This window comes from Chiloscyllium punctatum, chromosome 33 (assembly GCF_047496795.1).
Source record: "Chiloscyllium punctatum isolate Juve2018m chromosome 33, sChiPun1.3, whole genome shotgun sequence".
NCBI lineage: Eukaryota > Metazoa > Chordata > Chondrichthyes > Orectolobiformes > Hemiscylliidae > Chiloscyllium > Chiloscyllium punctatum.
The window spans coordinates 14305262-14377350 of NC_092771.1; the positions used below are offsets into that span (position 1 = coordinate 14305262).

Below are 72089 nucleotides of genomic sequence, written 5' to 3' on the forward strand. Positions count from 1 at the left end.
AAGACACTCTAGCTTTTTGGGTGTGCCTTAAGTATGTTTGTAAGTTTTTCAATAATAGACATAATTTTACCTTCAGCAGAAGTGGGGGCATCAGGGGAGGGTTCGACTCTGAATTAAAACGATGGCATATTTTTGTTTCCTGTATCATTAGTACTTGCCTACATCAGGCAATTATTCTCTGCAATAAGTGTTGTTAATTGCTCATAATTGCCTCTGGATTGGTATGATTTTGTGATCACTGAATTTTTCAGAACGCTTGGGACTTGGCATTGAAATTTGTGTATTTCATAAATCTTCTGTGAACCTGCTGAGACAGTGCCTAACTGATGACATCTTTCTAGGCTCTATTAAGCTCAGATAGCCATTTCACTTCCTGCAAGGAAATTATTCAAGTCTACTAAGGCAAAGTCACACATCACTTAGTTAATTCTACTCCTTAAATATAATTGTTCAAATATTAGAGCTGATTTCCTATTTTGAATATTCTCTGTACTGTTGGTTGATTAGCATTGGTGCAAACACTTAGAGTAATAAAATATTACAGCACAAAAGCAGACCCTTCAGCCCATCATAGCAGTGCCAGTCATCAAGCATCTATCTACTCCAGTCCCATTTTCTAACTCTCGCCTTGTGCACTTTTTTTTCTCTCAAGTGGCACCAGGGGTGGCACGGTGGCTCAGTAATTAGCACTGCTGCCTCACAGCACCAGGGACCTGGGTTTGATTCTAACCTTGGACAACTGTCTGTGTGGAGTTTGCACATTCTCCCCGTGTCTGCATGGGATTCCTCCAGGTGCTCCAGTTTCCTCCCACACTCCAAAGATGTGCAGGTTCAGTGAATTGGCCTATGCTGAATTGCCCACAGTGTTAGGTGCATTAGTCAGAGGTCTGGGTGGGTTACTCTTCGGAGGTTGGTGTGGACTTGTTGGGCTGAAGGGCCAGTTTCCACACTGTAGGGAATCTGATGTGACCTTGTAAGTGTTCAGCTAAGTACTTTTCCACTTCTGTGATAACCATCCTCTCAGGCACTTCAGCTCAGACTCCAATAAATCCCCTCTAAACTTCCTGCCCCTTATCTTAAACCCATTTCCCCCCTTTATCGACTCCTCTACTAATGGGAAAAGTTTCTCCCCATCTGTCCTGTCTGTCTATGTCCCACAGAACTTGTAGATCTCAAAGAGTTTCCCTCTCAGCCTTCTCTGCTCGAAGGAGAACAATTGCAGCCTATTCAATCTCTCTTCGTGGGCAAAATGATCCATCCCAGGTGACATCCTGGTGAATCTGCTCTTCACCCTTGCAAATGCAATCACATCCTTTCTATAGCATGGCTTGCCAAACTGCACACTGTACTTGAGCTATGGGTTAAGTAAAGCCATGGACAGTTCCTTCATAGAGACATAGCAATCTACGGGATGGGTTGATTAGATCAGTTAGCTGCATAACTGCTTTGTAATACAGGGTAGCACCAAGAGCATGAGTTCAATCCCCACACCGGCTCGTGTTACCATGAAGGACTCTCCTCCTTAGCCTCTCCCCTCACCTGAGGCATGGTGACCCTCAGGTTAAATCGCCACCAGCTGTTTCTGTCTAATGAGAGAGTGACGCTATGGTCCAGAAGTACTTTGGGACCTTTACCTACCAGTTCACAGCCCAGTTCACAGGCCCTTCAACTCTGGGTTGGTTAAATACAAGCACCTACCTATTCTCATCCCACTTTTTAGCACTTAGCCACTCGTGTTCCTTAGCACCACAAACGCACATGCAAATACTTCTTCAATGTTATGAGAATTTCTGCCTCTACCACTCTTACAGGCAGTTCTAGATTCCCACTACCCTCTGTGTGAAAAAAGTTGCCCCTTAGGTCTTTTTTTTTTCTCCCCCTCTCACCTTAAACCTCTACCCTTTTAGTTTTTGACTTCTCTATCTTGGTCAAAAAAATCTTGACTATTCACCCTATCCATGCCCCTCACAATTTCATAAACCTCTATAAGGTCATACCTCAGACTCTGATACTGCAGAGAAAATACTCCCAGCTTATTCAGCCTCTTTCTGTAACTCAAATCCTCCAACCCCAGGAACATCCCTGTAAATCTTTTCTGCAAAGATTAAATGGAAGACTCTTTAACATTATGGACTTAAACAAGTTCTCCAGTGGAGCACAGCGTTAGATCAGTATGGCTTCCCCTGTTTCAGCTAAAATTGATTATCGGAATAATCAATTATCTGAACAAAATAGTACCCGCCTACCTCATTCAGATAATCGAGGTTCCTCTGTACATGGTATGATTTGCCTGAGTAGCACGCAAAACAATACTTTTTATGTGTCACATTACATATGACAATAATCAAATGAAATCAAATCAGGAACCAAATAAACTGTTGTTGTCAGGCAGTTGTCCCTTCACTTGGTAACCAACCAGTAATATTCTGTCAGCCTTCTCCTTTGCTGCTCCAGGGGACGATAACATTTTATATACAATTCTCAATGCTCCAGTGAACTGGATTTTAAAACTGCAAATACCCCTTTAAACCTCCTTGGTTTAAAGCAGTATCTCTTCCCATTTTTAGTCCATCATCCAGTAACAAATGAAAGTGGACATTACAGTGCTCCTTTTTCTTCAACTACCCTAGTCCATGTGATGAAGGTGTGGCAGGGTGTCCATGCATTTAACCTGGTGATAATGACTTACCTGCATGGATAACAGAAACTGTATCACCTCAGATATCTCTTGACACCTCGCCTCCAACTCCACCCCCCCCCCCCCCCCCCCCCCCGAATTTTCCTGCTTGCTGAGAAGCTGCAGACAGGGCACAAGAGGTGTGGACTAAGACCCCCAGCTCCAGATGTTTGCAATAACATCGCTGAACATGTTGACATAGAAAGATTTCTGCAAGTGTGTCTATGATGCAGTGGTAGTGTCCCTATCTCTGAGCCAAGACATGTCCCACCAGCTGTAAAGTTGCATGTTCTAACATCGCTGAACAGATTGATCAGAAAATATTTGTAAGTTCATTTGTGAACAATACTTGACCCAGGTCTTCCCTGCCAATGTTAACCCTAACATACTTTGTGCTCCTGCATGCATCTACAGAAGGGAGGTGACAGCCTAGCGGTTTTATCACGGGACTGTTAATCCAGAGACCCAGGTAATGATCTAGGGACCTGAATTAGAATCTTATCACGGCAGATAGTGGAATTTGAATTTAATAAAAATCTGGAATTACGTGTCTAACAAAGACCATCGACACTATCAATTGTCAGAAAAATGTTTCTTCTGAAGAATTCACTCAACCCAAAATGTTAACTCTGATTTCTCTGCACAGATGCTGCCAGACCTGCTGAGCTTTTCAGCAATTTTTGTTCATGGTTTCCTTCGTCCGCAGTTTGTTTGATTTTTATTTTGACAGAAAGGCTCATCTTGTTCACTAATGTCCTATAGGGAAGGAAACTGCCATCCTTACCTGGTCTGGCTTACACATGGCTCCAAACCCACAGCAATGTGGCTGACTCCTAACTACCCTCTGGGCAATTAGGGATGGGTAAGAAATGCTGGTCTAGCCAGTGACACCACCATCCCGTGAATGAATGAATAAATAAAAGGCCCATTGCCTTATACAATCTAAGCTCACTGCTTTGACCAGACATCATTTCCAAATTAGCATCACATAGGATTGGAAAAAGTTCCAAACTAAGATTAGGCCAAAGGATACTAAGGTACTTTCTTTTACCATGTCTTGCCAGTTTTAAAAGTGGCCACTTATAACAGCATGCCCTACCTCCTGTGATGGATTGATGGGAGTGGAGAGGGGGTTGGCTTTTATTGCTTCACCAACGTTCAGTTTGAGCTGTCAATCTGAGCAAAACTTGGGAGGCAAATTCAATTCTGAAAGGATGCAGAATGAAAGACAGTTCTTCAGTCTCAAATTTTGTCTGCTCCTGGTCAAATGCCCTTTCCACCGCTGCAAGTCAGGAGGGAAATCAGCAGGTGATTAACAGGTGGGCGGCACGGTGGCACAGTGGTTAGCACTGCTGCCTCACAGCGCCAGAGACCCGGGTTCAATTCCCGCCTCAGGCGACCGACTGTGTGGAGTTTGCACGTTCTCCCCGTGTCTGCGTGGGTTTCCTCTGGGTGCTCCGGTTTCCTCCCACAGTCCAAAAGATGTGCAGGTCAGGTGAATTGGCCATGCTAAATTGCCCCTAGTGTTAGGTAAGGGGTAGATGTAGATGTAGGGGTATGGGTGGGTTACGCTTCGGCGGGGTGGTGTGGACTTGTTGGGCCGAAGGGCCTGTTTCCACACTGTAAGTAATCTAATCTAATCTAAAAAAAACAGGAGGCCAATTAACAGCTACCCTTCTTGTGTCCCAGTTAAGGACAGTTGTGTGTATTAGCATGTGTACACAAGCAATGAGAAAGGCTCCAAACATTGAAGGTTAAAAAAAACAGAAAATGCTGGCGAAAACACATTAATTCAGCCTAATTTGCAGGAGGCCAGTGGAGAATTAGAAGTGTATGAGAGCAGTAATACATTCAGGGTGAGAGAAAGGGAAAAGCAGACAAACACAGACAGGAAACATGACTGGAAATGGGGAATTCTATAGTGTAGAAGGAGGCCATTCAGCACAATGTGCCCGTGCCAACAATAACTTAACCTTTGTGTGGAACAATGCCCCCACAGTAATGTTATCAGCAGGCTTTGAAAGAGATGTGCATCCCCCACAGCCCCACAAAAATTTCCTTTACAGTGATCAAAAGTTGAACCAATTCCTTCTGACTGAATCTTCCTTCACGAGCCTTTTCAGCTTTTTGTCCACGACCTCAAACCCATCTTCTCTTGTTCCAAACCCTTCTAAAGCTGGGAATGAATTCTCCCTTCACCACTCCCTTTGTTAGTTAGAACAATTGAGTCAAACACTGAGCAGTTTTAGAAAGTACCATGAATCTCATCACTACCACCATCTTATGAACGTATGGAGATCATTTGGATTGTCTCAGGTAAATTCATCACCACCAGTTCTTCTTATTATTGTTAATCTAAGTTACTAACATGATATTCCCTCAACAGGGGGTATATTTTTAAGGTGAGGGGGGAAGTTTTAAAAAAGGAGATGAGGAGCAATTTCATTTGGATTGGCACTGTGTGGATCTCATTGATTATGAGATCCTGGTTAACCTGGACCAATTGAGGGATCCCTGGCTGACTAACATAAACAGGGGATTCAGAACCTTCTCACTTCAGGGACTAACTCTGAGCTTGCTGGCCACAGCCAGTGTACTGGACTTGTGTAAATAAAGGGTGACTTAGTGATGGGTTACTGGCCTCTGTGCAGCTATTTCAGATAAATACATGAATAGGAAAAGTTCGGAGGGATATGGGCCAAATGCAGGCAGGTGGGACTAGTTTAATTTGGAAATATGATCAGTGTGGGTGATTTGGACCGAAGGATCTGTTTCCATGCTGAATGACTCGATGACTCTATTTGGGGAAAGATGCACATACAAAATAATCAGCAGAAGACAGGCTCAATCTTGTTGAACATTAAGTAGGCTTATTACTTATTAATTAAGAGATAATTAACATTACATCTGAGATACATGACACTCTCTTGAGAGACATCAGGCTCAACCCAAGAGTGAGCTCACAATGCTATCTTGGTTGTGTGTGATTATGACTAAGAGTAATTACTGAAGCACTGGTAGGAGAATATACAGAGAAAAACTCTCATCTGCTCCTGGAAATAGTACTTTATCTCCTGATGGGTGGAACTCATTGATAACAGTTAACCCTTTCAGGTCCTCACTGCCTCTTGTAACAGACAGAAACAAACTGAAGAAGCAAAGAGCAAGTAACTAGCCAAGGAAGCTAGGTGACAGGAAAAGTGGAAGCTAAGGGAGAATTTTAAAAATCTAGGAATAGAACATAGAATATACAACAGTACAACACAAGAACGGGCCCTTTGGCCCACAGTCTTGTGCTAAACCTGATACTAAATTAAACTAACCCTTCTGACTGCCTATGGCCCACATCCCTCCATTTCTTGCATACTCATCTGCTTACCTAAAAACCCCGATTGTATCTGCCTCCACCACCCGGCCTGGCAGTGCGTTCCAGCCACCTCTGTCATAAAACTTGCCCCTCACCTCTCCTGTGAACTTTCCCCTTCTTACCTTAAATGCTTGCCCTCTAGAATTAGACTTTTCAATTCTGGGATAAAGATTCTGACCATCAACCCTATCTATGCCTCTCATAATTTTATAAACTTCTATCAGGCCTCCCCTCAGTCTCTGCTGCTCCAGGGAAATCAACCCTAGTTTGTCCAGCTTCTCCTTGTAGTTTGTGCACTCTAATCCAAAAAGTATCTCTTCTGCAAAACCTCTTCCACATCCTTGTTGTAATGTGGCAACCGCAATGATATTGAACTCCTTGAGGGCTGTTGGAAATGTTCCCGAAGAAGGGCTCATGCCCGAAACATCGAATCTCCTGCTCCTTGGATGCTGCCTGACCTGCTGCGCTTTTCCAGCAACACATTTTCAGCTCTGATCTCCAGCATCTGCAGTCCTCACTTTCTCCTAATGTTCTCACACAGGCAAGTGAGAAGGTATCCCATTGCACTCCTGATGTGTGCCTTGGTTGAGGGTGGGTGGATGGTTCGGTTGAAATGGTGATGTGGGATATCTGTTAGTCAGATAAAAGGAAGTTGGTGAAATATGAGACTAGTCAGTGATTCTTTTCTTGATCAGAGGCTTATTTGCAAAATTCAGCATAATTAATCTCAAACATCTCCCAAGACCCCCCAAATGCCAGCAGTTTCTTTTCACATGTGCTCAAGACAGTTGATCAATGAATATGCTCCATCTATTGAGAGTAGGTTGCATAATACAATTAAGAATATTTGGTGCCTACCTGAACAGACATGTTATTCTGATTGAGGTCACATCTCGTCCCTCCAATAATTTGGGCGATCCATGCTGGGAGGGACATGAAAGTAAAATACTCTGTCTTAGAGACAAGACCGCTTCTATCCTGCTTCAAGCTAAGAGTTATTTGACATTTGTGTTTTCTTGAAAAGAAAGCATCTCACTCCATGTGCATCTGAAAAAAAAGAGCAGGGATTAAATTAATAAGCCACAAAACAATCTTTGAAGCAATTCTATGAGATTTCTGTCCAAATGCAAGTGTAAATTCATATAATCGAGCATTACACTGTAAAATAACACAATCAGGACATCATCTTTTAATACATTTACTGTGCAGTCTGAATTTCCAATTAAGATTATATCTCAGTTTATGTATCAATGTTAAATATATATTAACAGGGTCATTGTGTAATTTTTGCATGGCAAATTGAATATGCTGCTTAAATGGATGCAAAGTAATAGCATGATAACAAAATGTTATTAAAATCTAATCTTATCAGACACCATTGCCAAAAGAATTAGACTCTAGTAAGCTCTACCAAAGCACTTACAAGAGAGAACATATGTCATGGTTGAGTGTTTATATTCTTTACCTGCGGACTTAGAAGCACACAAATCCAATACATTTTGCAATTTGTTATGGATTCTTATTCAATCGTTTTGCAGTTTCACTGTCTAGTCACCTCACCCCCAGCACTCATATCCTCCCCCCTCACTATCCTCCTTTCCCTTTTCTATGTTTTCTCCATCCTTCTCAGTCTTTAGTCACCAAGACCAGCTGTGGTTTTGTTAAATAGGCCCAAGCCAGAAATTAAAGCATGAATCTGGACACCGATCCTTTGCCTTGATAATTGGCTAATTCCTAGAACACCTCCGAAATAACGAGCCCTCGTGTTCCAGCAGGCCCTGACAATTGGTTTGCTAAGCAGCGTGATGCCAACAGTGTAGGTTCAATTCCCATCACTCACAGAGGCTACCATGAAGGACTCTCCTTTTTCAACCTCTCTCCTTTCGCCTGAGGCATAGTGGCCCTCAGGTTAAATCACCACCAGTCATCTCTCTCCAATGAGAGAACAGCGCTATGATCTGGTAAGGCTATGGCCACTTGACTTGACTCTCTTGGGTGAATGGCCTGTGAGAGGTGTAGCTGGGGGTGTGAGTGATGAGTTTTACAATGTTGAATGACCAGACCAGATTTAGTAGTGTTGGTTGAGCAATAAATATTGGCCAGGACATCAGAAATTAACCTCCTGCTCTTTTTCAAAATAGTGCGATCTTTTAAATCCACCTGAGTTGAACAGCTTATCCCAATATTGCCACCTTCAACAATGCAGCACTTCCCTTGGTTCTGCAATGGCGTCCCAACCTGGATTTTCTGCTCAAGTCTCTGATATCAAATCTCTGGAAAATTGAGTTTCATACTTCTTAAGGTATGACGTTCAACAACAGAGCATCATCATGCATTGTGATGTGTTATCTGTCAACATCTTCTATAAGGGTTTGAGGCCTATGATCAGAAGCTTTATTTCTGGTGCCTATATCTGTTGCCCTTGTCTAATTTTACCTCCTGGAGCCAGGAAAGAGTAATGACTGCAGACAACATAGTGAAATGCAATGTGAAGCATTAGGTGACTTACTGAACTGAGGCCTGGCTCTAATGTGACATTTGAAAATTAAGTATTTGAATATTATGGTATACTCTCTAGTCAATACCTTATTTATTCTCTTAACTTGGGACTCCCAAGTTATAAAATCCTTGAACAGCTTCACAATTTGCAAGGGGTAAATTTTGTTTCATCATTGTCTCCTGGCCAGGGAACCTAATCTGTACTGAGAGATGGAGAACGGATCCAATTGATGGCCACAATTGAATGATGGAAACACAGTGGCCTTCTGCTGTCTTGCTGGAGGACAGAATAACCTCTGTTGTAAATGGCATGTTGGTTTGAATTAGCACAGCCCTGCAGGTAAGCTGCTTGAATACGGAAGACCTGTGCTGCCTGAGATAGTTCCAAATCCAATTGTCCTGCAGCTTTGAAAAACCTCAGGGTGGCAATCTACTCAGCAAGATAAACACTCGAGACTTTGTGAAGAATAAAAAAGAAAACACATGAGAAACTGCAAGCAAGCCCTGTCAGACAAACCAGTCCCCGGAGCAGATTGCAGTCCAGCTGAAACATTCAGAGCAGATTGCAATCCTGTTCTTGTGACACATGATGCAGCAGATCGAATTTCAGTGCACAGTGCTCCACAACCTCAGCCTCTCCCAGTTTGGTTCAAGGCCGTTCCAATCTGAATTCCAATGCAGGCTTATTGCACTGCTTCACCTGTTGGATGTACCTGACGATGTGTGCAACAGTAGATCCATGCTTCAAGGTAGTAACACAAAATTGAATGGTAACAGTCTGCTATTTGGGGTCTTTATTAACACAGGACTTCCCAAAAAGTGGGGATCGAGACCGGAACTTTGAGGCAGCTTATTTTCTGGGGCGTTCTGACTGAGTTATACCAGTCATGCACTGCCCGTATCCACTCGCAATTCTCACACTTGCCTGCTCAACTTGCATTGTTCTGACTGAGGGGTCACAACAGCTTCCAAGCCCTGACAAAGAGCTACAGTCAGAATATAGAGTCATAGATTCATAGAGTTATACAGGACAGAAACAGACCCTTTGGTCCAACTCATCCATGCTGACTAGATATCCTAAATTAATCTAGTCCCATTTGTCAGCACCTGACCCATATTCCTCTAAACCCTTCCTATCGACAGACTTATCCACATGCCTTTTAAATATTGTAATTGTACCAGCCTCCACCACTTCCTCTGGTAACTCATTCCATACACACACCCCTCTGAATGAAAAGGTTGCCCCTTAGGTCTCTTTTATATCTTTTCCCCTCTCACCTTAAACCCATGATGTCTAGTTTTTGACTCCCCTACCCTGGGAAAAAGACTTTGATTAGTCACTCTATCCATGCCCCTCACAATTTGATAAATTTCTATAAGTTCACCCTCACTTTTGGATGCTCCAGGGAAAACGGCCAGTACTAATTCTTCAAACATTCAAACAAATAATTGACCTGCCACCATTGCTCAAGCAGGGTGTTTGTGCCTGATCTAACTGGTTAGTTCCTGCAATGTAAGAACTAGATGTGAGTAAAGTGTTCTGGAAAGATTCGACAGATGTTGATTACAGCTTCTGATGTATCCAAATACCATAATCACATTTACGAATATCCCAGTCAGTTTCAGTTAATGTCACCAAACATTAGGCTATTCAGTTCCAAAGACTGACAAGCTTCCAGCAGCATGTCATGCTTCAAGTGGCCCCAGTTAGAATGGAGTGTGAAACTCTCCAGTCACATACAGTGATGATATCACCACCACGTCTCTGAAAGATATCGTGCATACTAACTGTGAGACCTAGCACAATAATGATTAGTAGTGTTGTGGGATCTTCCTGTGCAAACATTGGCCACTGTAACATTACCACAGCGACAGAACTCCATTGGCTACAATGTGCTCTGAGTTTGCAAATAATACACCTGACTTGAAACCTATTCTCAGTCTTATTGTTCCTTTCAAAAGATATGGGATAGAATCCAGAACTGTTCTGTTCCTCCACTGAAGAAAATTGGTAGACTTATGCAATTAAAGGAGTTAACATTTTGTCTCTCCTTCTCAATGTTTAGTCTCTCACAAGCCACAACATTACTGAATTCAGACAAAATAGACGTTCAGAAACAATCCTCAAGCATGGACGAGCAAAGGAGGAACTCTTTACACATAAAAGATGCAAGAATCTAATGTTCTTGGCACTAACTGTTTGTTCCTGATGTTACAATCCTCTATAGGTTGATGCTTCACTTCCATGAGTTGTCCCCTCGAGCAGTTTGGCCGACAACTGACAAAACACATCACACAGTTCTGAGGTTGAGCAGACCAGCAAGGATTTAGACGCCTGGCTTATCCCAATCTAAAGCATTGCAAATGCATTGAACCCTAAGCCAGAATTGGATGAGAGAGTGCTAAGTCTCGCCCACCCGATATCCCTGCAGCTAATGTGTTTCTCTTATCACTGATCCTGTGTTTCGTCAGTATTTAAGCCACCACAGTTGCAGGATACAGATCAAGCAGGAATACTTTCAGGACTCAGCTGCATCCACGACAGACAAGCGCACAGACACACACAAGGTTCTCGTTGTGATCTTCTGTTCACTTGCTAAAGCCTCAGGATTGAGTTGACTGCAGTTTTGATTAGTGGCACATTTGAATGCAATCAGAAAATTTACATCAGCCGCAACCCACCCTCGCGTTTTGACTTCATTCTTGAGACCTTGTCATATTGACAGGTCAGGATGCAGCGGAGATTAGTGAGCATGTTCACAAAACTATTACAGTGCAGAAGGAGGCCATTGGGCCCATTGTGTTTGCACTGGCTCTCCAAAAGAGCAATTCATTTATTACTCTTGCCAGGACTTTTGATTTTTAATTGACATTGTCATGAGAAAATGGAACTAAGTTTGATATCTATTGTTATTAGTTCCTGGGCCTCAGTGGGTGAATATATTGTGTAGCAGAGTGTCGCACCAATGTCATGTTTTACTGACAAGAAGGTTGCAGATGTGTCTTAGAGTCAAACAGCACAGAAACAGACCCTTCGGTCCAACCAGTTCATAATCCCAAATGAAACTAGTCCCAGCTGCCTGCTCCTGGTCTCTGTCCCTCCTTTCTGATGCATGTACTTATCTAATTGTCTTTTAAACATTGTAACTGTACCCACATCCATCACGTCCTCAGGAAGTTCATTCCATACGTGAACCACCCTCTGTAAAAAATTTGGTACATGGTCTTTTTAAAATTTTTCTCCTCTCACCATAAAAATTTGCACCCTAATCTTGAAATGCCCAATGCTAGCTACTATTAACCCTATCTATACCCCTCATGATTTTATAAACCTCTGTAAAGCCACTTCTCAACCTCCTACACTCCAGTGAAAGAAGTCCCAGCCTATCCAGCTTTCCTTTATGATGCAAACCTTCCATACCTGCAACACCCTGGTAAATCCCTTCTGAACCTTCTCCAACTTAATAATATCCTTCCTGTAACAGGGCGACCAGAACTGCACACAGTCTTCCAGAAGAGGCCTCACCAACTGATATCAGCCTGGAACTCAGTTAAATCATTACAGTTTGAATGAAGGAGAGGAACAATCAGGATTCCTGTCTTTGATTTTTTAAAAGGTTGTTCTCTGTGGGCACGGCCAGCATTTATTACCTATCCTTCATTTCCCAAAAGGCAGTTCAGAGTGAACAGCATTGCTATGGGTTTAGGAGTCACACAAAGGATCTGGTAAGGGTGGCTGATTTCCTTCGCTGAAGGACATTTGTGAACCAGATGGGTATTTTTTATAACAATGGACATGGCCACCATTGTTCCAGAAGAATGAGAGTGGATCTCATAGAAAGGTGGGAAGAATGTTCCTGAAATTGGGGAAGTCCAGAATTAGGAGTCGCAGTCGAAGAATAAGGGGTAAGCCATGCAGGACTGAGATGAGGAAGAATTTATTTGCTCACACAGTTGTAAATCTGTGGCTTTCTTTTCTACAGGAAAGCTGTTGGGGGCAGTTCAAAAGGGAGCTGGAGGTGGCTAAAGGGATCAAGGGGTCTGGGGAGAAAACAGGAGTGGGATGTGATTGCATGATCAGCCATGATCATATTGAATGTGGTGCAGGCTCAAAGGGCTGACTGGCTTCTATTGTCTATGTTTCTGTGTTCCAGATTGTATTGAAATCAAATTTCACCATGGTGTGGGGATTTGAATCTTTGTCCTGAGAACATCAGACTGGGGTTGCTGGGTTATGAGTCCAGCGCCATGAGCTCGACATCAGTGCCTCCCCTTGGAATCAAATCCTATGATTTCTGCAGGTTTTAAAAGCATATGCGAGCATTGGCCGAGTATAATCGCCTGTAATCTTCCAACAATCGAGTTACAGAGTGACAGCCGAAAAGCCTGTCACTTGAAAATTGACAACACAGCTCAGTGCTGCTATTGAAGAGGCACAATCTCAGAAAGAGAGGAATGGGAGGGTGAGGGAGGGGGAAATGTTTTTGAGAAAATATTTCAGAAAAACACGCGCTGCATTGAAAAGAAGTAAAACTCTTGTGATAGAATGTACTGCATTGATATTGGAAGTCAATAGGCTAGTGCTAGCCAGAGCTCTGATCAATTGCTCAGCAAATGAAGGCATCAGGAGGTGTATTTATCCTTGCAGGATGCGATGAAGCCTCTAATCTACAATACGGTTCCTTACTAAACTCTGCCTCTCCGATTAACACAGGATAAATTAAGTGGATTTCTAAAGTTTTGCACAACTTCCCAAATTATGGGTTCATCCTTTGTAACACCACATGCCTCCCTGTTCCCCCACCGACCCAAGGCTGGTATTCATGTTTGCAATCGTTCAGAGACGAGGGATGGGGCATGCAAAGAATAGCAGGATGATTGCTTCAAGCTTGACTCCTGGCCAATGCTTCAGGCTTCTTGGGCAGATGTTAGACACTCAAAGCTTGACCCACAGCCAAGCAGAACGGCAGCACCAGGGACCAAGCTCAGGCATAGTAAGTTTCACTGGCAGCTGTTGGTTCAGCCTTGAAAAAATGAATGTTTCAAGAATTGCAAATGCAGACCACAGGGCCAAGGGATAGATGCCTGGAGGCTGCTGCAAATGCAACAGATGCTTCGACTGCCTCAGACAAACAATACTACTGGGTTATAACCTGAGATAGATAACTTTCGATCTGCATTCTTTTGCTGGCAATTGTTGTTTTGGAGGTCTGAAGTCAACACGTTGATGCCAACATCGTTTTCACCAAAGGGGCATAACTAGCTTGATGTGGTACTCAAAGTTATGAGCAGTTTTGATAGAACGGATAGGGAAAAAAAACCCTGTTTTCGTGGGCAGTCAGTAACCACAGAGTCAGGAGGGAAGGTATGGGGAATATCTGCTTATAAACACAGCACATTGTTACAATCAGAAATGTGATGCCTGAAAACAGATTCAATCAGAATTTTCAAGTTTGTATTAAACAGACTCTTGTCAAGGCGGAAAATAAAACAAAGCAGGATTTGTAAAGGAGCAGAGGAGTGGGATTAATGGTCAAAACAGATTAATCTCTTTCTTCACTGTGTGATTCTCTGTCAACACCAGGTTTGCACAAAGAGCCAACCATGTGAAGAAAATACTTGCTCCTCTGAACTGGGTTGTGTAAAAGTTTTCTGAATTCTTTTGCCGAGGTCTAAGAATGTTTCTGTCCAAAACCACATATTTATGACTCAGACGCTAGAAGTAAGGTTCTTGGCTGTGGTCTGGAAACTGGCATGAACAACTTTAATGATTGTTAACAATGCAATGAAACAGTGAAAATGTGCTGTGTCTTTACAGATGTCATGAAAAGCTATGCACTCATTCATATCACAAAACCAGGGAAGATCTATGTATTGAAATAGGCCCATTAGAAATATATTCTCAACACATGATAGGGGATTAGCCCATCAGATACAAAGCACAGTAATTCTAATGAGATACTCCCTCTCATTAAAAATGTTTTCGAACAAATGCTTTATGTTGATTGAACATTTGGTGCCATGCTGTTAATCTAATTTAGTTTGTGGAGATCAATATTAACCAGGTTGTTGGGATTTCTGGCGAGTAAAATCTAGTTAAAGGATGAATTGGAGGAATTCAGAACAGCCAAGATTATTGACTGCATGACTGTGGACATAAGCACGCCATTTACAAGGCTAATGGGACAGTGGATCTGCAGAACAGACAATACAATCAATTAAGGGTCTGGGGTAGCTTTTGAAAGTATTGGGAGTAGGAACAGAAAAGAAACATTCTTTAAAACTCCAATTCATGCTCTCCATGGAAATCTTTAGGAAAATGTAAAAGATTTATACGATCTGAAGAGAAACCAGAGTACATGACTGATTACTTTCAAAAGAGACAGGGGACCTATTCGTAATGTGGGATCAATAAGTAGTTTGGAAGGACGTAAGACAGAAAACATTGGAAATGGTGGTCAAATCAAGCAGCCTTTGCAGAGTGACAAGAATAATTAATATTTTAAGTTGATGTGTATCACAGTTATATTAGCCCTGTCTGCAGAGTGGTCCATGGAAGGCAAATGTAAACAACTCATTGCAACCCCTCTTCAATGTTTGAATGTTCCACTTTAAAAATAATAAGCATTAGTTTTAGAACATATCAAAGGTTAGATTATCACATAATTATTGCAAACAGTTATTAAGTTAAGAATACACAAACATTAAGGTGGCTCAGTGGTTAGCACTGCTGCTGACAGGTCCCAGGTTCGATTCCAGCGTTGGATGACTGCCTGTGCGGAGTTTGCACATTCTCCCTGTGTCTGTGTGGGTTTTCTCCGGGTGCGCCGTTTTTCACCCACACTCCAAAGATGTGCAGGTCAGGTGGATTGGCCGTGCTAAATTGCCCAGAGTGTTAGGTGCATTAGTCAGAGGGAAATGGGTCTGGGTGGGTTACTCTTCAGAGGGTTGGTGTGGACTAGTTGGGCTGAAGGGCCTGTTTCCAAACTGCAGGGAATCTAATCTAATCTTGAAAACTACTTACAAAGATGCATAGATGATCAGTCTGTCATTGCTGTAGGCTTGTTACTTGCTTTGAATGCTTCTCTTTCTGAAGTGAAGGTGTTGAAAACCTGAGGTCAGAATTCATGAATGGCTTCTGTAATTGAATAGTAGGAGGTTGCTTGTACAGGTAGACTCAGTGGTACTGCAGGATTTGGGAGAGTGAAATAGAGAAAAATTGATCCTATTTCCTTACTAGCTCTGTGGTTGCACAACTTGCAGATTTCCTCAACTCTTTCAATAGAACTCTTGTTGATTTCTGAAAGTCCTTTACACTGTGCTGTCATTGCTTGATAACTCTCTGGTGTTGTCTCAGAGTCTCAAAATGGCATCTTGAAGAATCTTAAATAGTACAACAATTGCTGTCTTGCCACCTGAGAGGGTGTTAAATGTTTAAAGCTGCATTTGAAAGATAGTGCTTCTGTCAGGACAGCATTCCTCATTCTGCAATACCTTTAAAAGTTACCACCACTGGTTGGCAGTTTGTTCCTCACATCCACTTGCCTTGTAAATGGTGTGCTTATCGTGGTGGGCACTGAACACTTCAAATTCATCCTGTTATGAACCAGACCAGAACCCTCAGAATATTTTAAGAAGGTAAGGTAGACCCTAATAGTTTCTTATTTTAAAGGGAAATGCTGTGTTCCAGATATGATGTGACTAGTCAAACTACTCAACATTAAGCAAATCACAACTTATTTAGCCACTGTTGTTAAAAGACAAACAAAAGAAAGAGGTGCCTAGAATGATTTAACTTTATTGGAATACATAACCGAATAATGAATACAGTTCCTATTACTAATTAACTGTTGTAAATACAGTCACATCCCATAAACACACCCCTTGGTAAAAAGGCAAATTCAGACATGGATTCTCACATGCAGTTCTCCCATCCAGGAGGGAAGAAATATCAAGAGAAAATTCAGCGTGTATAGTAGCATGGAGACATTCACTGAAGCTTCCAATTCTTTTCAGATCCCAAAGGCTTCTGCTTAAACTAAACCTAAAAACTAAAAAAAAACTAGAAAGCCTGGTTGGTGAGAGCTAGCCACACCCAGGCTGCTTTTATTGTTGCAACTTTTAAAAAAGGCCTCAAAAATGGTTTACTTTCTTAGAGACAGCTTGACACCTCTGCCTCAACAACCTGTCTTCAAAAAAATCCAGGACAAAAATAAACTCTGAAAGTGACAGCAGAGTCGCAGTCCTTTAATTAGGTTTTACCCTTCAGAAATCCAACAACCTGGTCACTACTAATGTGAACAGTACTAAACTGGAGTGTCGGCTTGGTTTTGAGTGGGACTTGAACTTATGATCTTCTCTGTTGGTGAACCCTCTGCCTCTGGGGCCTAGATTCCAAAGAAAGAACAGCCAGTGGCCTTGTCATTGCCTGATTGTCTTGTGGTTTGGTGGGACCACTTGAAAATTAACAGCATAGGTGCCTTGCCGGCTCTCCAACTCATTGCTGAGATCCTCATTAGTCCAATAAGATTCTGCCATTATTTATACTAATACTTTTCACATTCTCTGAATTTGATTAGCGAATTGAGTTTATATTTTGCAACTGCGATGATGGGATTTGAACCCATTTGTTTCTGGATCATCGGTGCAGGTCTTCAGGATATTAATCCCTCAACACTGACTCTACTAACATATATTTTTATTCCTTTCTCCTTCATGTGTATATCTAGCCTCCTCTGAGCTTCACCCAAGCTACTTGCCTCAATTATTCTGGGTGGTAGCAGCTACTGGAACATCAATTGGCATGGACGAAGAGGAGAGAGGAATTAAGGCCTCGAGTTAGAATTGTACAGAACCTTGTGCGTTAATTTATACTGTTTACATCGCTATTTCTACTGAGCTTCCTGCTGCAAAGAATGATCACTAATTGCCTTGGGGGGATTGCTGACAAGCTCCTACCAATACAGTTATTTAAGAAGGAATAAAATAGACATTTTATTTGAAGACCTTCCTCTGAGTATTCCTACTGCATTTGATTACATTAATGCATGGCATAAACAGCATCACTATCCTTCAATTTGAAGGACAGCTCCATCAAAATAATTATGCGCCCAATTTTCTTGCATGTAGCGGTGTTGTGAATGTTGGTAATTTTCACATAGAGAGCCAAAACGTCTGACAACAGCTCCTTTGTGGCCTGACCTAGATTCTCGCTTCAGAATTTGGTTCTGGAACTTTCTTTGGAGGATCGGAAGTATTGTCAATGTTTGCAAAGCACTCTGGGGCATCCTAAACTGGTGAAAGGCACTACATAAATGTAAAACTTTAAATGTTTGTTCCCTCAAGTTGTGATGTTTTTCACAAATACGGTACAATGTCCTGGGCTAGCTGTTTCTAACATTTCCTCTTTTTGTGGGATTATTAAAAAGCAAAGTAAGAGAATGCTATGAGTTGTTTTAAACTCACAGTTGCTACATACCATAGGTGGGAGCTATTTTGTTGAGGGCTCCTCTCAAAGTATTTCACCTCCTGAGGGAAAGTTCCAAATACACTGACTCCCTCAAAGGGATTAAAGTACAATGCAGGATATCCTTCATTCCCACATCTTGAGAGACCAAACCTGTTCTTTGGTATTCTGTAGCAAGACCCAATCCTATTCCTTATAATCAGTCAATAAGTGGGATGAGATTTTATCTTTCCTTAATATACCATATGCACCTATCTTCAGAGGGATGAAAAGGAAGATCAGCCCTATTTTCCACAACTTACTTTCTACTTTCTAGGGTCTCGTGGGACTGTGGTTGCGTCCCTGCCTCGAGGCCAGGAGCTCCAGGTTTAGGTGCCATCTGCTGCAGAGGTGTTGCATAACATCTCTGAACAGGTTGGTCAAAGATGTAAAAGCAAAATACCATGACGCTGGGAAACTGAAACATACTCAGAGAGTGATGGAGAAACTCAGCAAGTCTGGCAGCCTCTGGTGTGAGAGAGGAAAGCAGTTAACAGAGCACAAGGATCCATTATCAAATGCTTCAGATCTCTGTGTGAAAATTGCCAATTTTCACAACGCTTCTACATAAAAGAAACTTGGGCGAATAATTATGTTGGTGGAATTATCCTTCAAATTGAAGAGTCTTTCAAAACTCTTCTTCAGGAACAAATTCTTCAAATGAATGTGAAGGTCTCTGATAGGTATCATTCTAAAGGAATGTTTTCCACTGGCTGGTCTCAAGCTTCTAAGTGTGTTGTTGGAGCCTTGCTCATCTGGGCAAGTGGAAGTGATTCTGTCACACTCCTGACTTGTGCCTTGTAGATGGTGGACGGGCTTTGAGGAGCCGAGAGGTGAGTTACTCACTGCAAAATTCCAAGGCTCTGATCTATCTATGTAACCACTGTATTTATACGGCTAATCCAGTTCACTTTGTAAACAATGGTAAGCCCCTTCAAGGTATCGCTGACGGAGGATGTAGCGATGGTAATGTCTTTGAATATAAAGGGGCAATGGTTGGATTCTCCCTTATCTGAGATGGTCATTGCCTGGACCTTGTGTGTCATAATGGTGCTTGGATGGGGTAAACAAAGTACATCTGAAGCAGCCACAATTCACAGAGGTAGGACATAAGAATTGGCAATAGACTTAGTTGCTAAGCTCCCAAAAGCATTCCTTGTTGATGGGGCGGAGATTATGAAATCATCCAATTTAGGAATACAGAAACAGAGAGAAAGAAAGTGAGGAGAACAAAAATAAAGAAATAACCTTCCTAGATATACCTTTCTCTACATCCTCAGAACATACCGATTTTGTTTCTAGACAATCACTGTTGAGTAAGAAAACGTGGTAGGCATTCAGAATGTGACAAGTTTGCACAAAGTGACATTGAGAAAATGAACAGTTATTTGTGCCTTCCTGACGATTGAAAAGTAAATCACACTATTTTCTAAAAAAAAGACTTGTGTGACTTTGCAACAGATTCAAGAAAGCTAGGACCTTCTTCCTCGAAGCAATGAGAATTGAAGAGAGATTTAATAATGTTTTTGTTTAAAACGATTAAGGCTTTTCACAGAATCAACAAGGAGAAGCTAGTAGCTTTGTTAACCAACACCCACAGACTTTGGATCATTGATAAAGGATCCTGAAGGGAGATAAAGAGATTAGTTTTATGTTGGGAGCTGTGATCTGGAACATGCTGACTAATGGGTCAGTGGAAATAGATTCAATAGAAACTTTTAAAAGAGCTAGAGAAATACTTGAGGAGAACGAAGTAGTAAGTACTGTGGGCAAAGAGCAATGGCAAAGGATTAACCAGAGAGAACTTTCAAAGGGATGGCAGAGGCAAGATGGGCTGAATAATCTCATTCTGTGTTGTGTGATTCTATGAGTTCATGAATGAGATTGATTGCAGTCACTTAGAATCATGCAACATGGAAACAGACCCTTCGGTCCAACTACTCCACACTAACCATATTCCCTTAAAACCTTTCCTAATCATGCACTTATCCAAATGTCTTTTAAATCTTGTTAACTGTACCTTCATCCACCACTTCTTCTGGCCGTTCATTCCACATACGGAATACTGTCTGTGGAAAAAAGTTACCCCTCACATGAATAGACAGATATGATCTTGTTTTAACATCTCATCTGAAAGATGTCATGATGGGTGAAGACTTACATTAAGATAATTTTATTTCGAGCATGTTATGTCGTGCATTTGAATTGACATCATATGCAGATTTTTAATCCAAGAAATGCTACTTGGTTCGATCATGTGTGTAGTTTTTTTACATTAAAGTGGCCCTATTGTACCATACAGTTATTGAAAGCTGATCTGTTGCGGCAAGTCTTCTATTGGGAATAACCAGTTCAAAATGTGCTCACACATTCTATAGCAGTAATAAGTCAAAACTAGGTACAACACAAAACCCAAACTGAGTAGTCAGCAGCTTTTTAAATATAAAAAATGGAAAATGGAAAAAAAAAGAAAAACTTGCAATTGTAGAATAAGATTCACAACCTCATGATATCCTAAATCATTTTAGAGTCAGTATGGTACTTCTAAAGGGCGGTTGCTGTTGTAATGGGGAAACTGTGGCAGCCAGTTCATGCACAGCAAGCTCCTGTAAACAACAGTGTGATCATGACCAGATCATCTATTGTAAGTAACAGCAAAACATTGTGAGTACTTGAAATCTGAAACAGACATAGAGAATGCTGGAGAGAACATAGAGGTCTAGCAACATCTGCAGAGACAGAAACAGAGTTAACATTTTGGGTCTGGTATGATTATTCTTGAAAGAGAAACAGTTAATCTTTTGAATCTAACATGAACTCTTTTCCATTCAAAACATTACCTCTGTTTCTCTCTCGACAGATGCTATCAGACCTGCTGAGTTTCTCCAGCAATTTCTGTATTTGGTCATCTGTTTTAAGTGTTGGGTGCCAGACAAACATTGACCAGGACTCCAGGAAAGTTCCACCATTATTGTTCAAATTGTGCCTTTGGGAGCTTTTATGCCCGAGAGAATAGATGGGACCTTGTTTAACGTTTCATCTGAGGAATGGTACCTCTGATAGTGTAACTGTCCCTCAGTACTGCTATGAAATTTAAGTCTAGATTATGTAAGTCTCAAGTGCAGGCTTTTGTGACCACTGCTCTAACTTCCAAACTCATCGCCAAACTCCGAGACCCTGCTCCCCTCTCTGCAACTGGACCCTTGACTTCCTGACTTGCAGAACACAGTGAGTAAGGATAGGCATCATCACCTCCTCGACAATAATCCTCAACACCAGTGCCCCACAGGGCTGTGTACTCAGCTCCTTACTATACTCACTATAGACTCACGACTGTATGGCCAAATTCAGCTCTAACTCCATGTACAAATTTGCTGATGACATCACCATAGTGAGTTGGACCTCAAACAATGACAAGACAGAATACAGGAAAGAGATAAAGACCTTAATGGCATGGTGGAAAGGCAACAATCTCTCCCTCAATATCAGCAAAATGATAGAACTGGTCATCACCTTCAGGAAGTAGAGTTGAGGACGTGCCCCTGTCTGTATCTAGATCTCTTGACCAAGCTTTGTCCAGAGGCTCACTGGAGATGTTACCCAGTATGGTGACGAAACGTCCGACAATGAACCTTCCAGCTCAGTGAGCAAACCTACATCCAGAATCTCAACCTGAGTTACAAATCTTCTCAATACTCACTAATATTATCACAATGCCACAGCATCTCCTGCCTGAAGACTGAATTCTGTCAGCAAGGGGTTATGCTGCAGCACTATAGAGCCTTGGTTAGGCCAGACTTGGAATATTGTGTTCGGTTCTGGTCGCCTCATTATAGGAAGGATGTGGAAGCTTTCGAGAGGAGCAGAGGTTATTTACCAGGATGCTGCCTGGATTGGAGGGCATGCCTTATGATGAAAAATTGAGGGAGTTAGGGCTTTTCTCATTGGAGCAAAGAAGGATGAGAGGTGACTCGATAGAGGTGTACAAGATGATGAGAGGCATTGATAGAGTGGATAGACAGACACTTTTTTTCCAGAGCAGTAGTGGCTATTGTGAGGGGGCATAAATTTTAAAGTGATTGGAGGAAGGTTTAGGGGAGATGTCAGAGGTAGGTTCTTTACACAGAGAGTGGTGGGTGTGTGGAATGCACTGCCAGTAATGGTAGTAGAGTCATTAGGGACATTTAAGCAACTCTTGGATAGGCACATGCCAGATAGTACAATTAAGGGTATGTAGGTTAGTCTGATTTTAGAGAAGGATAAAAGGTTGCCACAACATCGAGGGCCTGTACTCTGCTGTTCTGCTTTGAGTTCTATGTTCTAAACTATTTGGTTTATTTTGATCTCAGGACCCACTACAGGCAAGGCTTCAACAGAGAGATATTTTTCCCCGGTTTTCCCTTTAACAGCTCCTTTCCAGGTGGAGAAATCCCACTGGCAGTAACAGATAACAGAAAATTCCTGGTATCACAATTATTTTGTCACACTTTGACTTCTCCTCAGACTCATTACCAGCACCACCACAGAAGATTTGATAATATGTCACATACAAATTTATCCTCTGGCGAGCACACACTATGAGGTAACCTTAACACTTTTGTAACACACTGATGCATTTTGCAAAGAAATATCTTCTCTCTTCAACCATCTGAGCAAACCTTGATGTTATGTTTTATTTAAAATGTTTAATTTGTTTTCATGGGCTGTGCTCATCATGCAAGCTTGTTGCCTATCCCTAATCGCCCCTGAACTTGGTGGGGCATTTCAAAGGGCAGTTGAGAGTCAACCACATTGCTGGTGAGTCACATGTAGACCAGATCAGGGAAGGATGGCAGCCTCCCTCCGTAAAAGATGTGGATGATATGGAAGAGCAAAATGTGGCAGTGCAGGCTTGACAGGCCGAAGGGCCTGTTCCCACGATGTATTGTTCTTTTTGTTCTTTGAATCAGGTGGGTTTCCACCAACACAAAACCGAAATTGCTGGAGAAATTCAGCACCTCTGGCAATATCTATGGAGAGAAAGCTGGGTTAAACTTTTGGTTTCAGTAGTCTGAAGAAGGGTCATAGAGACACACAGCACATAGAGAAACTGACCCTTTGGCCCAACCAGTCCATGCCAACTGTAATCCCAAACTAAACTGTCTGCGCTTATGTCTGTGCTGGTCCATATCCATCCAAACATTTGTTATTCCCGTACTTATCTAAATACCTTTTACATGTTGTAACTATACCTGCCTATTCTATCCTAATCTATTCCTACACATGAACCACTCTCTGTGTAAACAAATTGCCTTCTGCTCCTTGGATGATGCCTGGCCTACTGTGATTTTCCAGCGGCAGACTTTATTGACTCTAATAATATCCTTCCTATAACAGGGAGACCAGAGCTGGACACAGTACTCCAGGAAAGGCCTCACCAATGTTCTGTACAACCTCAGCATAACCCCTTATACTCAGAAGTCTGAAGAATGAAAGCAAGCGTGCCAAATGCCTTCTTACAACACTACCCAGGGCCCTACTTTTAATTGGGGAGAAAGTGAGGACTGCAGATGCTGGAGATCAGAGCTGAAAATGTGTTGCTGGAAAAGCGCAGCAGGTCAGGCAGCATCTAAGGAGCAGGAGAATCAACGTTTCGGGCATGAGCCCTTCTTCAGGAATGAGGAAAGTATGTCCCGCAGGCTAAGATAAAAGGTAGGGAGGAGGGACTTGGGGGAATTGTATAAGTCCTGATCTTGTTTGTTTTACCAAAATGCAATATCTCGCATTTATTCAAATTAAGCTCTGCTGGATCACCGGACTCCAAAATGTTAACTGTGTTTTACTCTCTCCACAAATGCTCCCAGACCTGCTGAGTTTCTCCAGCAATTACTGTTTTTGTTTTAGATTTCCAGCATCTGCAATTCTTTGTTTTGTTTTAGGGTTTTCAATGACAATTGGTGATAGTTTCACAGTTGCCATCACTGAGATGGAATCTTAATTCTAGAATTTATGAATTGAATCTGAATGCCACTAGCTGCTGTTGTTGGGATTCCAGCACTATTCTTGATTCAGCCTCTAGACTGCTTGTCCAGTGGCGTTCGAACACTATCTTGCCCCAGGTTTACTTGCTTTTTAAACAAGCCTGCAATCAGCACTCCGAAAGCTAGTGCTTCCAAATTAGCCTGTTGGACGATAACCTGGTGTCGATTTTTAACTTTGTCCACCCCAGTCCAACACTGGCACCTCCAAATCATCGGAAATCACATCAGCCTATGTGGTCACTGTGCTGAAAATATCCCCAGTTTCTTTTCAAAGCACAGTTTATAGGATCGCATTAAATTTAAAAAAAATTCCAGCACTTCCTTTATTGCTGAATAATAAAAAGATTACGAGGTGAAAACAATTAATCAGCTCATTCAAGATAATTATGTTCCTTTAAAGTGATTGAATTGATTTGCAATTTGATACAGCTTCTGTCGTAAATTTTTAGGCTTTATTTTGTCAATTTCAGTGTATCCAGTTTCTCCCTCAGGTTGCATATTTCTTGTGGTAAGGTGTCAGTTAAAAGTATCCCCTGGGCCTGCACTGTTAGTTTCCCTCTCCAGTTGTTAGTGGTGCTCTCGGAGTGTCAGGGCACTGTACAGTTTGATGCCAAGAGCTTGGACATTTTATTGATCGCTGCTCTGCCTGTGAGGATGAGTTTCCAGTATCGCATTAAAGGCTGCCATGGATCCCCTTGCAGACAGACCCTCCCTGGCCACAGCTTTCAGGTAAGCTAGAAACAGGACAGCCGTCAACCAGAGCAAAGCCTGTGTCCAGCAGAGATCAACCCCAATTTTTAAAAAATTCATACAAGGGTATTGCTGGCTAGGCCAGAGATCCAGGTAATGTTCTGGGGACCCAGGTTCAAATCCCAGCATAGCAGATGGTGGAATTTGAATTCAAAAATCGGGAATTGAGTTGTAAACATGAATCAATTGCCAGGAAAGACTCAACTGCTTCACTCTGCATTGCAAACAGGTCACTTCAGTAAAATGTGACTCCTCTGTCACATATACAAGTGAGGCACAACTTGAGAAAATATATCCTTCCCTGCAAGCCCTATATCCAATAGATTTTCACTATGCTACCCATTAAGTAGGATTTGTACCCACAACTTTACAGGGATACGTGATGGCTCAGTGGTTAGCACTACTGCCTCACAGCGACAGGTTTCGATTCCAGCTTTGGATGACTGTTTGTGTGGAGTTTGCACATTCTCCCTGTGTCTGCGTGGGTTTACTCCGGGTGCTCTGACTTCCTCCCACAATCCAAAGGTGTGCAGGTCAGGTGAATTGGCCGTGCTAAATTGCTCATAGTGTTCAGGGATGTGTTGGTTAGGTGCATTAGCCGGGGTAAATGTAGAGTAATGGGGGATGGGTCTGGGTGGAATACTCTTTGGAGGGTGAGTGTGGACTTAGGCCAAAGGGCCTATTTCCACACTGTTAGGATTCTATGATTTACTGTGCTTCTTGTTAGGTGGGGCTAGAGCAGCCAGCCATGAGTCCCCTTGCCGCACCCACTGGATCAAGAACTGCCAAGCTCTAATGCCATCCTGCTTCCATTGGTGCCGTGATCATGAATCTTCACTGGACCTTGCACTGAACCCAAACCCGTAGTCACGGGTTATGATGTGCAGCATAGAGGAAGGTTGAAACAGTTCTGGTCTCCCTCCTATCGGAAGGATGTTGTGAAACTTGAAAGGGTTCAGAAAAGATTTACAAGGATGTTGCCAGGGTTGGAGGGCTTGAGCAATAGGGAGAGGCTGAATAGGCTGGAGCTATTTTCCCTGGAGCATCAGAGACTGAGGGATGACATTATAGAGGTTTATAAAATCATGAGGGGCATGGATAGGGTAAATAGATAAGGTCTTTTCCCTGGGATGGGGGAAGTCCAAAACACGCAGAGGGTGGTACGTGTATGGAATGAGCTGCCAGAGGAAGTGGTGGAGGTTGACACAATTACAACATTTAAAAGACATCTGGAATGGTATATGAATAGGAAGGGTTTAGAGTGGTATGGGCCACGTGCTGGCCAATGGGCCTACATTAATTTAGGATATCTGGTGGGTATGGACAATTTGAACCAGAGGGTCTGTGTCCGTGCTGTACATCTCTATGATTCTATGACTCTATGACCACAGTCAGATCAGCCACAATCTGCTCAAGTGGAGGGCCAGACTCAATGGGCAGAGTGGCCTGTCCTGTGCTTCTACTTCTTCTGTCCTTTTATGTTTGTCGTTGGCTGTGAACTGCTCTTGCAAGGTGCCACATAAATAAAGTCCTTTTTTATCATCTCTTTGAGAAGCGCTGTTCTGTTAGCAGCGTCATATAAGTGCAAGGAGTTGATCGTAAAGCAATACACAGGGGGGATAATTTTGCAGTGCAATAAAAAGAATTGTTTTCCACACAGACACGCTCTGATTATTTCCAACACTTAGGAACCTCAGTACAACATCGAGGCCCGTGGAGCAGGATGGTATCTGCTCCAAAGGTGTGCACCAAACAAATACAATAAATCATAGGTTGGTGAATAGATGACACTGAACATTACTTTGAAGATCCTGAGAAGAAATGTGATGGATTAGGAGGCATTGTGGTGATTTCCATTTAATATATATATATTTCAAAGAACTAGATGCTGACTTAAGGAACATGAGAAACTGTGCACTAAAATTCCCAAGGGGAATACTACTGGTGAGTCCAAAGCAAACCGATCATAGTGGAGTCAACAAAATAGGAAAATTGATAAGGTGAAAAACAATATTAATTAGAAACCATCACCAAAGGAAGAGTTTTAAAAGAGTAGGTAAGGAGGAACTGTAAACCAGAAGATACAGTTTTATGGTCATTGTCAAAAGAACCAGGGAGTCAGATAACGATCAAACCCCAAATCAACAGCGGATACTGGAAACCAGAAACAAAAACATACATTGCTGGAAAAGCTCAGCAGGTCTGGCAGCATCTGTGGAGAGAAATCAGAGTTAACATTTCTGGTCCAGTGACCCTGCCTCAGAAATGATAGTAGCTGGGAAAATGTCCATTTATATACAGAAGATAGGGTGTGGGGGAGGGGTTAAGGAGTAATGAGAGATGGGGATAGAACCCAAAGAGAGAGAAGAACAATTGGACAGACAAAAGAGTAGATAACAAAAAGGCTAGGAGGGTGAGTAGATGTTAGTGGGGACTGTTAATGGCGAACAATTGTGTGGAATAGCAGACCATGTGATAACAAGGCCTGGTGTGTGGGAGTTGGGGTAAGGACACGGGAGAAGTTCAAGCCCTTAAGTTGTCAAACTCAATCTTGAGTCCAGAAGGTGTGGGGAAATAAGGAAACTTTTCTATACCTAGCGAGTTTTTAATTTTTTCTTTCACGGGAGACTGTGAATGTTATTAAGTGGGCCAACATATGTTTCCCACCCCCTTGATCCTGAGTGGATTGCAAGACTGCTTCAGAAGGAGCACTTATTGCCGTGGGACTGGAGTTACATATAAACCAAACTATAAGACTGTAAGAAGTAGGAACAGGAGTAGGCTATTCTGCCCCTCAAGCCAGCTCTACCATCCAATTAGATCCAACACTCTTCACATTTGCCTTCCTGCATTTTCCCCATAATGCTTAATTCCCCAACTGATCAGGAATCTATCTACAGAATCCTTACAGTGTTGAATCAGGCCTTGGCCCAACAAGTCCACACTGACTTTCTGAAGACTCACTGCCAACCCTTTCCCTGTAACCCAGCATTTCCCATGGCCAATCCACTTCACCTACACATCCCCAGATACCTTGGATAATTTCCCATGGCCGATTCACCTAACCTGCACATCTTTGGACTGTGGGAGGAAACTGGAGCACCCGGAGCAAACCCACGCAGACACAGGGAGAATGCGCAAACTCCATACAGACAGTTGCCCGAGGCTGGAATTGAATCCAGGTCCCTGGCATTGTGAGGCAGCAGTGCTATCTATCACAGTCTTAAATCTACAGACTTGTAGAAGAATGACAGAGTTCCTTTCTCTGAAGTAAATCTGATAGCTTTTAAAGATAATAATTGTTGTCGTGGTCACCATGATTGAAATTAGATTTATATTCCAGATTTATTAGCTGAATATCTGCTGCTGTGGGCGCTTTGAGCAGCAGAGAGGTGAGGCATGAATCTGGGCTTTGGGATCAGTGAGATGACCACCCTCTCCCCACACATTTTGCTATTTCCTAATTGTCCTGTACAGGAATACATGCCTCTGGAGCAGGTAAGACTTTAACACAGAGGTAAGGACACTACCAATGCACCACAAGAACCGCTCACATTTTACAGGAGAGGACTGCCTGAGAATTGAAGCAGATTCAGTTGGAAAGTTTCAGAAGGAAATGAGCAAAATTAATTAAGAAGGAAAATATCGGTTCAAGTGAAGGAGCTGTGGAGAGGGATCAGTTGGAAAGCTCTCTCTGAAAGGACACAGTGAGGTTGAAAGTCCTCCTTCTGAGCAGAATAATTGTCTAATATTCTTTTTATAAGCCTCCGTTGCTGAACAGACTGCCACATCATTGAGGTACCAATTCCACAAGCTCTCTCAAGGTCGTTAAAAGATTGGGTACATTTGCCGCAAGCTCACCACCAGAAGAAAATCAGCCAGTAGCACACATAAGGTATGAACAGTGAATTAGGACCAGGAATCAATAAACGTGAAGTTTCTGATCATTATGATTCATTTTCAAATTGAGCATTTTATTCCAAACATTTTCTTCAAAATGGAATGGATATATCCATAACAGAATAGCTCCAAGGGATTAATTTCTCATCGTGGATTGATCACAAGGTTTGCAGAGCTGATTAACCCAGAACCATGAGGACTGCACAGTTTGTTTGTTAAGCAGCCCGGCGATGTAAGGAAATGCACAAGAAAACAGCCCTTGCTCTGAAAGATGGAATTCCAGCTTTATCCAGGGTCACAGCACATTTTTCACCCGAGTGGCACAAAGCAAGAATTAAAGATTTGCATTCTGTGAGTGCATTTCAAAGCTCCCACCAGTCAATGAGCAACTTTTTCAAGTGTAAACACAGCTGTAATGTTGGAAATGCAGATATCAACATGTCCTCAACAAAGCCCCACTAACAACAATATGATTATGACCAGATACTGTGATTTTTTTTGTAATTTTGATTTCGGGATCAGTATTGACCAGGACACTATTGACAACTTACGCTACTTAGGGTGGCACAATGGCTCAGTGGTCAGCACTGCTGCTTCACAACACCAGGGATTGGAGTTCCAACCCAGCCTCGGGTGACTGCCTGTATGGAATTTGCATGTTCTCCTTGCGTCTACACAGAGTTTCCTCCCTCAGTCCAGAGATATGATTTTATTATTGCCACATGTACCAGGATACAGTGAGAAGTATTGCTTTGCATGCTATCCAGGCAACTCACACCTTAGGTAAGTCCACCAGGGTAATAGAACAGAATGCAGAATATTGTGTTACAGCTACAGAGAAGGTGCAAAAAAAATCAACTCTAATATATGAGAGGTTCATTCAAAAATTTGATGAGTGTTCTTGAATCTGTTGGCATGTAATTTCAAACTATTGATTGAACCTCTCAGATATAAGAGTTTTTCTGCACCTTCTCTGCAGCTGTAACACTATATTCTGCATTCTGTTCTATTGCCCTGGTGTACTTACCTAAGGTGTGATTTGCCTGGATAGCAAGCAAAGCAATACTTTTCACTGTATTTCGGTATATGTGGCAATCATAAAATCATATCTCTGGACTGAGGGAGGAAACTCTATGTATACATAAGGAGAACATGCAGAAGTTTGATAACAGTGGGGAAAAAGCTGTTCTTGAATCTGTTGGCACATATTTTCAAACCTTTGTATTTTCTGCCTGATGGAAGTGTGTGTATAGAGAGTGTAACTGGAATGGGATGGGTCTCTGATTATGTTGGCTGCATTGTGGTGGCAGCGGGAAGTATAGACAGAGTCAGTTGAAGGAAGGCTGGTTTGTGTGATGGACTGGGCTGCATTCTCCACTCTCTGTAATTTCTGACCATCCTGAGCAGAGAAGTTGTCATATCGAGCTGCGATGTATCCGGATAGCATGCTTTCCATGATGCATTTATAAAAATTGGTAAGAGTCATTGTGAGCATGCCAAATTTCCTTAGCCTCCTGAGGAAGGAGAGATATTGCCGTACTTTCTTGACCCTAGCGTCGATATGGATGGACCAGGACAGATTGTTGGTGATAATTACTCCTGGGAACTTGACACTTTTGACCACCTCCACCTCAGTCCCATTGATAGACTGAGGCGTGGTCTCCACTCCGCTACTTGAAGTTGATGGCCAACTCCTTCATTTTGCTGACATTGAGGGAGAGATTGTTGTGCTTACACCATGCCACTGATCCATCTATGTCCTTTCTATACTCTGTCTCATCTTTGGTTGAGATCTGGCCCACTATGGCGATTTCATCAGCAAATTTGTAAATGGAGTTTGAGCAGATTTTTGGCCACAGAGTTGTGAGTGACCCAGGAGTATAGTGAGGGGCTGAGTACGCAGCCTTGAGGAGCACCAGTATTGAGGATTATCATGGAGGATGTGTTGTCACCTGTCCTTACTGATTTTGGTCTGCGGGTCAGGAAGTCGAGGAACCAATTGCAGAGTGGGAGCAGAGACCTAGGTCTCAGAGTTTGGAAATGGGTTTGGTTGTAATGATGGTGTTGAAGATAGAATAAAGTCAATAGATAGGTAGGTGTCCTTGTTATCCACATGTTCCAGGGATGAGTGTAAAGCCAGGGAGGTGGCATCTGCCGTAGACCTATTGCAACGGTAGATGTATTGTAAAGTATCAAAGCAATCTGGGAGGCTGAAGTTGACGTGTGCCAGTGCTAACCTCTCAAAGCACTTCCAAATGATGGATGTCAGAGTCATTCAGTGATAGGCATTAAGGCATGTTGCCTGATTTTGCTTTGGCACTGGGATGATGGTGGTCCTCTTGAAGGGGTGGGAACCTCAGATTGGAGTAGGGGGAGGTTAAAGATGTCTGCAAGTACTCTCACCAGCTGGTCTGCACAGGATCTGAGTGCACAGCCAGGGACTATGTCTGGGCCTGCTGCTTTCCGTGGGTTCACCCTCCAGAAGGCCGATATGACCTCTGTGGCAGTGAGTGTGGGTACAGGTACACCCGAGGCTGTGGGGGCAGGTGACACCAATTCACTGAACTTCTGTTCAAAACGAGCATAGAATCCCATCGGGGGGGATACACTGTTGTCAGCAATTCTATTCAGCTTAGCTTTGTTGCCCATTATATTGTGTAAGCCTTACCACAGTTGAACTGTGTTTGTGTGGTTAGCCTGGGACTCTAGTTTAGTTTGGTATTGTCTCTTGATGTCCCTGATGACTTTGTGAAGATTGTATCTAGATTTCCTGTATGGGTCAGGGTGACCCGACTTGACCACCTCAGACCTGGAGTTCAGTAAGGAGTGGATCTCCTAGTTCATCCATGGTTTCTGGTTGGGGAACACTCAGATTAAATTCTATAGCACGCAGTCCTCTACACACTTACTGATGAAGTCTGTGACCATAGTGGCATGGTCATTTAGGTTGGCTGCTGAGTCGTTGAAGATGGGACAGTCCATCGACTCTAAGCAGTCACATAGGAGCTCATCCGTTACCTCAGACCAGTGCTGTACACCTTTCTGTACCAGATCCTCACACTTCAGTTTCTGCCTGTGAGCTGGGAGAAGGAGCGCAATCTTATTGTCTGATTTACCAAAATGTGGGTGGGGAATAGAGCGGTAGGCGTCTTTGATGGTTGTGTAGCAATGGTCCAGGGTGTTTGAGCCGCTAGTGGGACAGGAGATGTGTTGATGGTACCTTGGTAGCACACACTTTTGAGGTTGGCCTGGTTGAAGTCACTGCTACAATGAACGAGGCCTCGGGATATTCATCTCAAGGCTATTTGTGAAGGTGTACATCTCATCAAATGCGCTCTTCACTTCCGCATGGGGTAGGATGTAAGCTGCTGTCAGGGAAGCAGGAGAAAACTCCTGCTGCAGCTAGTATGAATGGCACTAGGTCCGGGGAGCAGTGGATATGCAAGTTAGGTGGATTAGTCATGGCATTAGCCCACTTGAGTGGCACCACATCCATAAGCATCCACTCCCTCCACCACTGACACTCAGTAGTAGCAGTGTAGAAATTCACCCAACGTCCTGAGACAGCACCTTCCAAACCCATGAGCACTTCCTTCTAGAAGGACAAGGGCAACAGATACATGGGAACACCACCACCTTCAAGTTCCCCTCCAAACCACTCAGAAATTGACTTAGAAATATATCACTGTTCCTTCACCGTTGCTGGGTCACAATCCTGGAATTGCCTCCCTAATGGCATTGTGGGTCAACTCACAGCAGGTGGACTGCAGCAGTTCAAGAAGGCAGTTCACCACCACCTTCTCAAGGGGCAGCTAGGGATGGGCAATAAATGCTTGCCCAGCCAGCAACACCCACATCCCACAAATGAATCAAAGAAATGATAGGGTTACGGGAATAGGGTGGTGTGGGTGGGAAGCTCTTTGGAGGGTCAGTGCAGATGTGATGGGCTGAATGGTCTCTTTCTGCACTGTGGGGATTCTACATTCTCTTCAAAATAGTGACCTGGGATCGTTTGGATGCACCTAAGCAGGCACTGGGGGCCTCAGTTTAACAGCTCATTCCAAAAGCCTGCACCTCTGACAGTGCAGCACTCTGTCAGAGTGTATCCTTGGAATATATGCTTAATCTCCAAAGTGGGGCTTCAATTCTGATCAGCTGAGTGACAGCTGACACATAAAATGATAGCATTGCTGAAGCAACTGTGGAATTCGGTTAGATTTTGCCGTGCTGATGCTGAGCTCCTGCTGGTCAGTGTTGTGAGTGACTGCGGAGCTTTTTTGCGTACTTTTGTGAAAGATTCTTATCACTCACTAACAAGCACAGTAACACTGTCATTACAGTACTGGACGAGCCATACAAAGGTTGTGAGTTCAAATCCCAACATAGCAGCTTGTAGAATCGAATACAATAAATCTGACATCTGTGTGCTGACACTGGGGAAAGAGACAATGAAACCTACAGGATTGTTGCAAAAATCCATCTGGTTCTTGATTAATGAATGGAGCCTGCCGACATGAACTTACGTGCGATTCCAATTCCCACATGATCTGATTAACTCTTCAAGCCCCTTGCAGAAACTTAGCAAAATTACATGGTGGTAAACAGTGCTACCAGCGTCAGTATTAATTGGATGGGGCCATCCTAACAATGCTAGAAAACACGGCAGGATTAAGGCAATTTCCTATGCAAAATCTATTGAAACAAGCAGCTTGAGTCCATACATTGTGGAGTTCAACCCAAATTGCAAACCTGCCTCTCTGGTGTTAAATGAATTGTATGCCATCCTAAACTGCTTAAGGCATCTTCATTGTACCACCAATTGAGAGTGATTGACAACTTCCGTTCGACATTAGACTCTTACATCTTCATTCAGGATTTTATATATCGCTTCAGAGAATCCCATGTCTTTTCAGAATTTGATTCCTGATGAACCTTTATGCCTGGTATCTATGTGCACTGCGAGACCTCATCCCTCTCATGAATTTCACTCCAGTTCCAGTAAAATTTTTCTTTAGGACGATGCTTCACCAACTTGTCGGGTCCCTGAAGGATTAGCAAACAAGAATATAAACCATGAATTTCCTAAGAACTCGTTTAATTTTGGTGGAGTAGTAAATTCCAATGTGCACCACAGAATGAGATGTTTAGGAACCAGTACGTGGATGGTGCAGTTACATAAGATGCCATATTTCCACTGAGAAACATAGAAACTTAGAAGATATGAGCAGGAGGAGGCCATTCAGCCCTTTGAGCCTGCTCCGCCATTCATCACCATCATGGCTGATTGTCCAACTCAATAGCCTAATCCTCCATTCTCCCCACGTGTTATATCTTGCCTCCTCTTGAATACATTCAATATTTTGGCATCAACTACTTCCTGTGATAATGAATTCCAAAAAGTGCACACTGCACTCATTCAGCCAGTCTTTGATTAACCAAGAACACACCCACTCTTGGATGTGATTCTGTGATTGGGTATCTCTTACTGAGCAATCCGGCGTGTGCTAATGACTACGTTAACAACTAATTTACGATAATCAGTTGAGTTCACAATGGATGTGGATGAAAGCACCAAAGGTTTAGAAGAATGAGGGGGATTCTTATAGAAATATATTAAATTAGGAAGGGAGTAAATTAAGCTGGGAGGTCATTTCCACCAGTGGGTGAAACTAGAACCGGGGCATAGCCTCCAAATAAGGGGGAGCAGATTTTGGACTGAGTCAAAGAGGAATTTCTTAACACAAAGGGTTGTGAATCTGTGGACTTTCCTGCCCAATGAAGCAGTTGAGGCCACCTCGTTGAGTATTTTTAAGGCAAAGATAGATAGATGTTTGAACAGTTAAGGAATTAATGGTTATGGTGAACGGGAGGGTAAGTGGAGCAGAGTCCAAGAAAAAAATCACAGAAAAAAAGCAGGGTCTATGGGCCAAAAGGTAAAAACAATGACTGCAGATGCTGGAAACCAGATTCTGGATTAGTGGTGCTGGAAGAGCACAGCAGTTCAGGCAGCATCCAAATAGCTTCGAAATCAACGTTTCGGGCAAAACCCTTCATCAGGAATAAAAAGGCCTATTTCTTATGTAACGTGTGTCGCTAAAATTGCTCATGACACAGAGATCGATGGCAGAGTAAATTCTGAAGATGCATAATGGTACTACACAAGGATATGGATAGATTAAGTGAATTCAAATATCTGACAATTGAAACATGGTATGAGAGAGTGTGAAAACTGAAAAAAAGGTAAGAGACTGGAGAGTTCTGAAATATAAATAGGCTTGGTCTCCTTGTTTATATATCACAGAAAGTTAAGATGTAGGTACCAAAGGTAGTTAGGAAGGCTAATTATTTATTGCAAGGAGAATTGATGACAGATGTGGGGAAGTTGTGCTCCAGTTATAATAATCAATGTGAGAGACCACATTGGGATGGCTGTGTGAAGCATTGGTCTCCTTTTTTAAGGTTGGATCTAAGTGCATAGGGAACAGATCAGGGAAGGTTTACTAGACAAATACCTGAATGGATGGTTGTCTTATGAGGAAAGATTGGATAGGTAAATCTGCTAACAGGAGGAATTTAGAGGAGTGAGAATTGACTTGATCGAAACCATGCATGGAATGTCACATCACTTTTCCCCCAAGCTTGCATTCGGACTACTGTTATTGCAAAGGACACACCACTCTGTAGTAACACTAATGTTACAGTATAAAAGCATGAGGGTTAGTGTGCACAGATAAAGTTCTTCTCCATACTATTTTTGCTTAATACTGTGTTCAGTTTGAAATGTAAGAGTATTTACCAATTTGTGACATAAAGAAAGATCTTGCATTTTTGTAGCACCCTTCATTATTTTAAGAAGGCAAGAAATGCTTTTCAGAAAGTACTCCGTCGGTTGTAATATAGTCTCTGTTTTAATGTTGCAAACACAGTTTGTGCACAGCAAGTTCCCACAAATGACAATGTAGTAACGACTCAGTGATCTGTTTCTTCGATGTTCATCAAAGGTTAAATATTAGTTGGGAAACTGCAAAAAGACTCCTTCAATCTTCCAAAATGTGCAGCAGAATCCTTTAAGTCTACCTGTGAAGGCATTGAAAGCATGTAGACATTGACTCCAGACTTGATGTATCTCTGAAGGACACTAAATGATACAATTAGATGATCTTTCACCGAGTCTCCCGAACTCAAACTCATTCATAAGAAGGACAGCAGCCCAGAGAACTTTACAAAGGCTGGCTGTGCCTTATCGCTCCATTCCACCTACATGAACTATCCTCGCATTTCATCAGTAACAAACTGTAAGTGCTATCTGTTTTACTGCTCTGAAGCTAAAATAATTGCATGTCAGTCAGCCTGTTAAAATGGGCTCTGGGTCCTAACCTTTGCTAATTATCATGGTGAGAACCCGCAGTAGGATGGCAATGACAGCCCCATATGCTGGAAATATTTGATGACAATCGACACTGTGGTCTTGTTTGTATAATTGCCTCTTTAAAAAAAAGCTTTAAATTATGGAAAGGCAGAAACCAAATGTCGGTTTAAGGGATGGTCTTTCAAGATTACCATTTTCTCAATGTTGTCACGCTGTGCATTTTTGAGGGAGGCCAAGCTAAACTAATTTTCTGGTTGTTGGGTTAATCTTGAATAAGAATGAGCCGTACAGATGTAATTTCTAAAGGCGAACTTGATTCTAATTAAAATAACACATAAAGGCTATTTGCTCTTATATTGAGTTGTATGATATGGGTCACATTTTTTATTCCAGAAATAATCACGTTTTCATTACCTGAAAATGAAAAGGAAGAAGTAGATTGCAAATATTTTTATCCCAATTTGTAATTCATTTCTACAATTCCACATTCTTCAATATTAAATCCCAACTCTTTTTTTTTTGCTTTGTTTAAAACATTTAAATAACCAGACTGACATCCATATTAAAAATACCAGTTAAGCAAATATGGTAGTAAAATATCTTATTCCTAATGTCAGTGGATTAAGCAAAGCATCTCCTGTATTTTACAGTAATCCTTCTTTACATTAATTATAAAACCGTGACTTGCTTATTCTTGAGTTTCCTGTATTTTAATTCACTCACAAAATATGGGCAACATTGGGCGAGGTCAGCATTTATTGTCCTTCCCTAATCACCTTTAAGAAAGTTTGATTTGACTTGATTTGATTTATTATTGTCATACGTACCCAAGTACAGTGAAAAGTTTTGCTCTGCGTGAGGTACAGGCAGATCATACCATTGGTACACCCATAGTGCTGTGAGGGAGCCAGCTGTGAGATCTTGACCCAGCCACAGAACAGGAATGGTTATAAAGTTCCAGGCCAGGATGGCACTGGTAAGTGGTGGCATTCCCATGTATCTGCTGCCCTTGTCCATCTGCATGGCGGGGTTTACTGTGAATTTGGAAAAAAGCTGTTGGAAAGAATGTTGGCAAATTATTCTAGTGCATCTTCTAGATGTTATACCCTGATGCCACTGGAGGTGGAGAGAGTGAACATGAAGATGGTGGATGAGCTACCAATCAAGCAAGATGCTTTCTCCTGGAAGATGTCAAGCTTGTTAGGAGATTATACACTTAATGGTAAGGTCCTAGGGAGTGTTGCTGAACAAAGAGACCTTGGAGTGCAGGTTCATAGCTCCTTGAAATGGAGTCGCAGGTAGATAGGATAGTGAAGAAGACGTTTGGTATGCTTTCCTTAATCAGTCAGAGTATTGAGTACAGGAGTTGGGAGGTCATGTTGCTGTACAGGACATTGGTTAGGCCACTGTTGGAATATTGCATGCAATTCTGGTTTTCTTCCTATCGGAAAGATGTAGCGAAACTTGAAAGGGTTTAGAAAAGATTTACAAGGATGCTGCCAGGGTTGGAGGATTTGAGCTATAGGGAGAGGTTGAAAAGGCTAGGGCTGTTTTCCCTGGAGTGTCAGAGGCTGAGGGGTGACCTTATAGAAGTTTACAAAATTATGAAGGGCATGGATAGGGTAAATAGACAAAGTCTTTTCCCTGGGGTGAAGGAGTTCAGAACTAGAGGGCATAGGTTTACGGTGAGAGGAGAAAGATATAGAAGAGACCTAAGGGACAATTTTTTCACGCAGAGGGTGGTGCGTATATGGAATGAGCTGCCAGAGGAAGTGGTGGAGGCTAGTACAATTGCAACATTTAAAAGGCTTTTGGATGGGTATATGAATAGGAAGGGTTTGGAGAGATATGGACCAAGTGCTGGCAGGTGGACTGGATTGGGTTGGGATATCTGGTCAGCAGGGATGGGTTGGACTGAAGGGTCTGTTTCCGTGCTGTACATCTCTATGACTCTATGTTGAAGTCATACTCATTCAGACAAGTAAATCTTATCTTTTAGATGAGGAGCGTGCCTTTTGGAATGTGAAGGCTACTCAATTGCTACTGAATTCTCAATCCCTGATCTGTTCATGTCGCACAATATTCATTGTCTTTATGTGGTTGGCCCAGTTAGCATTCTGGTCAATGTTAATTCCCAAGACATTGATAATAGATGGAGACTTGATGATAGTCATGATATTAAATGTCAAGGGTAGGTGGTTTAACTTGCTTCGTTAAAGACAATCTTGGACTTGAAATGTTACTTGCCATTTGTTAGCCCAAGATGCAATGTTGATCCTAACATGCACAGACTGCTTGAGGAAGTGAGGAATTGCAATTGAGATTGAACACAATGTAATGATCAGCAGAAAACCACACTTCTGACTTTATGATAGAGGGAAGATCATTAATGAAGACCTTTGGGCTTAAGACACTATCCTCAGGAACCACTGAACAGTGTTCTGGAACTGAGAGAATTAACTTCCAAAGACCATAACCAGCTCCGAGTGTGTTAAATATAACTCCAGCAAACAGGAAATGTCCCCCTCACCTCCAATTCTCAATGATTTCAGTTTTTCTGGGGGATTTCATGGTGTCATACTTAGTTAAAAGCTGCTTTAATGTCAAGGGCAGTCACTCTTACTCACCTCTGGACCCCAGCTCTCATCTTCATGTTTACACTGTTGCGGTTACTTCTTATTACTCTTTAGTACAAGGAGTTGACCTCAAGTGAATGTTACAGACTCACACATTCCAAGGTTTGATTTGATTTATTGTTGTCACATATATCAAGATACGGTGAAAAGTGTTATTTTGTGTGTTTTACAGGCATATCACACCACACAAAGTGTATCAGAATAGCAGAACAGAGTGCAGAATACAGTGTTATAGCCACAGAGAAGGAACAGAAAGACAGATCAACATTAATATTTCAGAGGTCCGTTCTAAAGTCTGATAACAGCAGGGAAGAAGCTGCTCTTGAATCTGTTTGTATGTGAATTCAAACTTTAGTATCTTCTGCCCAATGGAAGGTGGTGGAAGAGAGTTTAACCAGGGCAGGAAGGATCTTTGATTATGAGAAAGTGAGGACTGCAGATGCAGGAGATCAGAGTAAAAAAGTGTGGCGCTGGAAAAGCACAGCCGATCAGGCAGCATCTGAGAGCAGGAGACTCTACATTTTGAGCATAAGCTCTTCATCAGGAATTCCTGATGAAGAGCTTATGCTCGAAACCTTGACTTTCCTGCTCCTCGGATGCTGCCTAATCGGCTATGCTTTTCCGGGGACTTTGCTGATGTTGGTTGCTTTCCCGAGACAGTGAAAAGTGTTGATGGTTTCAGTGGAAGGAAGGCTGGTTTTTATGATGGACTGGGCCATGTTCACAACTCTATATGGTTTCTTACGGTCTTGGGAACAGCAGTTACCATACCACACTATGGTGCACGTGGACAGGATGCTTTCTTTGGCACATCTACAAAAATTGGTAAGAATCTTTGTGGATATGTGGAATTTCCTTAGCTTACTGAGGAAATAGAGACATTGTTGTGCTTTCTTGACTGTAGCGTCAAAATGATGGCGATAATTACTGCTGGGAACTTGATACATTGATGCATGTCCTTCAGTCTGCTTCTTTCTTCCTTCCTTCAGTCCTTCCTTCAGTCCAGCTCCTTCCATTTTGCTGAGGTTGGTGGAGAGATTATTGCCTTTACAGCATGTTACTAAACATTCAATCTCTTTCCTGTACCCTGCCTCATCGTTGTTTGAGATCCAACCTACAATGGACTACATTGTAGGTGCAGGACTATGTTTTGATTAGATTCCCTACAGTGTGGAAACAGGCCCTTCGGCCCAACTCATCCACACCAATCCTCTGAAGAGTAACCCACCCAGACCTATTCCCCTCTGACTAATGCACCTATGGGCAATTTAGCATTGCCAATTCACCTGACTGGCACATCTTCAGACTGTGGGAGGAAACCAGAGCACCCAGAGGGAACCTGGGCAGGCCCAGGGAGAATGTACAAACTCCACACAGACAGTCACCTGAGGCTGGAATCAACCTGGGACCCTGGTGCTGTGAGGCAGCAGTGCTAACCACTGAGCCACTTTGCCACCCAGGGATACACTAAAGCTTGCTGCCATGACCATCATCTAAGGTCTTTCTGCCAAAGTCAAAGGGTGGTCTGTTCAGTCATTTGACCCTCACGGTACCTCAAATATATGTAAGTAGTATCTTGCATGAGTAAGAAATGTCTTGGGTTTGTTTGTTGGAACTGTCAGGAAAATCAGACTCCAATGTCTGTTTGTTTCTCCATATGCAAAGACCGTACAGATCTGAACCACTTTAGTGACTGTGCATGTATAGAAAGAGCTTTTGAAGAATAAAGTAAATTTTTGAAGTAAATTAAAGGCTTTTTTAAATGTTTGACCGCAAGAGTATTATTACACGTTTTCGAGCATTTGTTCATGTTTGCATAGGGAAAGTCCACCATAGCTAGAATTAAAATTCTTCTAATGATGAGAAATTCATCAAGATATACACTTATAGCCACCTTTGAGGATGTTTGTGGAGCCTCTTTCACCTGTTAATTGCTGAGTTTTCTGCTTCCATTGACAGCTGGTTCAGGGGTGACATTATAGCAGTTTACAAAACCATAAGGGGCAGTAATAAAGTGAATAGAGGGGACATATTTTTAAGATGAGAGGAGAAAGATTTAAAAGGGACCTAAAGTGCAACATTTTCATGCAGAGGATAGTGGAATGAACTGCCAGAGGAAGTGGTAGGTGCAGGTACAGTTACAACATTTAAAAGACATTAGGACAGACACATTGAAAATATTTTTAAGATGAGAGGAGAAAGCTTTAAAAAAGACATGCGGGGCAACTTTTTTTAAACAGCAAGTGGTTCATGTGTGGAATGAACTTCCAGAGGAAGTGGTGGATGTGGGTACAGTTATAACATTTAAAAGACATTTGGAGAAGTACATGGATAAGGAATGTTTGGCGGGATAGTGGCCAAGTGCTGGCAGGTGGGACTAGTTAGTTTGGGAAACTTGGTCAGCATGGACTGGTTGGACTGAAGGATCTGTTTCAGTGCTGTATTACTCTGTGACCCTATAACTGAATGGGGCTGAACAGGAGAACTTCGAATGGATCCACTGGTTGGCGGGATTGTTCGGGTCAGTCTGTAACATGTTGTTTCCATTGTTTAGTGAGTAAGTAGCCCTACTGCTTTACCAGGCTGACAGATTTTAAGCTCCCAAGTGCTCTGGATATCATTGTGATTTTAGGGAGGGGACATCAAAGTGGTGACATGTTCCATTCAAACCCGCATACAGAATGACAAGATTAGTTTTTTAAAATTCGTTCATGGAGGAAGGTGTTGCTAACATGGCCATCCCTAATAGCCCAGAGAGGAATTAAGAATCTCTCTCTTTGGGTTCTATCCCCACCTATTGTTTGCTCCTTACATCCTCCCCACTGCCCTCTCTTCTGCATAAAAACTGACACTTTCCTAGCTACCATCAGTTCTGGGGAAGGATCACTGGAACCAAAATGTCAACACTGATTTCTCTTCACAGACGCTGACAGACCTGCTGAGCTTTACCAGCAACTCCTGTTTAAGAGTCAGCCACAGAGTTATAGGTCTGGACTCATATGTAGGCCAGACCAGGTAAGGATGGCAATTTCCTTTCATAAAAGGCATTCAACCAATCAACAATGATTTTATGATCATAATTAGGCTCTTCATTTCAGGTTTTTGCTTGGATTCAATTTCTACCACCTGCCATAGGGGGATTTGAACCCAGGTCCCTGGAACATTACCTGGGTGCCTAGCAATAATACGACTAGGCCGCTGTCTCCCCCAGCATTCCATGTTTTTATTAAAAGAATCAATACTGTAATTGGTAGGGATTGAAGACAAATTACTGAGTCACCCTGGAGTGCTATCACACTTCCTTAACAGCTGCCTCATGCTTAGCCTGACAGAAGGCTGGAAGCAGGTCATCCATCCAGACTCCAGGCCTTTGCCAATAATGTGTTGGAAAAATGGTGTGTAAAACAGCCTGTAGGATAAAATCAAGTAAGGTAATGGAATAGTATTATTCTTTTGGGAGGTTACAGGGAAGATAATCACGATGGCCAATTGCAAAAGTTCAGCTCAAAAGATGTAATCTCAGATACAGAGACATTATCGATATATATTATCCCTAGCAATTTATATGTGCTTTTCAATAAGTTTAGATGCCCATTCCCTTTCAATACATTGAATTCCTGCAGTGTGGAAGCAGGCTATTTGGCCCGTCGAGTCCACACCAACCCTCTGAAGACCATTCCACCCCCTACTTTTGTAAGCTCGCATTCCCATGGCTAACCCACATCCCTTGCACATTCCTGGATACTATGGGCAATTTAGTATGGCTAATCCACTTGACCTGCACATCTTTGGAAGGAAGTCCACACTTGACATGGGGAGAACGTGCATACTCCACAGAGACAGTCACCTGAGGATGGAATTGAACTCAGGTCCCTGGTGCTGTGAAGCAGCAATGTTAACCACTGAGCCAATGAGCCACCCCAAATTCATTCGGTGTTGTTGGGCTTGAATGTTAGCGCATGTGTTTGAAGGTTTTCATGCAAGGGATGTAACAGTGGCTTCAGCTTCACTTTCTAGTGAAAGCATTGAACGTCATGATGTTGGGTAATGATTGGAGCTGGAAACAACATGTTAGACTGAATTTCAAAATGGAAAAGTGGTTTGCGGTGCTACAAGACTTGTGGCTTGGAGCTCTCTTCTATGAAATGTAAAGATGGTGACTTTACCTACTCAGAAATGTTACTACACACCTATGGACTTCATCCCAGCTCTCCTATCTCAGAAGCAGGGTCAATATCACACTGCACTTCTTTATGGTAGTGACCTGGAATTCTGTCCCTCTTACCTAATACTGACTGCTATCAGACTCTGGTAGGTTTCTGCAAACTATATTATAGACGATTGTACAAAGTACCATCCTCTGTAAGTACATCTCTCAGCAGTAGAACCTATTTCATTTATCGTGACTGGAACAAAGTCAGCCAGCTGGACCTCATAGTATGAGTTCCCTGATTGGGCTATTAATCTTGTCCAATCAGGGAGTCCTGGCTGACAGATATAAACAGGAGTGGCAGAGGTTCTGCTCATATCAACTAGCCACAAAAAGACATGATCCACCCTCACTAGTATCCTCACATAGGATGAGGAAGTTGACCACTTCGACTGGGACAACACATCCATCCTAGGACAAGCCAAACAGAGACATGCATGAGAATTCCTGGAAGCATGACATTCTAACCGGAACTCTATCAACAAACATATTGACTTGGACCCTATTTACCACTCCCTAAGAGAAAAAAAAACAAGAAATGACCAGGAAATTACATCACCAACCCAAGGAAACCTAAACACATAAATAGAAAGCGGGCCATGTGACCAACACTTCAGCCAGAGGTTCACTGATGATGTCACCTAGTATGGTGACGAAACGTCTGAAAACAAACCTTCCAGCTCAGCGAGCAAATGTACATCCAGGTTCTGCTCACTTTAGGGGCCAGCTCTGAACTAGCTGTGTCGGTATCATGTCCTACGCATGTGTTAATAAAGGGTAACTTGGAGACAGGACACTGGCCTTTGTCGAATTATTTCACCCTCCTTTCTTCACAGTGTCTTGCAAGCGACTATTGATGCCATTGTTACATTATGATGTACATCTCATTTTCAATACCATAGCCATTCTCAATGCATGGTAAGAAGTAAAAGTCATTATTGAATGTTTGACACAGATTGTGAGGACAGAACATGACAGTGTTTGTATTAATTGATATAGAAACATAGGAAAAGAAGTGTACCATTCAGACCCCGAACCCTCCATTAGGTCATAGCTGCTATGTGGTCTAAGCTGATTCTTCAGAAAGGGCCTGTAAGTTTCTGGAAGAGCAGGTGGTGAGAATTTAGCTGAATAGGATTTTAGGATCGAGGGAGCAATGGATGCTAGGTTATTGCTAATCAATTTGTACAGTGATATTATAATGGCTCAGAGGTAGAGATATTAGCATTGCACCACAAGAGGCCTAGTTATACTGCTACATGGGATATCAAGAAACAGCTGGAAGCACTGGATATTGCAAAGGCAATAGACCCTGAGAACATTCCGGCAATAGTACTTAAGACTTGTGCTCCAGAACATGCCGCTTCCCTCAGCTCTTCCAGTACAGTTACAACACTGGCATGTACCTGACAATGTGGAAAATTGCCCAAGTATGTCCTGTACACAAAAATCAGGACAAATCCAACCTGGCCAATTACCACCCAATCAGTCTACTCTCCCTCATCAGTAAACTGATGGAAGGGGTCATCAATAGTGCTATCAAGCAGCACCGGCTTAACAACAACCTGCTCAGTGATGCCCAGTCTGGATTTCGCCAGGGTCACTCAGCTGCTGATCTCATTACAGACTTGGTTCAAATGTGGACAAAAGAGCTGAATTCCAGAGGTGAAATGAGAGTGACAGCCCTTGACTGTCACTTTTGAGTGAGCATGGCTTCAAGAAGTTGGCAAAATTGGAGTCAATGGTTATCAGGGGACAAACATTCCACGTCATACCTGGCACAAAGGAAGATGGTTGTGGTTGTGGAGGGTCTGTCACCTCAGGATATCTCTGCAGGAGTCCCTTGGGGAGGTGTCTTTGGCCCAACAATCTTCAGCTGCTTTGTCAAAGACCTCCCCTCTGTCATAAGGTCAGAAGTGGGGATGTTCGCCGATGATTGCACAGTGTTCAGCACCATTTGCGACTCTTCAGATACTGAAGCAGTCCGTGCTCAAATGCAACAAGACCTGGACAATATCCAGGCTTTGGCCAACAAGTGGCAAGTAACATTCGCGCTACACAAATGCCAGACAATAACCATTACCACTAAGAGACCCTCTAACCACCACCCCTTGTCATTCAATGGTATTACCATCACTGAATCCCCCACTGTCAACATCCTTGGGGTTACCATTGACCAGAAACTCAACTGGACTCACCACATAAACACAGTGACTACAAGAGCAGGTCAGAAGCTAGGAATACTGCAGTGAATAACTCACCTCCTGATACCCTAAAGCCTTGCACCATCTACAAGGCACAAATCAGAAGTGTGGTGGAATACACCCCACTTGTCTGGATGGGTGCAGTTCCAATAACACTCAAGAAGCTTGACATCATTCAGGACAAAGTAACCCGCTTGATTGGCACCACATTCAATGCCCCCAACACCAGCGCTCAGTAGCAGCAGTATGTACTATCTACAAGATGCACTGCAGAAATTCACCAAAGATTCTTAGACAGCACCTTCCAAACCCATGCCCACTTCCACCTAGAAGGACAAAGGCAAAGGTACTTGAGAACATCACCACCTGCATGTTCCTCTGCGAGCCATTCACCACCCTGATTTGGAAATATACCGCCGTTGCTTCACAGTTGTTGGGTCAAAATCCTGGAATTCCCTCCCTAAGGACATTGTGGGTCAACCCACAGTATGACTGCAGCGATTCAAGAAGGCAGCTCACCACCACCTTCTCAAGGGCAAATAGGGTTGGGCTGTCAAGGCTGGCTCAGCCAGCAACACCTAAGTCCCACAAATGAATGAAATAAAAACACCCTGGCCTGAATGATAACAGTTATGAGAACCCTTTTATCCCTGCTGGTGGGTTTGCACCTGCAATCATGGGGTGAGGGTGTCACTGGCTCGGACAGCACTTTTTCCCCGTCAAAGATGTTATGAGTCAACCTTGTCATTGTGGGTCTAGAGTCAAGTGTAAGTGACCAGGAAGGATGGGCCCTAAAAGACATTAGTGAATCAAATGGATTTTTCCTGACAATGGTCATCATTAGACTCTTAATTCCAGATTTTTACTGAATTCAAATTCCACCATCTATCATGACATGATTTGAACCCAGGTGCCCAGAACATTACCTTGGGTCTCAGGCTTAATAGTCCAGTAATAATATCATGAGGCCATTGCCTTCCACCTTGCATGTTTGGTTTAATGTACCGATATTTGAGACATGATTGCTCCTGCTTCAAAAAAGAAGACAGTGAAAATGTAGATGTGTTTGTTTTATTATGCAAAAAGCCTGCAGTTTAAACTATTCCCATCAGACTCAACTTCTCCCAACCTCCCACTCAGGGTCTACACTAACATTCCCTCAGTAGCTGAATACCCCTCTCCAGCCCCTTTCCCCATGGTCTGGAGCATTAAAATGGGGGCTATCAACAAAACGTTCGGAAAGCTCTATCAGTTGACCCCTACCCTTAAGTAGATACATAGATTGCCACTTAACTAAGACTCAACTGGAACTGAAAGTTTCTATGGAGGTAAACCATACAATGACCATTTCCAACAAGAGAGAATCTAACCACTATTCCTTGACATTCAAAGTTATTACTATCATTGAATCCCTCACCATCAAAATTCTGGGAGTTAATATTGACCAGAAATTTAAGTGGACTAGTCATTTAAAGACTGTAGCTACAACAGCAGGTCAGAGGCTAGGAATCCTGTAACATGTTACTGATTTTCTGACCTGTCAAAGCCTGTCCACTATCTACAAGGCACAAGTCAACAGTGTGAATATTCACCACTCACCTGGATGGGTGTAGCTCCAACAACACTCAAGGAGCTTAATACCATCCAGGACAGAGCAGCCCGCTTGATTGGCATCACATCCACAAGCATCCACTCCCATCATTACCAATGCTCGGTAGCAGCAGTGTGTATTATCTACAAGCTGCAGAAATTGAATGGAGAGCCTTAGACAGCACCTTCCAAACCTGTGAACACTTACATCTCGAAGAACAATGGCAGCAGATACATGAGAAAAACACCAGCTTCCAGTTCTCCTCTAAGCCACTCATCATCCTGACTTGGAAATATTTTGAATTGAATTGAGTTGAATTGGATTTATTGTCACGTGTACTGAGGCACAGTGAAAAGCTTTGTCTTGTGAGCAATACAGGCAGATCACAGAGTTAAGTAGCATAGATAAGTAAATAATAAGTAAGTCATAGGTAAACAGCAGCAAAACAAAACACAGGTACAGGTGAATGCTAAGAGTTTGTGAGTCCAATCAGTATTCTAACAACAGTAGGATAGAAACTGTTTCGAAACCGGCTGGTGCTAGTGTTCAGGCTTCTGTACCTTCTCCCCGAAGGTAAAGGTTGTAGAAAAACATTGCCAGGGTGGGATGGATCTTTGAGAATGTTGGTGGCCTTTCCTTGACAGTGGGCCTGGTAGATGGATTCTATATTCCTGAAGAAGGGCTCATGCCCGAAACATCGATTCTCCTGCTCCTTGGATGCTGCCTGACCTGCTGCGCTTTTCCAGCAACACATTTTCGGCTCAGATGGATTCTATAGATGGGAGGTTGGCCTTTGTAATTGTCCGGGCCGAGTTGACCACTCTCTGTAACCATCTCTGATCTTGAATGGTACAGTTGCCGTACCAGGTTGTGATACTTTCGGACAGAATGCTCTTGCTGGCACACCTATAAAAGTTGGCAAGGGTATTCGCCGTCATGCCAAATTTCCTCAGCTGCCTGAGGATGAAGGGATGTTGTTGGGTCTTTGTAATCAGTGCATCCACATGAAGAGTCCAAGAAAGCTTGTTATGGATGACCACTCCCAGGAGCTTGACACTCTCCACTCATTCCACCTCTGTGCTGTTAATGTGTAAGGTGGAGGGGGCATGAGTAACATCCTGCCGAAAGTCACTAATGAGTTCCTTCATTTTGCTGGCATTGAGAATTAGGTTGTTCTCAGTGCACCATTTTTCCAGGTCTTTCACCTCCTGTCTGTAGTCTGTTTTTTCGCCATCTGAGATTCGACTAATTATAGTGGTGTCATCAGCGAACTTATAAATGGCATTAGTCTGGTATTTGGCGACACAGTCATGGGTATACAGTGAGTACAGTAGGGGGCTGAGTACGCAGCCCTGGGTGGCTCCAGTGTTGAGTGTTAGTGGGGGTGAAATATTGTCCCCAATCTTCACTGTTTGTGACCTGTGGGTCAGGAAACTAAGGATCCACTTGCAGAGAGTGGGGCTTCGTCCGATGTCGCTGTTCCTTCATGTTGTTGGGTCAAACACCTGGAATTCCCTCCCTACTGGCATTGTGTGTCAACCCACAGCAGGTGGACTGCAGCAATTTAAGAAGGCAGCTCGCTACCACCTTCTCAAGAGCAACTAGGGATGTGCAATAAATGCTGGCCTAGCCAGTGACACCATCATCTCATGAATAAGTAACAAATCAGAGATGAAGAGTTATCTCAACTCGAAACGTTAGCTTGCTGTCTCTCCATGGATGCAACATCACCAAGGTCTTTTTGTCATTTTCCATGTGGAACTTGTGACCTTAGCAATTTAAACCATCACCTCTGATAATCAATTTCCCTGAATCATTTTCTCCCTCTGCCATCTTGAAAATGTCTCCACTTTTCAAAAAGAGATGCAACTAGTGGTTCAGCCACAGTTGGAATATTGCGTGCAATTCTGGTCTCCTTCCTATTGGAAAGATGTTGTGAAACTTGAAAGGGTTCAGAAAAGATTTACAAGGATGTTGCCACAGTTGGAGGATTTGAGCTACAGGGAGAGGCTGAACAAGCTGTAGCTGTTTTCCCTGGAGCATCAGAGGCTGAGGGGTGTCCTTATAGAGGTTTACAAAATTATGAGGGGCATGGATAGGGTAAAGAGACAAAATCTTTTCCCTGGGGTCTGGGAGTCCAGAACTAGAGGGCATAGGTTTAAGGTGAGAGGGGAAAGATATAAAAGAGAACTAAGGGGCAACGTTTTCACACAGAGGGTAGTACGTGTATGGAATGAGCTGCCAGAGGAAGCAACATTTAAGAGGTATTTGGATGGGTATATGAATAGGAAGGGTTTGGAGAGATATGGGCTGGGTGCTGGCAGGTGGGACTAGATTGGGTTGGGATATCTGGTTGGCATGGATGGGTTGGACCGAAGGGTCTGTTTCCATGCGTACATCTCTATGACTCTATGACTCTAATAACTGGCTTATTCTTTCCTTCTGCTGCAAGCTCCCACGATCTGGAATTATCAAATGTCAGTCACCTCTGTATTTTCTAACGGGCAACAATATTCCTTCGAGACCAAATCTGTGCACAGATGGGCAGTGTTCTATACTGCAACCATGCAACCACTGTTGATATCATGCTGAGTAATCACTTAATAACACATGAGGACCTCTGATCCTTGACACCTCCACAGACCACAAGAAAGTACACTGTCAGTAAGATAAGGTTTGGGTTAATGAGGTGCTCATGTGCTGATTTCTAATATTTAATTCACCAAATTTTCACAGCGAAATCGACATGAATAACTGCAGTCATACACGACTCAACTAATTTACATCCTGCTGACAATGTAGCAGCATGTACTGCTCTATACCCATTGTAACACCTTGTCTGTCAGCACAGTTCCTTTAGACATACTGCTGCAGTAACTGGCTGACTTTGCCATTAACTTCCATACCAGATGTCTGTGTCTTCATCTACACAGACTAATTCCTACCTCGTCCTAAACCTGCCGCCAATTTCACCTTCCAAGAGACAGCTTCCTATTTTTCTCTACTGAATCCCCTTTTGCTTGTCATTTATCTCAGTGATTTGGATGAGAATATAGGAGGCATAGTTAGTGAGTTTGCAGATGACACCAAAATTGGTGGTGGCGTGGATAGTGAAGAAGGTTATCTAAGATTGCAAAGATCAATTGAGTCAATGGGCTGAGGAGTAGCAGATGCAGTTCATTTTGGATAAATGTCAGGAATTGAATTTTGGTATTACAAACAAGGACAGGTCTGATACAATTAATAGTAGGGTCCTGGGTAGAGTTGCAGAACAGAGAGAGTATATAATTCTTTGAAATTTGTCTCACAGTAGACAGGGTTGTTCAGAAGGCGTTTAGCCTTCATTGCTCAGACCTTTGAGTATAAGAGTTATGAAATCATGCTGAGGTTGTGCAGGACATTGGTGAGACCTCTTCTGCAGTACTGTGTCCAGTTCTGGTTGCCCTGCTTTAGGAAGTATAAGTTTTACTAAACTGGAGAGGATTCAGAAAAAGATTTACTGGGATGATGCTGGGAATGGAGTGCTTGAGATATAAAAATAGATGGAAAGTCCGGGACTTTTTTTGCTGAAGCATAGCAGGTTGAGGGGTGATTTTTTTCAAGGTTTATAGAATCATGAAGGGCATAGATAAAGTGAGTGACAATTCAGCACTCCCTCAATAATGCACAATAGTGTGTATTGAATGGTCCAAGTGATGCGTTGAGATTAGAATCTACAATTGTCATGAATGCCATCTCAAATCTTCTTCAAAATGTCAGCGGCTTCTTCCTTTGTGCTGACCTACTGACCAGGATCACCTTCCCCAACTGGGTCTAAACACTCAAGAGATTTAATCACGGGTACCTCACACAATTATGATTGGATCTGCTCACCCTTAAAGTAGTGAGCTCTTTCCACATTCAATATTTTAAAACCAGCCCCGGAACAATTCATTTTCCTTTCTTGAAATGTGAATAATTCAATGGAATGAACAGAGCATGAACAAGAAAAAAAAACTCTCACCTCTGAATTGTGTACATTAAAATTAATAAATCATTAACAAACCTTATTGCAAAATAGCTTTCTCTTCCTATTCAAGTGCTTAACTGAGTATTAGAGGCACAAGATAGATTAATTAATAAAATAGTGAAAGGCAAATTAAACCAAAATGGGAAGTTTTCAATCTCAGTCTGGTTATTAAAGGAAAGATTGAGAAAGAAAGGACAAGCAAATCCAAGGAAAATTTGAGCATTCCAAACTTTTAGGGATTGGGATGGGGAAAGGTCACCTCTCTAACGTCTGGACTGGCCATTGATACACAGCTCAGGGGTTATCTAGAAGTCAAACGAGAAAGTGGGCAAAGTGAGGAAAGCTCGAGGGAGTGGTATGATTTATGTTTCCAATCATAGCTTTGATTGTAGCTCACTCAGGAGTTTTTTGTCGCCCATGAACAATCACGTCAGGTCACTTTGGGAATATAAATCATTTGTCAAACCCCTCCAGTCAATGTCTCCCTTTATTGTTGTGTTTGATTTGCAAATTTCAATACCGCCATTCCAAAATGGCACCTAGGCCTCTTGTCATCACCTCTGTTTATGAACATATCTCCCACATATTTTATTTCAGTAATCTTGTGATCTTCATTCTATGGTGACGTTGCCACCCCGTTACAATTAATTTGGCACCGAGTCAAAGCTGGCTGCAGATGAACTGCAGTGTGCGATATTTCTTCGGCCTGTACTTAATGGCCCAAAACTGACCTAGAAAGGGCTGCATACATGCTCAGAAATTATTTGGCTCTCACAGCTGTCTTGATGTAACAAAGTTTTCCAATATATTATACGTTATCAGGAGAGGACAAATCTCTGTGATGTCAAAAAGGATAGAATTCAGGCTATCATTTCAGGCAGGAATTTGGTTTTGTTCAGAGGCTCCTGTAATCAATGCCTGTCTTCCTCACTGACACAATTTCACATTGGGATGTTATCAGTCAGAGAGAACAGGCAATCACATCGTGGAGTCAGATCGAAATGCATAAAACAGGAGCGGGGCTGGAAATGTGAACTGAAACAGATAACGCTGAACGCTCTAGACAGGCCAGGCAGTTTCTGTGGAGAGAGAGAGAGAGAGAGGGAAAATTAATGTGTGATGTTAATATTCTATCTGATGGAAAAGCATCAACTGAAAATGTTAACTTTTTCCCTCTATTCATAGTTGCTACCTGACATGCTGAGTCTTCCCAGCATGTTTTCTGTCTTCCTTTATGAAAAGGTTTTTGTATGATCTGGATTCATTTTTCTGAATTACCAGGCAAGGCTATTTGGCCCATAACTAATGGCTTGCTTTCTACCTTCTAACCCCTCCACTGTGGAATTCACACCTTAAACTGTTCCACCGCTTAGCTTCCTTTGAAATAAAGTGCTTGCACTTGACAAATAGCTGTTTTCATCATCTGATAATTCTCAACAGCTATATCTCTCCAGTTTTTAATTTCTACATGTTTTAAGTCGTTCAGTTGAGAGTTTACGCATTACTTACTTTGCAACTCTGACAAATTCTTGATTTTCAAAGAGTTGTTTCAAAGAAGATTAGCTGGGTTTGTTCTGCAGCATCTTATCTCATGGTCAGTGTGTCTTTAAGAGAGACACCATGATATCATTGCATGTAATCTGAGGGGATCAAGATCTCATTCTCCAATTTACCCTTAGCTCACTTGAAACATGACATTCTACTAGAAACATTCTCATGATTTGTAAGGCACTCTGAAGCAACAGTGGTAGAGGTCAGAGGTAATATCCATAATTCCCAGTGATGACTAACTTTATTCAATAATATCTTAAAATGGAGAATTCAGTTTATTGTCTCACCGAACCTTGTGTGTGAGTGATGCACTCATGTCTGGAAGGAATATAACACCAACAGGTGTGCCTGTCTGTCGCCAGTGCCCGATTTCCAGTTGGTGGCTTCTAAGATTTGTACCCACATCAACCAACTAAGATGCCAATTCAGAGCCAGCTGACCAGCAGCATTTTGGGATCCCATAGATGAAATGGTGATGGACTTCTGAAAGCAAGGGGAGGCAGAGGTTTACTGGTATTATCTCTGAACAATTAATCCGGAGGCCCAGATTTGAATCCTGCCTCAGCAGATGGTGGAGTTTGCATTCAATAAAAATTAAGAATCTAATGATGACCACAAATCCATTATTCATCGTTGGAGAAACCTATCTGGTTCACTGATGTCCTTTAGGGAAGGAAACTGTCATCCTTACCCACTCTGGCTGACACGTGACTCCTGACCCACATCAATGTGGTTGACTTCTAACTGCCCTCTGAGCAATTACAGATAGGCAATAAATGCTGGCCCAACCAGTGGCACCCTCATCCTGTGAATGAATAATAAACAAACTTCTGGGCAACAGAGAGCTGCAAAGATCACAGTCATGATCACAGACCATCCTGTGCAAGAGTTCTTCTTTCACTATGTTGGCATGGCAACTGTGCCCTGGCTATATTTTGTGCTATTTGTTGGTCTTCCAGAAGGCACAGCCATCTTGAGGTGCCCCCTTGTGGTCTCCTATGTACAGCAGCAGTGCCCCCATCTTTGCCACTGAGATGCTGTCAGTGGTCCTCTAGACTGAGAGCCAAACCATCATCCTGAATGGAATGGGGCTCTCCGAGATAACCAACGTGCACAAAATCCCCTCCAGGGTCCACTTGCAACCACAACTTATCTCCACACCTAGAATCCAGTTAGGCACTAGTGTCAGGACCCTGGAACTGAAATTCAATCTACGAGTTTCAAACCTGACTGTACTTTGCCATGACACAAGTTGGAAGTATAATTGCTCCCATAAAAAATTATTACATTTACTTCAAAAAGGCTGACATGGCAAACAAAAAGAAAATAATTATCGAAACTAAATCAAATAATGTACAACAGCAATAACACAGATTTAGACCCAGCATAAAGCTTCACTTACCCTTGAGGCCAAATAACAGCTGACGGGAAAGTGCTGACAGAGACTAATACGAGTGTTTGGAAAGCATCAGACCCCTTCTAGTCGTTTCTTCGTACGTATATGGAAATCTTGGGAAATTGGCAGAAAACTGAGTGAAGACTGTTGAACAGGAACGTGGCATCTGTCCTCTTATTTACCACTGAATACTGGCAGCTCAATAAAATTATCAGATTGATTCTACAGCACTTGGGAGAACAGACGTGTCCAACTAATTCTAAATGTTTATAGAATCCTGTCAGTGTGGAAGCAGGCCATTTAGCCCATAGAGTCCACACTGACCCTCCGAACATCAGCCTATCCAGACCCACTGCTATGCTTTTAACCCTGAATTGCCTATGGCTAATCTACCTAGCCTGCACATCTCTGGACATTATGGGGCAATTTAGCCTGGCCAATCTACCTAATGTGCACATCTTTGGACTTTGGGAGGAAACCAGAACGTCTGGAGGAAACCCACACAGACACAGGGAGAATGTGCAAACTCCACACAGACAATGGCCCAAGGCTGGAATCGAACCCAAATCCCTGGTACTGTGAGGCATCAATGCTAACCACTGAGCCCAGAAATGTATAGTCAAGAGTGTGGTGCTGGAAAAGCACAGCAAGTGAGGCAACATTTGAGGAGCAGGAGAATCGATGAGGAGCAGGATTTCTGATGGAGGGCTTATCCCCAAAATGTTGATTCTACTGTTCCTTGGATGCTGCCTGACCTGCTGTGCTTTTCCAGCACCACATTCTCAACTCTGATCTCCAGCAGCTGAAGTCCTCACTTTCTCCCAGGAATTTACAGCCAAAGTTGGTAACAGTCAAGGTCACAGGACCTTTGAACACTCAGACACTCATCTTGGCTGTTATTGAACTTTAAAAGCTAAAATGCTTTTTCAAGGAGGTTGTTGTTAAGTACTCCATTTCAAATATTTCTGGAATTTTTGACCGAGGTAAATTTAAGCTTGGTCTGTATCCAGGGGAATTTAAAAGAGTTGGAGATGACTTGAAAGAAACATAGGAGATTCTGAGGGGGACTGGACAATGTCAAGGATGTTTCCACATGCAGGCTAATCTAAAGTTAGGGGCCACTGTTATTGAAATAAAAAAGGTTTGCCCATTTATGACAAAAATGAAGACGACTTTTTTCTGGACAGAGAATCATAAGTCTGTGAACTATCTTCCTCAAAAACAGAGTCTTTGAATATTTTCAGAGATTTTTGATTTAAGGAAAAGACATGGAAGGTTAATGGAGGTAGGCAAGAATGTGTTTTAATGATTATTGTAATAATCTTACTGGATGACAGAGCAAGGTCAAGAGGTCAAGAGTCCCACTCCAGCACCTAATTCGTACATTTCTTCAGCGTTCGCAGGTTCAGGGGTTGACTTAATTACAGCGTTGCAGTTGATTAAAGGAGTCGATAAAGTAGACGCAGGGAAGCTATTTCTGCAGAATGCAGAGTACAGGATAAAAAAGCATAGTCTTTTAATTAGAGCTCAATCATTCACTGACAATACTAGGGAAAACTCTGGACACAGAATTGTTGAAAATGTCCATTTTGACCACTCCTAGAAACCTTTTTGACTGGACGCAGGGAGTTCAATTGAAAATGTTAAAGGAGTTTGATCAGTTTTTGGTGAGGGGGTCACAGAACTAAGGCAGATAAGATACCAATCGCTCATGATCTGGTTAAATGGCGGAACTGACTTTATGAGTTTAATAGCCTCCTCCTGTTCCTATGGAAGGAAATCGGTTTTAGGTGAGTGACTGAAAATATGTGGCTCCTGTACACAGATCAACCATTTTGCAAAGCCTGGCATCAATATTTATTTACCAGGTACTCCCTGCAGTGGGAGCAATGATAATGTGTCAGACTTCATTGATGTCCTTTGAATCAAGTCAGGCTTTCACTGGGGTCTGGGGCAGGCTGCAAATTCATGAAAAGGTTGGGCTAATTCTAAAGCCGCTTGTGTAATAGCTTTATCATCGCAACTGGATAAATTTTAATGAAAGACATATAAAAATGTCACAATTAATTTGCTTTCATGGGAAAGCAGAATGTTAGCTTTAATCTCTATCAACACAGCTGTCATTTGGAATCGGAATCAGAATGGCATCTGTCAGAGTACGTCAGATTTGTAATCCTAAACTAATCACACCTCTTTGCTCAGCATTCTCCTGGGCCACCAAATTTACATTTTTAATTCTTTTTTGTATTTTGAAATGTCATAATTTATTATTCACCATTTGGCTTTCAATACATTGCTATTATTGTAGCCTAATTGGGTTGGGCTACATAATGACAAGCTAGACGAGCCTGCTGTCTGGAGCAGAAAGCAGGATTGCCCTAAGCTTTATATTGCTTGGCTACTCCTTCATCAAGCCTGTCATTAGACCAGAAGCCCCCAACAAAAGCCTGGGTACAAAACCATTAAAAAAAAACAATAGACAGATTACTGATGGCCCAAGCCACTTGCTTGTGCCTGCGAGATTTCTTTTCATGGAAAACAAACATTCTAACTAAGGTCTGAAGTGAACACGTGAGTTTTTTTTCTCCGCCAGGGGACGACTTGTTTCTTGTGGTAGCACTACAACAGTCCAGCTCTGCCCACCTCCTTTGACATCTACCCAACAACAGTGTTGCACAGTTGGCGCAATCTTTCTGACCTTAGAAGCTGCGGTTTTAAGACAGAAGGGTATTACCATTCACAAGGAGCATTACAGAGTATCTGTCGAAGGTAACTAGGCCTGTACTGATATCTGCGATTGGGTTCCCGCCCTGATATTCTCAAAGGAAAGCTTTTGTTTTGACCTCTCACCCAAATCCTGGTGAAATAAAAATATTGCTAAAACCTTCATGTTTTTCTGTATTCACAATCAGCATTGAGGCCTTTTCCTGCCCATGCATTACCTACATCTATCTATACAGAATCGAAGAGCTGTAGAGAAAGGAACAGACCCTTTGGTCCAACTCATCCGTGCTGACCAGATATCCTAAATTAATCTAGTCCCACTTGCCAGCATTTGGCCTGTATCCCTCTAAACACTTCCTATTCATGTACCCATCCAGATGCCGTTTAAATGCTGCAATTGTACCAGCCTCCACTTCCTCTGGCAGCTCATACCAAACACGCACCACCCTTTGTGTGAAAAAGTTGCCCCTTAGGTCCCTTTTCAATGTTCCTCTCTCAGTTTAAACCTATGTCCTCTAGTTTTGGACTCCCCAACCTGGGAAAAAAAGCCCTTGGCTATTCACCCTGCCCTGATGCCCTTGGTGATTTTATAAACCTCTATAAGGTCACCCCTCAACCTCCTCCCCTCCAGGGAAAATAGCCCCAGCCGATTCAAACTCTCCAGTAAGTCGTTTTTTGCACCATTTCCAGATTACTAACATTATTCCGATAGCAGGGTGACCAGAATTGTAAACAGTACTTAACTCGAACAATAAGTTTAGGATTAGGTGTTAGAGAAAGGTAGTCGAGTACTTTGTCTGCAAAGTGAAGGTTTCCAAAGTGAGTACTGTTATGAGCAGGTGAGAGGGGACAGACTGGCTCCCCCTGTTTAATTCCCTTGCTTGATTACAACAAAGTTTTAAGTTCTTTTTGCGTAAGGCTACAATGAACTATTTATGCAGTGACCATTATGGAGCTATTCAACAAAGTTTTCTGTGTTTGACTCACTGCTAAAGGAAAGAGCATTAAATTTAATAAAGCAATATAAAATACACAGCCTTTCTGCAGTGTTTTGAGCCCAAATATGCATGAAGTTAAAGGAGATCAGTGTCCAAGAGAAAGGAAGAATAAAGAACATACATTTGTTGAGAGTCATTTGACTGTCTTTGATATGGAAGGTCCATCACAAAAACCTGAGGTCATTGTTAATGGATGTTTTTTGTGGAGGTTAACAATTAACAATCCTATCAATTTTTATAGTTGCACTGTAGAAAGCATCCTATCTGGATGCATTACAGCTTAGTTTGGCATGTGCTATTCCCACGACTGTAAGAAACTACAGATTGCTGTGAACACAGCCCAGTCCATCACAAAAACCAGCCTTCCATCCATTGACTCCATCTATACTTCCCACTGCTGCGGGAAAGCAACCAACATCATCAAAGACCTCTCCCACCCCGGTTATGCTGTCTTCCGTCGGGCAGAAGATATAAAAATTTGAATACACATACAAATAGAGTCAAGAACAACTTCTTATCTGGTGTTATCAGACTTTTGAATAGACCTCTCAAATGTTAATTCTGATCTCTCTCTCTACACCTTCCCTGCGGATGTAACAGTATATTCTGCACTCTGTTCTATTACTGTGATGCATTTTATATGGTCTGATCTACCTGTAGAGCACACAAAACAACACTTTTCACTGTGTCTTGGCACATGTGACAATAATAAATCAATCAGTAGTGACTTGTAGTGATTGTTGCAGTTACTGGAAGTTTTCAGTTCCTTCATGATTTTTCTCCTTTGCTATTCCCAAGGGAATTGAATACCAACTTCTTCAAGCGAATTTAAGAGAAAAGGCAGTGGCTTCTCTTCAATCATCTAACATACTTGCAATATTGGTTTCAGGATATATTTCCAAGAGACTGTTTGGGTGGGCCTGATACAGCACAACCAATGTTTCCCATTTCTTAATATCCTCCTGAGGCTACGATATGTTTTGATGAGAGGAAACCTGTCTATTCGCTCAAATAAGCACAATCCAAAACTTGAGCACCTAGGTTTAAGGTGAGCGGAGAAAGAATTAAGCGGGACCTGAGGAGCCACCTTTTCACACAGAGGACTTTGCATATGTGGAACAAACTACCAGGGTAGGTGGTAAAGGCTGGTACAATTACAACATTTCAAAGACATTTGGATAGATACACAAATAGGAAACATTCAGAGGAATATGGGTCAAATACAGAGCAAAGAACAAAGAAAACTTACAGCTCAGGAATAGGCCCTTCGGCCCTCCAAGCCTGAGCCGATCCAAAACCACTGTCTAAACCTGTTGCCCAATTCCTAAGCATCTGTATCCCTCTGCTCCCCACCTACTCATGCATCTGTCCAGATGCACCTTAAATGAATCTACTGTGCCTGCCTCTACTACCTCTGCTGGCAACGTGTTCTAGGCACCTAACACCCTCTGTGTAAAGTACTTGCCGCGTGTACTCCCTTAAACTTTTCACCTCTCACTTTGAAAGTGTGACCTCTCGTTATTGAATCCTTCACCCCAGGAAAAAGCTTATCTTTATCTACCCTGTCTATACCCTTCATTATTTTGTAGACCTCAATCAGGTCCCCCCTCAATCTTCTTTTCTCTAATGTAAACAAATCTAACCTACTCAACCTCACTTCATAGCTAGCACTTTCCATACCAGGCAACATCCTCGTAAACCTTCTCTGCACCCTCTCCAAAGCGTCCAAATCCTTTTGGTAATGTGGCGACCAGAACTGTACACAGTATTCTAAATGTAACCGAACCAATGCCTTGGACAATTTTAACATGACCTGCCAGGTCTTAAACTCAATACCCCAATACTCAATACTCAATACTGGCAAACAGGACTAGTGTAGTTCAGGAAACCTATAGATTAGATTAGATTACTTATAGTGTGGAAACAGGCCCTTCGGCCCAACAAGCGCAACCCACCCATACCCCTACATCTACCCCTTACCTAACACTAGGGGCAATTTTTAGCATGGCCAATTCACCTGACCTGCACATATTTGGACTGTGGGAGGAAACTGGAGCACCCGGAGGAAACCCACGCAGACACGGGGAGAATGTGCAAACTCCACACAGAGAGTTGCCTGAGGCGGGAATTGAACCCGGGTCTCTGGCGCTGTGAGGCTCTATGACTCTTAAATAGGGCACTTACTTCACCTTTATCAATAATTTGCTTTATTTTCAGAACAGCTCAATGCAAGAAGCTAAACTCCCTCTGATATAATTGGCTAAATTTTGAATCCTATAAACACAGATACTTGAACTTTTGCAGTCCAGTGAAGTAAAAGTGAATAGTTAATATCTGAAGTGTTTCATTTTTGCACGAGCAGGAACTTTAATAGAACTAACTCAGAAACTAATTTCTGGAAACTACGTATTTGACTCAAGGTGGTCATTTTAAAGCAAATTGCTTATTATTCCAATTTATGAATACCAAATGTAAAGGGATAAAATGTACTTCTCTCCGTGTGTATTATATATAATATATACAACTGCATTTTAGTTCTCACATTGCAGCTTTCTTGCAAACTTGGCAGGTGATGGATTAGAACATCTTTGGCACTCTCACATAACACACTTTTCACTTCCTCCTACGCTAATTAATCTTTTGCAACATATTAGAAATGTTAAGAATTTTTAACCCTCCCAGTCAACTCGGTTGACAACAATCTTTAAGTTTCAAAAAGCCAAGTGTCACATCACCTTATCATATCTTGAGTCATCTTATCTTATCATGCACACATAGAGTCATAGAGTCAGAGAGATGTACAGCACGGAAACAGACCCTTCGGTCCAACCCGTCCACGCCGACCAGATATCCCAACCCAATCTAGTCCCACCTGCCAGCACCCGGCCCATATCCCTCCAAACCCTTCCTTTTCATATACCCATCCAAATGCCTCTTAAATGTTGCAATTGTACCAGCCTCCACCACATCCATTGGCAGCTCATTCCATACACGTACCAACCTCTGCGTGAAAAAGTTGCCCCTTAGGTCCCTTTTATATCTTTCCCCTCTCACCCTAAACCTATGCCCTCTAGTTCTGGACTCCCCGACCCCAGGGAAAAGACTTTGTCTATTTACCCTATCCATGCCCCTCATAATTTTGTAAACCTCTATAAGGTTACCCCTCAGCCTCCGATGCTCCAGGGAAAACAGCCCCAGCCTGGTCAGCCTCTCCCTGTAGCTCAGATCCTCCAACCCTGGCAACATCCTTGTAAATCTTTTCTGAACCCTTTCAAGTTTCACATTTGGGTAGAATTCTCAATTCTGACTAAGAAGCTTCAACTCCCAGTTGAGGATGTAAGGATACAGTCTAGGCTGACACTACAGTGGAGTTCACAGAATCCCTACAGTGTGCAAGCAGGCCATTTGGCCACCAAGTATACACTAACTCTCCGAAGAGCATCCTGCTCAGACCAATCCCCTACCCCTGCATTTTCCATGGCTAATGCGTCACTCTGGACACTATGGGCAATTTAGCATGGCCAATCCACTTTACCTGTGCAATTTTTGGAGCAGGGGAGGAAACAAACACAGACATGGGGAAAATAGTGCCATAGTTCCACTCCAGGTCTAAGGGAGTGTTGCATTGTTTGATGTGCCACCATTCAGATAGCAAATTGGACATTTCTCCTTCAATCGTAGTATGTGTGCATTGTGGGGAAGGCCACAATTTATTTCCTATTCCTAATAGCCCATGAGAAGATGCTGGCAATCTTTCTTGAACTGCTGTTGTCCATCTTATGCAGATACTTCCATAGTACAGTTAGGGTGATGGAGGTGAGATTCCAGGATTTTCTCCCTGCACCAATGAAGGAATGCCCATATATTTCCAGGTCAGGATTTTGGAGGGGCATGTGCAGTGCTGATTTTCCCAAGCGCTTGCTGCCTTTGTCTTTCCAGGTGCTTGAGGTCATGTGCTTGGAAGATTCTGGTCAATGGGTCTTGGCGAGTTCCTGGACTGCATCATGTAGATGGTACACATTGTGTGTCAAGGCACCATCTTCAGTGTCCCATGAAAGAGTGTGTCCAGCCTGCAGCTCATCCCCTATTTGTAGGTCTAGGGGATGTACAGTTTCGCAGCAGCATAGTCCTACAAAACTAATGCATTAAAAGTAAGGTACAGGTCATTCTGCTATAACACATGCTTCGTCAACGCGAATTCACTGTCAAGTGATTGACAAATTGAGGATGCTGTTTTCGAATATATGTTGACTGTAACGCGATTATAGAGCCAACACTTCAAACATTGTTTCTAAAGCATGATTTTTCTGTAACGTGGAGTTGCACAAGAGCGCAACCGGCACGTAATAGAAGAGCTGACTGTATTGTTGCGGAACCCATTGTAGTTATCCTGGAGATGTGCAGGGAGCAATGTAAAGAAATGCATTTGCTCTCGCCTTATGTTCTCCTCTATTGTATGTAAAAATTGGTCATGATTGGCTTCTCAACTTCAAGAAAAAAAAACCTCAATTTTCAAAATCACATGGCAGATTTGCTGATGTGCACTGACTGAACTGCAGTGTCTAGTGATCAGATTGTAGAAATGTTAGCTGTTCTTAACTATCTGTATGGAAAGGCCAATTCTTGGAACCTATTAGCTGGAACTTTCAGAAAACACAATCTTATCTAGCAGAGGAGAGGAGGAACAACGCAGCAGGGTGCTAATTAAGCCTGTGCTGATTAATCAATCATAATCAATTAATATTTAAAATGCAGCACGCTCTTTAATAATCAATTAATGTGCTTGTGACTGTGTTAGGCAGCTGGGGAATAGAACACACGTTGGCCCAGACCATGCACAGAGGACAAACCCTTGCTGAGAATTTTAATAGTTTTGGATTTTATTTTCCAATATAATTCAGATTTTACAACACATTGGTCAAATCATTACATAAGCAGAGAACCCATATAAACATTTTGTTCGTGCCAATACCGAGAAGGTTCAAGAGCTTCAAATCATATTTAAGGTTTGAAGATGAACTGAGAGAGGAACTGTGAGAAAAAAATTCCTTTTTATAAATTCAGCTCGTGGTTGCCTAATTCATGTAGTGATCCCCAGCTAATGGTAATACTGGACAAATCAGATCCCAGAGTGAAGGTTGGCTTGATAGACCATAAGTTTGATTTTTTTTGCGTTTTTGTGGTGTTCAGTCACTGAACAAATTCACAAGAGGCTGTCAATATACTTGCAGCAAAAGAACATTAAAAATGATTACACAAAAGTAACGCACAAACTATGTCGCATTGGCAAGAAAAATTGAAAGAACTCATTATAAACATCAGACAGAAAGATTCATCGTTTACCAGAACCTATTGCACTCAAACCTCAGTGTAAAGTCACCCTTTCTCCACATTAAAGCTTCTTGCTCAGTTGGCACAGCTGCAATCAGTCAGCTTTCAGCAAATCTCTTTGCATTTGTCAGACCCTGAAAACAAACTGTTATTACCATTACTTAGTATGAGCTCCCTGTATCTATACCTTCAACATTTGGGGTCAGTTGGCTGGATATCTGATAGTGTGATACCAACTGTATGGTTTTGATGCCTGCATCAGCTGAGGTTACCATGAAGGACTCCCATTCTCAATCTCTCTCCTTGCCTGAGCTGTAGTGACCCTCAGGTAAAACCACTAACTGTGGTCTGCCTTTCTTGAGAGAGTGGAACAATGGATGAGTTACTTATCTTCAACAGCCTTATTGGATGCTCGCCCCTCCACGATGTTTTGTCCTCCGATTATGAATTTTGTCTCATGTGCTGCTTCAAGATAATTAGTAACAATTTAATGCTGAACAGGAATACAGTTCCTAAGGTTCTATTCATGTTGTTACTTTACATCGTGGTGACATTGAGGACTGCTTCCAGAAGAAGGGCTTATGCCCGAAAAGTTGATTCTCCTTCTTCTTTGATGCTGCCTGACCTGCTGCGTTTTTCCAGCAACACATTTTTAAGCGACTACTTCACAGATACCAATTTTTTTAAAAAAAGATGCTTTAATCAAAACTATAGTTGACGACAACACTGAATTGGGGAGTAAACTACTGCAGATGATGAAATCTGTACGGAAAGCAAAAAAATGCTGGAGATCACAGTAGGCCAGACAGAGTTCAAGGAGAGAGAGCTGGCTAATGTTTCGAGTTGAGATGACTCGTCATTGGAGCTCAGGGAGATAGTTTTAAAACAAGTAGAGAAACAGAGAAGTATGGGGAATAAGCAAAATTAAAGTTCTGTGTTTGTGTGGAAGGCAGGAATGATAAAATGCCAGTCCACCATTAAACCTGGACCAAATTTAAACAGCTCAAGCTATTGCACTTGCCCAATAGAACTAGATGAGTCAATGTGGATTCTTGTCAAGAAAGTGTGGTGATGGAAAAGTGCAGCTTATCAGGCAGCATCTGAGGAACAGGAGAGTCGATGTTTCGAGCATAAGCTTGATCCTTGATCAGTCGGGAATCAAAGGGCTATGGGGAAAATACGGGAACGTGAACCCGAGGAATGCTGGATCAGCCACGATCCAACTGAATATTGGGGCAGACTTGCGGGGCCAAATGGCCTGCACCTGTTCCTATTTCTAAAGGTCTTCACAATATTATGATATGAATGTCCTGTTTCGACCACCCCAAAGTGAGCTCGCTCAGCAGAAAGTGACGACAAAAGGAGGTAAATCTGTTACGCCAGCAGGAAGGGTTAAATATTTAGTGGGGACCAAGCGAGTACCAAGCTAGAGACTGGGCATCAGCTCATTTCCTGCCCTTTATGTCAGGAGGATGCAGTGGGATATCGGGAATGTGGAAGAGATGGGAAGAGCTAACGGTCTCAAACGATTCACAATTTGTGCTCCGATTAATGTGAAAGCTTGAATACTAGCCCGGATGACCACTTCACTAGAAAGGAATCCTATAATAAGCCCAATTTCCCAGACCTGTGCTGCAGAATCTCACGGACTGTGGATAGAGACCCAACTTTGAGACTGGAATCGCAATGATTCAGTGTTAGTTCCCAAGCATGACTTTGAAGAGAAATACAAATGTCCTCACAGTACAACTGTGGAAATATTGCTTTCAATGGTTGCTTGTGCTTTGCTTCCTTTCTTGAGACTACCTGAAGTGAATTATCCCCATTGCAGTCAAATACAGTGTGTGATGTAGTGAAATTGGAGCCTGCAGGATCTGAAACTGCAGCTGTGTTGCAGCTGGCATTGTGTGGTACATCATTAGGAAATGATGAGCCTCAGAACTGAGATGACACATTAAACAGAATGCCATCTCTTCAGAGTGACAAGTTAAATGTGCTTGGCCGATACTTAACAAAATATTTACATTTTTCCAATCTTTCATTTTCGCAGTAACTTACACAAGACTATTTTTTAAACAAATAAGTGGCATTCTGTGTGCCAAAGCAGAAGAGGCTTTTTGTGTGTCAGCATAAAGAGTTCCAGGTTGTGCTTTCCTATGAACTAATGCTCAACAGGTAGAATTTACACCTCGCGGGAGGTGGCAAGCAGAGGGAACTAATTGGGACAATTTGAGATACTCACCACCTCCTTTCTCATCACCTCATCTATTAATTAAGTGCTGGATGACAAAGCTCCATTTGGGACTTTCTCAACCCATCATCAATTAAGGCCTATAATTGGTCAACTAATAGCCACTTAAGGGCCTCCGGTCACTACTAACCCAAATACCTGTCTACCTGGCAGGCAAGTAAGGTTACTAGTTGAGGGAAGGAGGCTGGAAGAACACAGCAAGCCAGGCAGCATCGGGAGGTGGAGAAGTCGATGTTTTGGGTGTAACCCTTCTTCAGTTACACCCGAAACGCTGACTTCTCCACCTCCTGATGCTGCCTGGCCTTCTGTGTTCTTCCAGCTTTCTGCCTGCCTACTTTAGATTCCAGCATCTGCAGTTTTTTTTTGTCTCTAAGCTAGTTTCAGGAAACTGCAATTTGGCTGGCTAGGCCAGCATTTATTGGCCATTCCCATTTGCCCAGAGGGCAGTTGAGAGCCAGCCCCATTTATATGGGTCTGGATGGCAGTTTCCTTCCCTGAAGGGCAGTGGTGAACCAGATGGCTTTTCCCCAACAATTGGCAATGGATTTATCATTAGACTCTTATTTTGTTGAATTCAAATTCCACCAACTGCCCTCGCAGGATTTGAATTCGATCCCCCAGAACGTTGAGCCTTGAGATAAACAGTTCAGCAATAATACCACATGACTGTTACCTCCCTGTGTGTGGCATCTGAGGTGTGACAGGAGCATGTGAACTAAACAGGGAAATCCACACATGTCCTATTGTATAAAGACAAAACGTACACTCATACCATGGGCTCAGGTCATTCAAAGCAATGAATCAATTTTGAAGGAGAGTTACTGTCATTCTTCGGGAACCTTACCAGCCAAATTCTGCTACCTTGAATTTCATTCCAACCAGGTGACCAGGTTTGATTAAGTTAGCTGAGGAACAATGTTTCTACAACAGATTTGAGGTAGACTACCTGTCCTTTGAAACAGTGACTTGGAATCTTTAATAAAAGCAAAATATTGTGGATGCTGGAAACCTAAAAAAAAATTGAGCAGGTTTGATAGCATGCGCAGAGATAGAAACAGAGTTAATGTCGTGAGTTTGGTATGTAAAGTTGCCATAGCCTTACTTGATCATAGGGCTGCTCTCTCATTAGAGAGAAAGAGACATGACACATGGCAGGTTCAGCAAAGGGTTACCATCCCTCAGGTGAAGGGAGAGATTGAGAAAAAGAATCCTTCATCGTAACCTCAGCCAGTGAGGGAATTGACCCACAACGTTGGCATGAGTCTGCATTGCAAATCAGCCATCCAACCAACTAAACTAACCAAGAGGACTCCACTACAGAGCGAGAGTCAGAGAGATATACAACACAGAAATAGAATCTTCAGTCCAACTCATCCATATCGATCAGGTCTCCTAAATTAATCTGGTCCCATTTACCAGCTTTTGGCCCATGTCCCTCTAAACTCTTCTCATTCATGTACCCATCCAGATAGCTTTTAAATGTTGAAAATGTATCAGCCTCCACTACTTCCTCTGACAGATCATTCCATACACGTACCACCCTCTGCATGAAAAAGTTACCCTTAAGGTCTTTTTAAATCTATCCCCTTTTGTCAGTGCCCTCTAGCTTTAGACTCCCCTGCACTGGGAAAAAGACCTTGGCTACATATGCATGCCCCTCATGATTTTATATACTTCAATAAGGTCACCCCTCTGATGCTTCAGGGAAAAGAGCCCTAGCCTATTCAGCCTCTCCCTATAGCTCCAACTCCAGCAACATCTTTGTAAATCTTTTGTGTACCCTTTCAAGTTTAACATCTTTCCTATAGCAGGGAGAACAGTCCTGTACTGCTGCAACATGACCTCCCAACTCCAATGCTCAGTCCACTGACCAATAAAGGCAAGTGCATGACTTGTAATCATTTGCATCTGTCTGACAAGACTGACTGGAATGGCTTATGCCCAAAACATTGATTCTCCTGCTCCTCGGATGCTGCTTGACCTGCTGTGCATTTCCTGCACCACACTCTCTACTCTGACCTCCAGCATCTGCAGTCCTCACTTACTCCTCCTGACTGGGGTCAGTTCAACATCTCACATGAGAGACACTTGCAGCACTTCCACAGTATTCTGAGTATCTTTGGATCGAGTCATGTTTAGTATACATTTGAGTTTTGAGTTCAATGCTAATGCAGAAGCCCATAAAATAGAGCATTTTATTTCTGGGATTTATAAATCACAAAGCCTTTCTTTTTTATATAAAAAAAATCACCTTAATTATTCTATGCATTATTATCTTTGATGCCTTGTGCAGTATGAGTGAAGGTGATTGGAGTTAATCAGCAACTGCACTTATCTGGGAAATATCTCTGGCAGTGAGATATATTGATTGTTGCTTTTGATTACAGCTTTGATGCAATAGTTAGGAACAGTCGGAGAGACCATTTGTAAATCACAAATCGAGTACGTGAACAGGCAAATCCAGAACAATGATCCATTGTGTTCTGGGCACCTCATTTAAAGATAAATTGCCAAGCCAGTACTGTAAAATTAACATTCTGCAAAAGCACGCTGTGAAGTTATTTACATGCATAAATCTGTTCACTTACATTGACAATTAGATTGGATTTCAGAGAATGTTGCAAAAGATGCTGCTTATGGTCTGGGAGCAATTTGGGTCAGTGTAGTTTTCTTGCTTGTAACACATTTCAAATTACTCTGATTTATTGCAGAAGATGATGGAACCAACGACCAGCGTTATTGAAACAAGAGGAGAAAACATGGCTTTTCAGATAATCACGCCTGTACCAGTGTCAGGTTTACTATTTGAAGTGTCGATTCCAATCCCTTTCCTAATACCATTTCCTTGTTCTTTATGTACATCCATTTCTGTCTTTTCCTTTCAAGTATTTATCCACTTCTCTTTCAAATGGACACTGACCTTAAGACCATACAATCAGCAATTCTGGTCACCTTCCTATCGGAAAGATGTTGTGACACTTAAAAGGGTTCAGAAAAGATTTACAAGGATGTTGCCAGGGTTGGAGGATTTGAGCCACAGGGATAGGTTGAATAGGCTCAGGCTGTTTTCCCTGGAGTGTTGGAGGTTGAAGGGTGATCTAATAGAAGTTTATAAAATCACGAGGGGCATGGATAGGATAAATAAACAAAGTCTTTTCCCTGGGGTGTGGGAGTCCAGAGCTAGAGGGCATAGATTTAGGGTGAGAGGGGAAAGATATAAAAGAGACCTAAGGGGCAACTTTTTTACACAGAGGGTGGTACGTGTATGGAATGAGCTGCCAGAGGAAGTGGTAGAGGCTAGTACAATTGCAACATTTAAAAGGCATCTGGATGGGTATATGAATAGGAAGGGTTTGGAGGGATATGGGCCGGGTGCTGGCAGTTGGGACTAGATTGGGTTGGGATATCTGGTCGGCGTGGACGGGTTGGACCGAAGGGTAGGTTTCCGTGCTGTACGTCTCTATGACTCTATGACTCTAAGTATACCATTCGGTCCATCGAGTCTGCTCCACCATTCAACGAGACCAGGGTGAATTTGATAATCCTCAACTGCATTTCACTGCTTTGTCCGCATAACCCATCATTCTTTTACTGATTTAAAATCTCAGCCTGAACCATGCTTAATGATGCAACCTCAACAGCTTCTGCAGTAAAACCTTCCACAGATTCATGGCTGTCTGAGAGATGGGATTCCTCATCTTTGTCTGAAATAGGTGTTGCCTTACTTGGAAATTATGTTCTCTGGTCCTGGACTCTCCGATAATGGGAAACATCTTCTCTGTATCTATCCTTTCAAGTCCCCACTAATATTATGTTTCAAAAGGTGTTTTCTCTCATTCTCCTAAACTCCAATGAGTTCAATGTCTGCTCGTAACACAGTCCTTCAATGCCTAGGATCAACCTTTAGTGCCAGTCTATGCCTCAATGGCAATTAGTGGTAAGGACTTCCATGGTGTTGTGGTCATCTCTATGACTCCACTTTACTCTGAGCCATCATTTAAGTCAGATTTGGAATTATATTGTTTCCTTCCTAACAATAGTCTGGATGTGCCAGCACTTTATGGACTGCAAGGGTTCAAGGAGGCAGTTCACCACCACTTTCTCAAAAGCAACAAATATTGCCTTCGCCACATTTGTGAACAAATATTTCGAAGAAATTGTCAGGCTATTCCACTCTGTATCTTATTGCTGGTGGAATCTGCTAATGCATCTTTAACCATTTTCCAAATTGAATTGTCTCTTAAATATTTATTGTTTCAGTGGAGGGGAAACATAACAGCATAGAAAATATGAGGAGGAGTAGGCCATTTGGCCCATCGAGTCTGCTGTGTCACTCAATATGGCTGATTCTGCTGATGTCACCAAGTGGGGCTGAAGACTCCCGCGGCATCGTCTGGACCCAGAATGGGGACTCATTAAGACCCAGAGACCAGAACATCTCACAGAAACCCCAAAGACCTTAAGAAAACCCAGTGCTGTCCTTAACAAACACTAGTGTAAAGTTAAACATTATGTCTTGTCTTTCTGCCTTCATATTTTCTAGTCAATTGAATAGAAGATGAAGCTCTATTTAAGTAATTCTTTTTTATTGACGTTGTAATAAAAATGGCACTGGATTGTGGCTACAAAACATTTTTCTCTATATTTTCCCAAATAGATGTGATAATTAAATCACTTATTCATTTTGTTGTCCAACTCAGTCCCCTGTTCCCACTTTCTCCTCATATCTTTTGATCCCTTTGGCCCTAACAACTATATCTAAGTCCTCCTTGAAAACATTCAATGATTTGGCCTCAATCGCTTTCTGTGGGAGAGAATTCCACAGGCTTCCCACTCTCAGGGGGAAGAAATTTCATTCCATCTCAGTTCTGAATGACGAATCCCGCATCCTTAGACTGTGACCCCTGGTTTTGGACTTGCCAGCCAACACAATAAAAATTAATCACCTTTTATTTCAGTTTAGAAAATTCTGTATGACTGCTTTCATTCAATCAAAATCTGGATATTCAAAATGATCTGCATTCAAAGCCAAGCCCCTGGCTTAAATTCATGCAAATTTTGGCAAGGCAAAGTGCCAAGTTTTCAAACAGATAGCTTGGAGGAGGTACCAAGCTGCACAATTCAAAATTATTAGTTTAGAACAACAAAGCATTTTTGGTTTATATTTTGGGAAAACAGCAGTTTAATATGACTTGTAAATATGTTGGTTAAATTATGGGTCCTTATTTGCTTTTTCATCTATTTATCATTAAAACAAATTGCTAGTTCAAGTCTAAAGACATTAAACAAAATCCTGCTGTGACATATTCTAGACAAGTAGGTAAAGCGATTCTGCTTCTTATCTGGGCATTACAACTCATCCAGATTTGTTCATCCTTAGCATCTCTGCACTGTGTGCTCAATGGGCTGTTCCCAGTGATGCACATTGAGACAAAAGTGGACTGCACCTGGAGGACCATCAATTCAGTGAAAGACGCTCGCTGGTCTGCCCAGAACCTGTTGGTCTTCCAGTGCAGAGAGTCGACCTCAACTGAGTGGTGCAGACCGGCACATTCCAAGAACCAGGATTATGTGCTGAGGGACATACTAAAGTTTAGGAGCAAATGCCGCTAAGACACAATGGGAAAAGATCACCGACTTGGGTCTTTTTGGCAAAGGATATCAGGCATCCATTCAATTGTCAGACACCAATCACCACTCATTCCCCCCAACCCAAACCCCCCCACCCTCTCCCCACCACCCCACCCCTGCTGCCTCAAAATGTATGTAAATTACGTTCCCTGCATGAGTTAAAATTGCCTTTGTATTTACAATTGCACGGTAGCTCTGTGGGGGGTGATACTCCAATATGTTGTTTATGTTTCTTTTCTCACCCAACAAACATTGTATGGAACAGATTATGAACTACTTATATGTATTTATAGACAATTTTTTGATGAATAAAGTACATTTTTGCAATTAAAAAGAACCTATCTGGGTTTCTGGGCTGGGGTAAAGAATATGTGAATATCAGAACCAAGCGCAGAAGTAGGGAATTCAGCTCCGAGAGCCCACACCACCATTTGATATGATCTTGACTGATCTCATCTCAGCCTCAATTCCACTTTCCTCCCCATAATCCTTCAACCCTTTTCTAATTAAAAATCTGTCCATCTCTTCCTTAAATTTATTAGGTGCACCACTGCACTCTGGGATAGTAAATTGCACAGATTCACGTCCCATTGAGGGAAATATGAGTATTCTAATAGCCATCAAGAACTGACACCACTCAAACACATTTAAGGCAAAATATATTGAATATAAATAAAAATATGTGGGTGCTCAATGGTCATACTTGACCATTCTCCATCATTTAATCTTATCTTGGCCTTGAGGCTGAGATTCCATTCCATTCAGATCTGGCAGCACTTTCTGTTCCTCCGTGTAATGACCGTCTTGCCTGCACCTCCAACAATGAAGCCTGCACCAGAAACTGGATAATGTAGAGTCATAGAACATCATAAAAGTGTAAAATGATCAAAACATCTAATAATGCAATGATAATACCAGTAACGCATGATACTTCAGAGATATAGAACATAGAACATAGAACATTCCAGTGCAGTAAAGGCCCTTCGGCCCACGATGTTGCACCGACCTGTCATACCAATCTGAAGCCCACCTAACCTATACTATTCCATGTACGTCCATATGCTTGTCCAATGACGACTTAAATGTACTTAAAGTTGGCGAATCTACTACTGTTGCAGGCAAAGCATTCTATACCCTTACTACTCTCTGAGAAAAGAAACTACCTCTGAAATCTGTCCTATATCTATCACCCCTCAATTTAAAGCTATGCCACCTCGTGCTCACCGTCACCATACTTGGAAAAAGGCTCTCCCTGTCCACCCTATCTCACCCTCTGATTATCTTATATGTCTCTATTAAGTCACCTCTCAACCTTCATCTCTCCAACGAAAACAGCCTCAAGTCTCTCAGCCTTTCCTTGTAAGACCTACCCTCCATACCAGGCAACATCCTAGTAAATTTCCTCTGCATCCTTTCCAAAGCTTCCACATCCTTCTTATAATGCGGTGACCAGAACTGTAACCAATACTC

General features: G+C 42.4%; 1 non-coding gene across 1 annotated transcript; it reads right to left on the reverse strand.

Moving 5' to 3' along the window:
- Positions 1 to 14788: 14788 nt before the first annotated feature.
- LOC140458629 (U5 spliceosomal RNA) lies at positions 14789 to 14902 on the reverse strand. Its single transcript, XR_011953625.1, has one exon. It is a non-coding gene; the product is annotated as a U5 spliceosomal RNA (small nuclear RNA).
- Positions 14903 to 72089: the final 57187 nt, after the last annotated feature.